Below are 72,089 nucleotides of genomic sequence, written 5' to 3'. Positions count from 1 at the left end.
AAATCCTTTCAACAAACACCATGATGGTTGATTTATTTCCTTACCTTGGGAGACCTATAATGAAATCCATGTAAACATTTATCTAGACGGAAGCAGGGAGCGGAAATGCTTGTAAGGTTCCTGGTAGCTTGATCGTTTAAGGTTCTTGGTAGCTTGATCGTTTCCCCTTTGTTACGTTTTCATACATCGCATTCAACTACAAAATTAAGAATGTCATTCTACTTTCTAGTCCAAAAGAATGAGAGGTGTGCTCATGCATAAGTCTTCTGAAATCCTAAATTTCCTACAGTCATAGAGGAGAGAAACTCTTCCAATATGGTTTTGAGGGTAGAGGTCAAGGATATCACTACCTGATCCTTGTAGCAAAGAACATTATCCTTCCAAGAGTAATATTTTGAGGAATTAGCATTGACCCTTAAGTTATTAATGAGTTGGAACAGAGAGGGGTGGGAGAAAAATTCATGGTGGGTCTCTTCAATTGAATATGATATGGGTACAAAGAGCGATAAAAGGGTGTCATCATCCTCAAATTGGCGTCATAAGGAATCCAAAACTACATAGTCATGCCCCTTCTTGTAAATTATCTCATAATCGTATCCCAACATTTTTGCAAGCCATTTATTTTGCTATGGCGATGATAGAAGTTTCTTTAGACAATATTTTAGGCTATGATGGTCATTGTGGATTTGGAAACATCGCCCCAATAAGTATGGTCTCCAAGTGTCTACTGCATGGAAGATGGCCATATTTTCTTTCTCATATGTAGATTGACCAAGATGTTGGTTGTTGAGTCATTGATTGTTGAAAGCCAATTTTCTACCTTCCTGGATTAATATTATGCCAATGCCCATACCTAAAGCATCACATTCAATCACAAAAGATTTAGTGAAGTCCGGTAAGGGCAATACTGGAGTGGAGCACATGGCTTATTTGAGAGCCAAGAAGGCCTACTGAGTTGCGTCAGTCCCGAGAAATGAATTTTTCTTAAGAATATTATTGAGGGGTCGGGAAATGCATCTATAATTGCTTACTAATTCATGATAGTAGCCTGTGAGACCCAAGAATCCCCACAAACTCTTAAATGTTTTTGGTTGGGGCCAATCTTGCATTTCCTGAATCTTTGTCAGATCAACCCTCACTCTATCACGACCCACAATGTGTACCAAACAATCTACTTCTTCCATGCCAAAGGAGCACTTGGATAATTTTGATAAATAATTTGTGATCTTAGATAAATTTCAATATCTAGTCAACATGTTGAAGGTGTTTGTCCCATGTTATGTTGTAGATAAGAATTTCATCGAAATAGACTAGGAAACGTTTTCTAAGATATGGTTTAAGAAGGTGTTTCATGAGGCTCTGAACATTGTATGGAGCACTACAGAGACCAAATGGCATTCCCAAGAATTCATAATTCCCTTCATGATTTGGAAGGAAGTCTTGGGAATTTTAACTTCCTTCATGCATATTTGGTGATACCCCAAGAAGAGGTCTAGCTTGGTAAAGAATTTAGCACCATGAAATTCATCGAGCAGATCATCAACTACTGGAATAGGAAATTTTTCCTTGATAGTGAGCTTGTTAAGGGATGTAAAGTTAGGACACATGTGCCATTATCCATATTTATTTAGAACCGTGATGACTAGAGATGAATAAGGGTTGGTGTTGCGATGAATAACGTCAGCTTCGAGGAGTTCCTTGATGCTTTTTTCAATTTCATTGTTTTGTGGAAAATGATATCGATATGGGTGGAAATTTAGGTTGGGCACCCAGGACCAAAGGGATGCTATGATAATATTCACCCCTAGAGGGTGCGACCTCCTTAGGTTTTTCAAAGATCCACTGGTGGCAATCTAATACATGTTTCATATCTGGATGAAAATGAGGAAGAGTGGATTCAATGACATGGATGGAATTAAATTGGGCTACTACCCCATGATGCCCCTTTCTAAAATCTTCTCCATTCAATGTGAGATGATCATAGTAGGAGCACCTGCCTAGATTCCCCTTAGTGTATGAGTGTGATCGTTCTGCTTGAAGCTCATATATAACTCTTGGAAAGGCATTGTGATAGGGCCTAGTGTGCGGAACCATTTGGAACCAAGGACAATGTCGCAACCACATATTTCAATGGAAAAAATTTTGTTTTTGAGGTCATAATCCCCCATATGAAACATAATATTTTCACAACATCCTTAAGATTTCATGGTCCCCCCACCAATGTTAGGAAAGCAACTCACAAAAATATAGAAAAGATAGATCAATGTATTAGAATTCAGCCTCTTCGACGGGGCAACCTCCTTTACATTACACAAATGAACAATTCCTGGATGATACAAATGACTAAACCTCCCTTCTATATATAGGAGTCTAAGGGGTCACAATGTAGTCAAGCCGACATAACAGTAATAACAAAAGGGCACAAAAACAAACAATAGTGGGTTTCTATGGGGCATACTAATAACAATATGGGGACAATAATAACAATAAGGGATACAATGACAATAGTAATGGGGGGATCACTAGTATTATAGGGGCCTAACATGCCCCTCTCCTTCTAAAAAGTTTTGTCCTCAACGCTTGAGTAGTTCTGGATGCTTCTGTCTAAAATTCTCATCCTCCCTTGTGGAACCTTCAGCAGATAAGTTCTTCCACTTGATGAGATACTCCGAAATTGATCGATTTCGTAGCTATCGGGTTCTTGTTTCTGTGACTGCTTCTGGTTCCCTTATGATTTTTCCTTGCTCATCAAGTTTTGGCAATATTGTTTGAATTGGGAACTTGTCACCTATAAGCTTCTTTACATGAAACATGGAAAAATGGGTGCACTCGGGAAGCTGCAGGAAGCTCCAATTTGTATGCCATAGTACCAATCTTTTGCAACACCTTGTATAGACCATGATACTTTGATGATAATTTATTATCCTTCTTAGCTTGCTTGAGGGACATTTGTTTATATGGTTGTAGCTTTAGGAATACCCAGTCACCTACATCAAAACGTCTTTGACTGCGATGTTGATCTGCCCGTTGTTTCATTCTATTCTGCACCAACGTGAGGTTATCCTTTAAGAGTTGGAGAAATTGTTGTTGATGCTTGATGTGATGTTCCACTGCTTGAACCTTAGATTTTTCTTTTAAATATGATGTGATGGATGGTGGATGATACCCATAAAGTTCCATAAATGGGGTCATTTTTGCTGCAGTATGGAAGGAAGTGTTATACCACCATTCAGCCATAGGCAACCATTTGACCCATTGTGTCTATTTATCAGATACAAAGCAACGAAGATATCCTTCCAAACATTTGTTTACTCTCTCAGTTTTCCCATGATATTGAGGATGATAAGATGAGCTATGAGCTAACTGAGTACCAAGACAAGAAAATAATTTTGTCCAAAAATTTCCATTGAAAACAGGATGTTTGTCGCTTAGAATAATATTTGGGTTTCCATGTAGCTTTTGAATTGTTTCCATAAATGCAGTAGAAACTATACTAGCATTAAATGGATGTCATAATGCACAAAAGTGTGCATACTTGGTAAGTTTGTCAACTACCACCACAATGACACTCTTTCCTTCAGACTTCGGAAAACCTATTATAAAATCCATTGAAACCTCCTCCCAACATTGGCTTGGAATGGATAAAGGTTGTAATAGACCTAGGGTCTTAATTGTTTCAACTTTATTTTGTTGGCAAACCAAACATTCCACCACAAAATTTTAAATATCCGATTTAAGGCCATCCCAAAAAAATTCCTTCTTAACCCTGTGGTAAGTTTTTAAAAATCATGAGTGTCCTCCTAAGGGAGAAGTGTGCAATTCCATTAGAATATTTTGTTTGCGTGGGGAAGTCTTGCATAGGTATAAGTGATATTTGTACCATAACGAATCATTTTTCTAGCTAAATGTATCAGATGTATTGGGATCTTGTTGTAACTTTCGAATGAGTGCCCACACTTCTTAGTCATTCTTCCATTCCTCCCTTGCTTCGTTTATCCAATGTGGTTGGATAATAGAAATGGCACACAACAATGCTTCCACATCCTCATCCTTTCATGAGAGTGCATCTGCCACAACATTTTGCTTCCCTTTTTTGTAGATGATTTCAAAGTCATAACCAAACATCTTTGTGACCCATTTTTGTTGCACTTCAGAGGGTAGTCTTTGTTCTAAAAGGTTTTAAGACTATCATTATCTGTTCTTACCTCTAAGTGTCTTCCCATTAGGTAGGGTTGCCATTTCTTAAGTGCATGTAGTATTGCCAACATTTCCTTTTCATAAATAGCTTTGTGTAAATACTTTCCCTTCATTGGACGACTTTCGAAAGAAATGGGTCTTTCATCATGCATTAAAACAAAACCAATTCCATTTCTTGAAGCATCACATTCCACAATAAAGGTTTTTGTGAAGTTTGGCGTAGCTAAGATCGGTGCTTGGCACATTTCCTCTTTAAGATGTTCGAAGGCCTTTGTTGCTTCTCAAGTCCATGAAAATGCATCTTTCTTCAATAATGTTGTTAGGGGTGCTACTATTCTCGCATAGTTCTTAACAAACTTGTCATAATACCTTCTCAACCTGAGAAATCCTCGTAGATTCTTTATGGAAGTGGGGATTTTCCATTCCTTAATGGCATTAATTTTGCTAGGGTCTACCTTAACACCTTCATGAGATACAATATGACCCAGATATTCCACCTCTTGTAATCTAAAGAAACATTTGGAGATTTTTGCATATAATTGTTTCTCCTTCAAGATTTTGGGAACCTTGTCAAAATGTTCAACATGATCCTTCCAAGACTTGTTGTAGATTAGTATATCATCAAAAAATACTAACACAAATTTTCTAAGGAAGGGTTTGAAAATGGAATTCATCAAACCTTGAAATGTAGAAGGTGCATTGGTAAGGCCAAAAGGTATGACCAAAAATTCATAATGACCCTCATGATTTCTAAATGTTGTTTTCATGATGTCTTAAGTGTTCATTATGATCTGATGATATCCTGAACGAAGATCCAACTTGGTGAAGTAAATTGATCCATGCAATTCATCCAATAATTCGTCAATGACAGGAATGGGAAATTTGTCTTTAATAGTGAGCTTGTTGAGCTCCCTATAATCCGGACACATGTGTCATGATCCATCCTTGTTGTGCAACAATACTGCTGGAGCAGAGAAAGAACTTTGACTAGGTTGAATTATACTAGCATCTAGCATTTCTGCAACCATACGTTCAATTTCACTCTTTTGGGCATAGGGATATCTGTACGGCCTGATGTTTGGAGGAACACTTTCTTGAATCAAATGAATAGCATGATCATGATCACGAATAGGTGGGAGACCTTTGGAATCTCAAATACTTTGGAATGATTGTCGAAGACTTTTTGGATATCTAGAGAAATATATGATTTCGATGTGGGAACCTCTAGCGAACATAATTGTGCAATTACACCTCATTGTTCCTTCTTTAGAAGCTTTGTCATACCATTAGAGCTGATTATCTTTCTCGGTTTCCCTGCAATATACCTTAATTCCACTTCCTTTCCTTCTGCATAAAACTTCATCAAAATTTCTTGAAAATTAAAAGCTGTTGTACCCAAGGATTGTAGCCATTGGACTCCTAGTACAACATCAGCACCACCCATTGGAATGGAAAGCATTGGGCTATTAAATACATATTCTCCCATGGATAGCTTGATATTATGGCACTTTCCAAAGCACTTTATGGTTCCTCCACTTGCAACCATGACTTGACACTTTGGTGCTGGATATAGCAAGCCATTCAATTCCTTTGCTATCTTACAATGAATAAAATTATGGGTACTTCCCGAATCAATCAACACTATTACCTTCTTCTTCTTGATATGTCCTTCTATCTTGATAGTTTGAGGAGTGGTGATTCCGGCCAATGCATTACAAGATATGGTCGGATTCATTTCTTCATTATCTAGGGTTTGTTTCTGGAGTATATCCTTTTCTTTTGACATTTCTTGTTCATTTTCTTCCTCCTATTCACAATCTATGTAGAATAATTTCTTCTCAGCACACTTATGACCTTTAGTGTATTTTCTATAACAAAGCCCTTTTTCTCTTTTTTCTTCCAATTTTTGTGGTGTCAACCTTGTAGGTTGTGGAAGGCTAGGGGCAACAACACTTCCATATTTATAGTTGTGAGTGGTAGGCTTCCTCTTTGCCATAATTTTGCTTTCCATTTTTCTTGCTAACCTGAATGTCTTATCCAATGAATCAGGTTCCCAAAGGCAAACCTCATGTTGGATATTATCTTTTAAAGTCCCTTTGAACACATCAATCATATGCTCTTATGGAATATCCTTTGCCCTTATGTTCAATTTTTGGAAGTCCTCAATGTGCTCCATCATTGAACCCTTTTGTTTGAGATTTATCAATTGGCTAAAAAAGGTGTTGTTTTTGTATCCTCATAATGTGGTATCATTTCCTCCCTAAAAAGTTCCCAAGCGACAAATTTGTTTACGAGAGCAAAGTCATAAATACCATACAAACTGATTTGGTTCCAAATATAAAATTTCAATATGTACCTTTTGTGTGTTTTGCACATTATGGATATTGAAAAATTGCTCCATCTGTACTATCCATGTTCTGGGATCCTTGCCATCAAAATTCCTCATATCGATTTTTGGAACATGATGGGTATTCAATCCAACATTAGACTCTATGAAATCATGATTAACATTTCATTTTTTCTCATCATGAGTTTCCTTTACTACCATTTCACCATTAGTGACCATTTCTTGTAACAACGTATTCAAATTTATCTTCAATTCTTCCATCTTATCATCCATGCCATTCATTTTAGCTTATATGCCTTTCTTTAAACCATCCATCTTAGCTTCCATGCCATCCATCTTAACTTGCATGCCATTCATGTTAGCTTCCACATGATTCATCTTGGCTTCATTTACCTTTAGTGAGAGTGAAATTTGTTGTACTTGGTCTTGTAATTTTGATATATCATGTTGCATTTCTTCCTCTTCTTCATGAGTCATGCTAGATCTTTCAGGTTGCTTACTAGGTGTTTCCATTTTCTTTCTTCGAAGAATTAATTAATGCTAATAATTCTTCACTATTCCCTTTGAATTCCTTCAAACTAATTTTTCAAACCAATCTTATGCAAAATTCAAAAAAACTACACACCTTTTTGTTTCACTTTGTAAGAGCTCGATATTGAATCTGTTGTATCTCTGTAACTGCAAATCCCAAATATCTAAAATCTCATCTTGCGGTAGTCATTTGAGTCCTCTTTCTAACCCCGCAGGTCTGATCAAGATTGGATTCTCCAAGGAAGAGTTATGCCAAATATACCATGGTGACGTGATTATAGAATAGTTGAGTAGAGAGAACTTGTACGATGTGCCATGTGTCACTGTTTTGACCTTAGTACCTGAAACAAATACAACGAAAAATAGAGGTCATCCTCTTTCTAAAAATTCTGACGAAATTTCAATCTGATGCGCAAAACAAATGTTATGATGATTTTCCGCAGGTCACCTGTTTGGAATGTAATTTGGGAGACTGGAAAAACTCTGAATTCCTCAAATCATATGTCTGTAAATATAGTGAGACAAGCTCTAAAATTCAAACCCAAAATTTAGAACGATTTCGGCCCAAATGGGTTTTTGTTTTCGCTTCTGAAACGTCACAAAAAAAAGTTATAGAGAAATTTCCACGAGGACTTGTTTGGAGCAGCGAAACACTAGAATCCGAAGCTCTGATACCAAATGTTAGGAAACCAGCTCACAAAAAGATAGAAAAGATAGATCAAGGCCTTAGAATTCAGCCTGTTCGAGGGGAAAACCTCCTTTACATTACACAAATGAACATTTCTTGGATGATACAAATAACTAAACCTCCCTTCTATATATAGGAGTCTAAGGGGTCACAATATAATCAAGTTGACATAACAATAATAACATAAGGGCACAAAAATAACAATAATGGGTTTCTATGGGGTATACTAATAACAATATGGGGACAAGAGGGGCACAATAATAACAATAAGGGATATAATGATAATAGTAATGGGGGAATCACTAGTATTATAGGGGCCTAACAATTGATGATAAGGACTTGGAAATTAGATATTTCCCATATAAAACAATGAATGACTTCTGCTACTCTCTTATGGACAAAGTTATGAGTGCTTCCACTATCAATAAACACCACTATGTGCTTTTGTTTAATGAAATCATGGATTTTGAGAGTCTAGGGTGAAGAAATTACAGCGAAGGCATGTAGTGATATAACCAACTCATCTGGCATAACTGTGAGATCATTCTCTGGGTCTATTTTGGGTTCACCCACTTCTTCCTTAGGAACTTTAGTGGATGGAGCTTCATCGACTGAGCTATTTTCAGTAGCATCAATTTGAAAGAATTTTGGTTCCTTGCATTTATGCCCTTGGGAGTACTTGTCATCATAGTAGTAGCAAATTCATTATTTCCTTTTTTTGACCATTTTTCCCAATGACACATTTTGAAACCTAAGTGTTTGGGCAGGGCCTGTAGCCTGGGCAGGATGTTCGTTTTGGACGAATTTTGACGACTAGACTGTGCATGTAAGGAAACTTCTACCTTTAAGTCCTTACGACATGCATCCAACCAAGTAACTAGGTGATGCAGTCAGACATGGGCTTGGATGGCTTCCTTTAGGCCACTAATGAAACTTTCAAAGTAAACACCATCTCCTAGTCCTTAAGTTCTGATGGCCAATTTTTCAAAATATACAATGTAGTCCCTTATTATACTTGTTTGCCTAAGCTTAGTGAGACGACCCAAAAAGTGACAGTCTCTATCAAAGCAGTCACAAATGGTTTTTGCGAACATGTTCCAAATTGGCCTTTTTGGATAACATTTTTGATGTCATTGTCTCCATTTTCATCTCTCTTCATCCGAGTAAATGGCTCCCACATGTAGTTTAGTTCCATCCTCGCAGATATTATTAAGTAGGAAATATTGTTCCATTTGTGCGACCCATACTACCATGTTAGAGTCATCAAATTTGTACATGTCTAGCTTGGGTGTCTGTTGGCTTGAAAATTAGTGACCTCTATGGAATTTAATGGGATGGTTGGATTATTCTTCCCTTTTGTTTTTCCAACATCTACAGGGTAGCCAATGCTTCTAGGATTTTTCTCGAAAGGGAAGTGTGGAATTCTTCCAATTCTTTTTCAAGGAATTTGATTTTCTTTATAGCCATAACTTAAGACCTAGTAACTTACACAAACTAGCCTCAGTTAATGTTTTTCAAGCCTAGTTAAGAGCAGTATGGTTGGAAATAGGGAAAGCTCAAGAGTCTAGTGATGTGGGTCACTTGAATTCACGTCAGGAAAAAAATGTGACTGCCTGAAAATTGGGCATACAGGTGAATGATACCACTACAACCAGTTCGTCATCCCGAATCGTATGTGCTACGTCTCTGGAATGTGTCTCGAGATGGCCCCAAACTAATTTTTTTTAACTCTGAAAGTGGTTTTACTCCCAACTAATCAATACTGTAGTGTCTGAATTTTAGAAAGCTTGATACTGCCAAATATCTTATGAAAATTAGGTTGAAACTATAGTAATAGAAACCCCAAGGTATTGGTACTACAGAATATGCTGTGAAAATATGATCTGAACTATGGCAGCCAAAACGCTCACTTCACAAAAAATCTGATTTGTGCTTTGAAACCCCAACTGTTGAATCTTATATATACGAAGATGACAGAAACCCAATTGTTATATCTAATTTAGACATCAAGAGTCGAATCCCAACAACTGGATCTAATTTGGATGAAAAGGTAGAGGTGATATTTAGATATTTGAGCAAACTATTGTCTCAAAGGAGTTTCAGGTGCTATAGATCACAATATACGTAGGGGTCCAACAATAGTACTCGGCCCAATCTTTCATGTCCTAACTAAGGAGGATCGACCATACCCTTAGCTGTACTACCTAACTACCCTATTATACGTGCGAGTAATCTCTCCAAGTGTTGCTCTCAGTGTAATGTAGTAGCAAGATGACTGACATCTTATCTAAGGTTACTCAAAGGGGTACCCATAAGGGTTATAAGGGATTCCAACAAGCATGACTACCTCTTGTAGTTCCTATGTGCATGACTCCCCAAATCCATAGGTTTATGTGCTCAACTAAAAATCCTGTAGCTTAAAGGTGTTAAAACACATCTCTAACCTAAAGAACAAATTCTGCAAAAATTGGAGGTACAACTGGCCCTGGAAAGTGCTCTTATACAACTTGTTGTGTACTTGACCTGCAAAAAAAAAATCAAAATACCGTCAATACAAAGAAATATAGCCCGAAACATAGGAATATCCCATGAAATGAGAGAAGATGCAAAAATATTTTACTATTCAGAAAAAAAATAAAATGTTCACTTACCTCTTCAAGGGGGGAACCTCCAACAGAGATCTCAATTACAATAAGACTTGATGATTCTTCATTTACTATATAAGACTATTTATAGCTCAATTACATCCAAAACCCTAACAACTAGTAGTCCAGTGCATAACATGGGTTAGCCACTTTATTTATTACCTATGGCCCATTTATAACTAATTGTGTTCCCTTTTCTATAATGAAAGTCAACTACTTACAATAATTATTAATGCAGATAACCACTTACAGGCTTTATTGACTCACTAACTAACTATGACTCAGACTATGACCCTTGGGTTTATTACATAAATAAATGGGTTAGTGCTGGACCCTAACATATGTTGTATATGTTATGCTCATATATACTAAAGAAATTGAACTACTTAATTGGATTTGCTTCTTATCTTGTTGAATGTATGTTGTTCATTGTGTCTATGTGAACTATCTCGTTGGAAAACTAATGAATATTTTCTTCTTGTCATGTGCCTCTCTTAGGATAGTACTACTAGTTTCCTTCTAGAGACTCACTCTTGTCTCCCCTCTCATGTAAGCCCCCTTTTACACATTGCAATTGGTGTTTCACAATGTCAACTTGCTTGTTTTTCAAAGGTTATGTGTAATTGATTATAGTATCCATTAAAACTAAGACGTATCTTAAGTTATGGTGACCGGGCCAATACTCCGGATGTGGCTCTTACTCCAAACAGTGTGAGGTCTAATTGGTACTTCACATCGGGGAGACCCCCTAGATGTTGGAAGTATCCAACATCATGAATAATTGGGAGTAAATTCCCCCCCAAATTTTATTGCTCATAGATGCTTTTATTTTTCACAATTATTTGGATGGAGCTAGTGGATGTTTGTATCTTGATGATATTTTGTAAGTTGTTATGTAGAATTATTCTTGAATGTGTACAAAAAGAAACTACTTTAGGTTGTGGATGAAAAACATTCCTAACAAGAAAAATGGTTTTTAAACAGTGTAGATCTACAACAAATGATAGAAAAAAAATTGCCAAAGCCCTGTTCTATGCAACATAAATAGTTAAACATCAGAATGAAATAGTAAAATAAGCACAAAGAACTCCAATAATCCAATGGAAACCAGATATATAAAGAATATATTTTATTAAACAACACCTGTGAAGGGAATAAATAAGGTTACTAGTCCCCCTCTATGGGATGGGTTCTTAGCTATCCTCATTGTCTTAAGCTTTTGTAGAGTCTCTCTCCTCTATAATGTGTAAAACCCAACAAAAAAAATGTTTGATCTCAATGAGAACTCAAATGGAAAGGAAAATGGTGTGTGACAATGATAATAATCAGAGTTACAACAGTGAGTGCAACAATGAAAATAATCGAAAGTGAAGAATGAATGTAAAACCTTTCTATTTATAACAAAGTATTAGGTTATTCTTGAATAGTGGGAAATAATAAAATATTGTTAACCAACTTCTAGAATTAAACATTCAGAATATTTTATTATATTTGGCTAGAGGGAAAAAGTATTTAAACTTTTATTTAGAAATAGTAAATAAATAAATGATTTATTTATTATCTCAAGAAATATGGTTAAGGAATAATAAACAAATAATGATTTATTTAAGTATTCCTAGGGGAATTAGTCAAATTTGACAAGGAATAATAATTAATTAGTGATTAATTAATTATTCCTATAGAAAAATAAGATAATTAACGATTTATCTGTTTATTTCTCATAAGTGGGTCAAATATGACAAGAAATATTAGTTAAACAATGGTTTAATTAATTATTCCTAGAAGATAATTAAATAAATAGTGATCTATTTAATTATTCTTCATGGGTTTAATTAGAAATGCTTTAAAAAATGTGGTTTATTAAGTAATTTCTCATAGTGAAAGCAATTTTACTATGGTAAAATTGGCCCTACATGGTGTACTTCGATCCATCTAGTAAATTATTGCTAGATGATCAATTTTTTGTCATAATAGATTTCCTCCTCAACGTACGAGCATTAGGAGAACAAACGTATGACTGGGGTATTTTGTAAGGACACAATCACTAGACAACGAAGTGGAGTCACAGAGAGAGAGAGAGAGAGAGAGAGAGAGAGAGAGAGAGAGAGAGAGAGAGAGAGAGCAATGGAGTTGAAGTGAAAGAGTATAGTGACAGAGGGGAAGAGACCAATGTAAGTCTCCTTTTATGTTGTGGTACTGATCTCAGTGAGGCAGGGGAGGCACACCTATACCCATTGTGATAACTTGGTACAAAAATAATAATGTGACCAGGAAAACGAAGCTGAGCAATAAAGTACATGTTGAATGGTACATGACATGCTGGTTTAAATGAGCCAAAAAATAATACAATGTGTCCCATATACATAATGCACCCAGAAAAACATGAGACAAGAATGAATACAGTAATAAAGTACATGAGGTATAATGGCCCTTCCCTCAAAAAATGGGGGTAGGGAGGGTAGAACAACGAAATAAGCCCTACTAAATAGGAAAGGGATCTACAAAAAAGAATGGATCATCTAAAGGAGACATGCAAGCTATGAATGCTTCAAGCAGCAGGAACCGAACCCATCAAATCTAAGGAAGTGCATCTGAGGCTGTAATGTAATAGGAAGTCATCCGGGCATGTGGGGGGCTACCTGAAGGGCCACCCCTTCATGAGGTCTGAAATATCTCACACACACCAGGGAATCACTGGTACAATCTGCTACATCAATGGACCATGATGTGTATGAATGAGGAGAATGAAACAACCAAGTCAAAGGGAAATGATGATTCCCTTTTCTTGATCCAAGGAATCGAACAAGAGTGGAAGATGGAATCAAATGTGCTAATGTCGATGGAATAAGACCCGCCATAGGTGAGGCAATGAGGATCCTAAACTAAAGCGTGAGGGAAAATAGTAATGTGACTGATGGACTGACACCAGGGAAAATGGAGAACAATAGATTGAGGGACAAACATATGACTTTCCTTGTTAGAGCTTAAAGTGCATGGTTGATCTGGGAATGACTTACTCGACTCCAGAGGGAATGGTGTATAGTATGACTAAAGGTAAAAATGGGAAATATGGGATGAATGGTATGCAAATATGGATGGAATAGTTTGACATGATACAATGGGATGTGAAACAAATAGCATGGATGCAAGGGTGCCTCTTCACGGATGCTCTGAATAAGGGTGACTCGATGATGCTGCCACACAAAATAGGCCTAGTGGGGACCATGAAGACATGAGAAAATGCTAGTTACACATGATTAAAATGAACACGTGAGATGACAAGCATTAAGGGGAGGTGGTCCCCAAGGTAGAAGCATCGCATATGAAGAAATTTGATTTTAAGAGGCGATGAAGTGACCCTTCTTGGAAAAATGGATTTCGGGTGAATTGTCAAATCATAAAAAATTAAGAAAGACCCATTATAATACTTGATGAGAGATTTCCAATGGTGCTAACGGTTCATCAAAATAAGCTACCATTTGGTTGGAATGGGCAACAAAAAAACTGTGGGTTTTTCTATTAAATGATGTTTTCCCTCCAATTTGAATTCATTTTCTAATTGGGCTTTTGGTGAATTTGGAGAGGAGGAAAAGGTTGTAAATCTTGTGGAGATCATGGTAGACAATCTGACAATTGGAATCAAGATCTGTGACTTTAAACTAAGTGGGCTTACTTGTCTAAAGATGGTCTTAATTCTTCTTGGAATGATGGTTCTTGGTGAAGAATTAAGGGAAGAGGAAAACGTGAATGAACTACTAGAGGAGGTTTAGAATCATCCTATCCACTAAGTCAAACATGGGGACTATGTGGTAAAGGTGGTATGACATAGAGTAGAATATTTGAAGATATGGTATCAAACTTCTATGATATGTGATGTGAATATGGCTTGCCGGTAGGAGAAACTATCTGAGGAATGGGAGGATAATCAACCATACCTAGACCTGGTGGGATCTAGACCGAGACTTACGTTAATAAATTGAGAAGATGGTGAGGGGAAAACCATCATGCCTGCAAGCATGGGATACTTCCTATAAGAATATGTGATGGAGTGGACCAGTATGGTATGCAAAGGTGGGAATGATGCCCGCTAGCTGGAGGAGTTTGTCCAACGCCATTGTGTTCTGAGTGCTCAAAAAAGGGACTCAAGAATATTGGCCCATCTTGGCACAAGATCCTCCAAAGGATGATAAGGAGATGTAGGGGCCTATGTGCCACCGAGTGTGCTATGGGCGTACTAGATGTATTTAGAGTGGTGTACTCAAAACACATATATTTTTTATGTGATACACAATGTGATTATGCATCTTTTATATGACGGTGATGTTTCGCCATCTATTGTGTTTATGGTTGTTTTCTATGGTATACATGTGATAAATGCCAATCTAGAATGTTATTTTCAATGGTATCTACATAGTTATTTTGGGTTCTAGGAACATGACTGAAAGTAATGGTTTCAAATTCAAGTACCAACAACTTAACTCATAGATATTTTCTAAATAGGACTTGGTTATGCACATAATACACATCATTCAATTGAATGAAAAGTAGCAAGGAATCTAAATGGACATGAAGATGAAGGATCCGATGAGCAAGGGAATCGACTAGCAAACCTATGATTGAATCATATTCAGCCTGGTTATTGGTGGCAGATCCAATGCACACACCATTAGAATGAACCAACGTATGCAAGGGGGTGAAAATGGCCCATGCTGCTGAGGCTAGATTTGTGGAGAAGCGACTCACACCCATGGAAAATTTTAGGGGCTAATGTTCGCCCAGTGGGCTAATTTTCCATGATTTTTCCACAAAAAAGATTCGCCAATTTCCAATTTTATAAAAGACGATTCGCCCAAATTTTAGAATATAAAATTATTTTACCTTAAAAATCGCCAAAATTATATAGAGACTATATATAAAATAAATATAAATTTGATTAATTTTACAAATATATCAATAAACATTTATAATTTTCATATTAGGGATTAGTGAGATTCGCCAATGTTTTAAACTTCAAGAAAATTTTCCATCCTTAAAATTTTCCTTGCTCACACCTTCAGCATAATCGATATACAGTGTCGATGATGGATGCATCTGAAAGGTGAAAAAGACAAAAGATGAGATGATGCAACTTATTGAAATGCATGAAAAAAATAAATACATGCAAAATGGATGGGATATGCTATGCGTGAAATTTCTTAAGGTAGAGTGCATAGTGAGAATTGGGAAGGAGTTGGCCTTCAAAATCCTCCAGAATGGATGCCCCCTTTCCTAAGTCCAAGGGTAATTAGGGGTAGACATAGCTTTTGGGATATCCTCATCAGAATGGAAGATGGGCAGACAAGAGGAAGATTGACTACATGATGCAGTGGCGGTACCTGGTGCATCATCCTGAGAAAGAAGGTCCACATACGCATCATCTAGAATGGTAAACAACGAACTAGTAGATGGGAAATATACCGATGTTGAGACCTGAGTTTCATATGAAGGAGGTTCGATAGAAGCACACGCAGAAACCACAAAAAGGTTTTCCTACGAGGAACTCAGGGATGACGACAGGTAAAGGATATGGATTGTGGAGTCTGTCATCTCAACATTGGGGGGAGGGATCATGAGGGTGGCACCAGAATCCCCTTGTTCTAGTGTATTAGTGGTACCATAATCCATAGATAGAGGAGTAGACGATCCACTATGAGTGGCCTCGAAGTTGCGAAGCACTTGGAGGAAATATAAAAATTCTTCAAGACGAGCAAAACAATGGGAATAATGACCATAATGATCCCACAAGGCATAAGGGTGATTTTTGCAAACATTTTAAGTCCTTTGATTGAATCTGGTAAGGTAACTTGGACCTTCGGGATACTAGAATCACAAAACATTTCATCAACCAATGTTTTGAGATGAGGAAGTTCAGGATAGTTATTGGTGGCATGCCCAACAACGTCACACAAAGCGCACGAAGGTGTTGGCTTTGGAACTTTGGTGGTTGGAGGAGCTTGGGGAGCCTTGTCTTTAGGTTCTTTCCTCTTCACTTTCCTCTATTGTCCATATTCTTTTGCAACATGAATGGGTTCTCTTTGAGGTTGCAATGGAACTGAAGCAGCAACAAGGGTCATAGGGACGAGTTGAACTAGGGTCAAAGCATGATATCGTTTGAGCTAACCAGGCGGAGTGTTTACTAGGGGATTAATTCACCAGACTGGGATCCCCAATGTCATATTGGGGAGAGTCAATCAAGCCATGATAGGGAAAAAATATTCCAAGAGGAGGAAACAAAAAAGGTATCTGTCATGTAGGGTATTGTGCCAATGGAACAACCCCTGTATGGTTAAGACCTAGAGGAATAGTTATTGGTGGGAACAAAGGGGAGGCACCCACAAACTAAGGAACTCCTGGGAGGGTGGATTCAGATGGCTTGAATGAGATGGTAACAGAAGGGTGCTAAGGAGCTGGCTATTGATGAGAGGCACCAAAGTTCTTTTAAGTATCTTGTGATGCTTGTAATAGGAAAACATTCAAAGAGCTAGTCTTAGAGATGGGAGGGGGAGGATGAGGGAAAGCACCTGATGGGTGGAATATTTGTAGACTCTGGGTGACACACTGGTGAGAGGGGTGGTAGAACTCTTGCTGGGAATTGATGAGATAATGGACTGACGGGAGGTTAAGGAAGATAGCTCGTAATATGGCAACTAATCAATAGTGATGATCTTCCCTTCATGGGTGAATCACATCTTGCAGAAAACCACAGACGTGATGGATGACATGGTGTATGTGTAACTATGACCCAATAGAATGTTGTAATCTAGAGGGGCATCAATAAGCTTAATGTCTACATGAACAGTATTGCTCACAAGAGCTACTGGACAATTGCGATACGTGCCAAGAGGCTGGGAGGAGTAATCGTCCCAAGCACACAAAGTGATGGTGGATGGGGAAAGTTCAGGTGACTTGATTTGCTTCCAAATCATAATGGACATCACATAGTTGGATGCACATTCATCAATAATACATTGGGAGATGATGGCATTACGGACTCGGACTGGTATCTAGAAAGCAATGGATGGAGGTAATGGAGGATGTTCTATAACATCAAAGAAAAAGACAATCATACGATCATCTAGAGGATCTACTGTGCCCAAAGTAGTTAGTAGAGCTTTCTTTTGAGATGGGCATGGTTGGGGAGTCTCCAGTGTTAACATGGCAGCAGGTGATTGCGCCAAGTCGTCTATTATACTATATGTATGGGTAACTCAGTTCGAAGCCTGTTAGGTCCCTATACTACTAATGTAACCCCTTATTCTTATTAGTACAACACCCGTTATTATATGGTTGTGCCCATGTAGTCCATATATTTTTATTATTGTGCCTCATAGAAGCCCACTATTGTTATTATTGTGGCCTTACATTATTATTGTTATGTCGGCTCTGATTATATTATGACCCCTTATACTCCTATATATATAAAGAGGTCTTGTCATTACAAAAAACTTATCTATCCTGTAGGGTAATGTCCCAACGGAACAACCCCTATATGGTTAATACCCAGAGGAATAGTTCTTGGTGGGAACAGAGGGGAGGCACCCACAAATGGAGGAGGTCCTGGGGGTGGATTCAGATAGCTTGACTAAGATGGTAATAGTAGGGTGCTAAGGAGTTGGCTATTAAGTAGAGGTACCAAAGTTCTTTTGAGTAGCCTATTATGCTTGTAGCAGGAAAACATTCAAAGAGCTAGTCTTAGAGATGGGAGGGGGAGGACGAGGGAAAGCACCTAGTGGGGTGGAATATTTGTAGAATTTGGGTGACACACCAATGAGAGGGGCGGTAGAACTCTTGCCGGGCATCAATGAGATAATGGACTGAGGGGAGGTTAAGGATGATAGCTCTAATATGGAAACTAATCGATAGTGATGATCTTCCCTTCATGGGGGAAGCACATCTTGTGGAAAACTGCAGATGTGATGGCTAACATGGTGTATGTGTAACTACAACCCAATAGAATGTTGTAATCTAGAGGGTCATCAATAACCTTAATGCATAGACGAACTGTCTTGCTCACAAGTGCTACTGGACAATTTTGATACATGGCAAGAGGCTGGGAGGGGTAGTCGTCCCAAGCACACAAAGTGATGGTGGATGGAGATAGTTCAGGTGACTTGACTTGCTTCCAAATGGTAATGGACATCATACATGTGGATGCACCTTTGCCAATAATACATCGGGAGATGATGGCATTACGGACTCGGATTGGTCTCTTGAAAGCAATGGATGTAGGTAATGGAGGATATTATACGTCATCGAAAGGAAAGACAATTATACTATCATCTGGAGGATCTACTGTGCCCAAAGCAGTTATGATAGCTTTCTTTTGAGATGGGCATGGCTGGAGAACCTCTAGTGTTAACATGGCAGCAGATGATTGTGTCAGGTCATCTATTATACTATATGTATTTGTAGCTTGGTTCGAAGCCTGTTAGATCCATATACTACTAGTGTAACATGTTATTCTTATTAGTACAATGCCCGTTATTATATGGTTGTGCCCATGTAGTCCATATATTATTATTATTGTGCCCCATAGAAGCCCACTATTGTTATTATTGTGCCCTTATATTATTATTGTTATGTCGGCTCTAATTATATTATGACCCATTATACTCCTATATATGAAAAGTAGGTATTCTCATTACAAAAGAGGTATCTTTCCTCTAGGGTAATGTCCCAACGAAACAACCCCTGTATGGTTAAGACCTAGAGGAATAGTTCTTGGTGGGAAAAAAGGGGAGGGACCCACAAACGGAGGAGGTCCTCGGGGGATAGATTCAGATGGCTTGACTGAGATGGTAATAGTAGGGTGTTGAGGAGCTAGGTATTGAGGAGAGGTTCCAGAGTTCTTTTGAGTAGCCTGTGATGCTTGTAACAGGAAAACATTCAAAGAGCTAGTCTTAGAGATGGGGGGGAGGGAAAGCACCCACTATTGTTATTATTGTGCCCTTAAATTATTATTGTTATGTCAGCTCTGATTATATTATCACCCCTTATACTCCTATATATAGAAAGGAGCTCTTGTCATTACAAAAAAGGTATCTGTCTTGTAGGGTAATGTCCCAATAGAACAACCCTTGTATGGTTAATATCTAGAGGAATAGTTCTCGGTGGGAACAAAGGAGAGGCACCCACAAACGGAGGAGGTCCTAGGGGGATGGATTCAGATGGCTTAACTGAGATGGTAACATTAGGGTGCCGAGGAGCTAGTTGTTGAGGATAGGTACCAGAGTTCTTTTGAGTAGCTTGTGATGCTTGTAACAAGAAAACATTCAAAGATCTAGTCCTAGATATGGGAGGGGAAGGACGAGGGAAAGCACCCAACAGGGTGGAATATTTGTAGACTCTGTGTGACACACCAATGAGAGGGGTGGCAGAACTCTTGTCGGGCATTGATGAGATAATGTAGTATACCTAGGGTGGATAATATGGGGTACAAAGGGAGGTACCAAAGGGAATAATGTAAAAATGGGACGGGCCATAGTAATAAATAAGGTGGTTAACCCGTATCATGTAAGGGGCCACAAGTAGTTAGTAATAATGTAATGGGCCCATGGTATTAGTTAGATGGCATTGAGGGAATCATGGTAATGACCCATGGTATTGTATGTATGAGGCCTATACAGAGGCTAGAGACTCCCCATTGAGAGATGTAAAGGAATATTGTATGAACAGGAATATGGCTTGTGGAGTGTTCTCCTTCCTTAAGGAGTGAATGTATGGTGTTGCCCTACCTTAAGGGTTTGATCAATAAAGAGAAGAATTTCTATATTCAGATCTTGTTATTTCTTGGGTTTATTTGCAATATCATATATTTTCATATTAGATCTATAGCAAGTGGAATCAGAGCACTTTCTTGGGCAAAAGTGGAGAATTTTCTTTTTAATTTTTGGAGGAACTTTCTGGGGTGGTGAGTTTGCACATCAGATCTGTACATTTTGGGGAAAAATATTCGAAATCAAAATTGCAGATCTGGATACTCTGTGAAAAAATAACCAAGTTCAAAAAAAAAATCGGCCAAATCGGTGTCCGAATGAAGGAGATATCACTGATCTAAAAATATGTGGTGTTGCAGACATTTTTCGGGGTGGTGAGTTTGCAGATCAGATTTGTACATTTTGGTGCAAAATCTTAAAAATCTAATTGCAGATCTAGATTGCTTGTGAAAAAAACCCGATTTCAAAAAAAAAAAATTGGCCGAATCGGTGTCTGGATGAGGGAGATATTATTGATTTAAAAATCAGTTGGGGTGCAAACATTTTTTCAGGGCAGCAAGTTTGTAGCACGGATTTGGACGTCCTGGTGCAAAATCTGTAGAATATAATTGAAGATCTGGATATTTTGTGAAAAAATACCCAAGTTCAAAAAAAAAAAATCAGTCAAATCAAAGTCCGGATGAGGGAGATATCGCTGATTTAAAATCAGCGTTTTTTTCAGAAATTTTTTGTGATGGCAGGCCTAGATCAGAATTTATACAAATTTGATGGCTCTGATCTAGAAATATGGGTAGCACTTATGGAAGAATATTTCTCTCTGGAGCACATCGTAGATGATGGAACTAAACTAAGTTTGGGAAACCTTTACTTGAACCAAGAAACATGGAAATGGTGGCACGGGCATTCTAAATGTTATCCAAGGACAATTACTTGGCAGATGTTCGCAAAATCCATTTGTGACCGCTTTAACCCTAAATCTAATTTTCTGGGATCTCTTACTAAGCTCATACGGATAGACACACAACCTAAAAAAGATTTTATTGGTACAGGAAAGAAGGAAACCAAGAAACCTAAAGGGTTATTTTCTGCTAGTCTCTCCTTATTGCAGGTTCATGGATTGATTTAGAAGGAGAAGATCGTTGTGTCTATAAATCCTAGTTGCAAGTATAATTTTATCAATGTTAATTTGGAAAAAAATTGCAAGTTCCAGCAAAATACATTGAAAACATACAGGTTGATAATGAGGATGTTCAAGTTTATAAATATTTGAAGCTTTCTATGGATAAGTATGTGTTGCATTGTGAATTTTATACTTCAGATATGGATAATAGGAATGTTGTTTTGGGATATCCTTGGATGGAATCTGTGGGTACTATCAATATTAATGTGCAGAAGAAATTCCTGAAGCTCTGGTATAAAAGAAAAAAATTACATTGCAGGATATTTCCATTAAGACCCAAGTAGAGACTATGGAGGTAGAAGCACAAAGCTCTAATGACACTTACACATCAGATGATGAGCCTTTGATGGTTGATAATCAAACACAAATAGAGGTGGAAGCAGAAAAGGTTACAGGTACTGATACATCAGAGGAGGACTCAGTGGTTGAAGTAATATTGGAAGATAAGAAACAACAGCAGGCACCACAACATGTACCAGATACCAATCAGGCTCCATTAGGTGGTGAATTAAAGAAAGATACATCGTTGGTTAACACTTCAGCATATCACCACCCACATCACCCTGCAAGAAAACAACCAACAAGATGGCAATGAATTAGCCACAAGGACAACAACCCTCGCATGACATATAGAGAGGAGCAAAGATCCACCTACTACACATCAACGCAGAAGAGTGGCCAAGGTCAAATTCCATCTCAAGCGAGTGAGGCACTAGCGAGATTGAGGGTTCACCTTTGTATTGGATGGCTAGATGCACATGCATGGTACTAGTGGTCTACTCTTTTGAGTAGATCTTATTATTTGTGTTCTTCCCATGTTTCAGGAACGAAACATGTCAAGGGGGGTGGAATGTAGTATACCTAGGGGGGATAATATGGGGTACAAAGGGAGGTACCAAAGGGAATAATGTAATAATGGGATGGGCCATGGTAATAAATAAGGTGGTTGACCCGTATCATGTAAGGGACCACAAGTAGTTAGTAATAATGTAATGGGCCCATGGTATTAGATAGATGGTATTGAGGGAACCATGGTAATGACTCATGGTATTGTATGTATGAGGCCTATATAGAGGCTAGAGACTCCCCATTGAGAGATGTCAAGGAATATTATATGAACATGCATATGGCTTGTGGAGTGTTCTCCTTCCTTAAGGAGTGAATGTATGGTGTTGCCCTACCTTAAGGTTTTGATCAATAAAGAGAAGCATTTCTATATTCAGATATTGTTATTTCTTGGGTTTATTTGCAATATCATATATTTTCATATTAGATCTATAACAGATAATGGACTGAGGGGAGGTTAAGGATGATAGCTTGTAATATGGAAGCTAATCGATAGTGATGATCTTCCCTTCATGGGGGAAGCACATCTTGTGGAAAACTGCAGACGTGATGGCTGACATGATGTATGTGTAACTACGACCCAATAGAATGTTGTAATCTAGAGGGGCATCAATAAGCTTAATTTCTACATGAACAGTCTTGCTCACAAGAGCTACTAGATAATTGCGATACATGCCAAGAGGCTAGGAGGGGTAACTGTTCCAAGCATGCAAAGTGATGGTGGATGGGGACAGTTCAGGTGACTTGATTTGATTCCAAATGGTAGTGGACATCACGCAGGTGGACGCACCTTCATCAATGATACATCAGGAGATGATGGCATTATGGACTCAGACTGGTATCTACAAAGCAATAGATGGAGGGAATGGGGGATGTTCTACAACATCAAAAGGAAAGACAATCAAATGATCATATGGAGGATCTACTGTGCCCAAAGTAGTTAGTAGAGCTTTCTTTTGAGATGGGCATGGATGGAGAACCTCCAGTGTTAACATGGCAGCAGGTGATTACACCAAGTTGTCTATTATACTATATATATGGGCAGATCAATTCGAAGCATGTTAAGTCCCTATGTACTAGTGTAACCCCTTATTTTTATTACTACAACACCCGTTATGATATGCTTGTTCCCATGTACTCCATATATTGTTATTATTGTGCCCTTAAATTATTATTGTTATGTCGGCTCCAATTATATTATGACCCCTTATACTCCTATATACAGAAAGGAGGTCTTGTCATTACAAAAAAGGTATATGTCTTGTAGGGTAATGTCCTAAAGGAATAGTTAATGGTTAAGACCTGGAGGAATAGTTCTTGGTGGGAACAAAGGGGAGGCACCCACAAATGGAGGAGGTCCTAGGGGGTGGATTCAGATGGCTTGACTGAGATGGTAATAGTAGGGTGCTGAGGAGTTGGCTATTGAGGAGAGGTACCAGAGTTCTTTTGAGTAGCCTATGATGCTTGTAATAGGAAAACATTCAAAGAGCTAGTCTTAGAGATGCCAGGAGGGGGAGGACGAGGAAAAGCACCCAACAGGGTGGAATTTTTGTAGACTTTGGGTGCAACACTGGTGAGAGGGCTGGCAGAACTCTTGGCGGACATCAATGAGATAATGGAGTGAGGGGAGGTTAAGGATGATAGCTTGTAATGTGGCAACTAATCGATAGTGACAATCTTCCCTTCATGGGCGAAGCATATCTTGAGGAAAACCACAGATGTGATGGCTGACATGGTGCATGTGTAACTATGACCTAATAGAATGTTGTAATTTAGAGAGACATCAATAACCTTAATGTATACATGAATAGTCTTGTTCACAAGAGCTACTGGAAAATTGCGATATATGCCAAGATGTTGGGAGGGGTAACCATACCAAGCATGCAAAGTGATGGTGGATGGGGATAGTTCAGGTCACTTGATTTACTTCCAAATGGTAATGGACATCACGCAGGTTGATGCACCTTCGTTAATAATACATCGGGAGATGATGGCATTACGGACTCAGACTAGTATTTGGAAAGCAATGGATGAAGGTAATGGATGATTTTCTACGGCATCAAAAGGAAAGACAATAAAATGATCATTTGGAGGATCTATTGTGCCCAAAGCAGTTGGTACAACTTTCTTTCAAGATGGGCATGGCTAGAGAACCTCCAATGTTAACATGGCAGCAGGTGATTGTGCCAAGTCATCTATTATACTATATGTATGCGCAGCGCATTTTGAAGCCTGTTAAATCCCTATACTACAATTGTAACCCCTTATTCTTATTATTACAACACTCGTTATTATATTGTTGTGCCCATGTAGTCCATATATTGTTATTATTGTGCCCTTACATTATTATTGTTATGTCGGCTCTGATTATATTATGACCCCTTATACTCCTATATATAGAAAGGAGATCTTTTCATTTGTATCATCCAAGAATTGTTCATTTGTGTAATGTAAAGGATGTTTCCCCCTTGAAGAGGCTGAATTCTAAGGCGTTTATCTCTCTTTTCTATCTTTTTGTGAATCGGTTTCATAACATTTGGTATCAAAGCTTTGGATTCTAGGGTTTCGCTACTCCAAACAAGTCATCATGGAATTTTCGCTATAAATTTTGTTCTGTGACATTTCAGAAGCTAAAAGGAAACCCATCTGAGCCAAAATAATTATGAGCATCAAGTCCAAATTTCATATCTTGTCTTGCTATATTTTCAGAGATATGATCTAAGGAATTTAGGGTTTTTGCAGACTCCCTAATTACATTCCAAACATGTGACTAGGGGAAACTCGTCATAACATTTGTTTTTAGCATCAGATTGAAATTTCGTAAGAAGTTTCAGAAAGATGATGGCCTATAGTTTTCTTTATGCATGTTTCGGGTACTAAGGTCAAAACAATGACATGTGGCAGTTCATACAAATTTGCTCCATGGAAGTAGTCTATAATTAGGTCACCGTGGGAGATTTGGCATCACTCTTCCTCAGAGAATCCAATCTTGATCAAACTAGAAAAAGGACTCAAAGTGATATTGCAAGACATGATTTTAGATATTCAAGATCCATAGTTATAGAGACACAACAGATTCAATATCGAGCTCTTATAAAGTGAAAAAAAGGTGTGTAGTTTTTTTTTTAAATTTTGCACAAGATTGGCTTGAAAATTTAGTTTGAAGGAATTCGAAGGGAAAAGTGAAGAACTATTACCATTAATTCATGCCCTGAAGAAAGAATGGAAACAACTAGTAAGAAACCTGAAAGCTCTACCATGACTCGTGAAGAAGAGGAAGAAATGCAACATGTTATATCAAAATTACAAGACCAAGTATAACAAATTTTGCTCTCACAAAAGGTAAGTGAAGCCAAGATGAATGGTGTGGAAGCTAATATGGATGGAGTGCAAGTTAAGATGGATGGCGTGGAAGCCAATATGGATGGCATGGAAGCTGAGATGAATGGAATGGATGCTAAGATGGAAGAATTGAAGATAAATTTGAGTAAGTTGCTATAAGAAATGGTTGCTAATGGTGAAAGGGTAGTAAAGGAAACTCATTATGAGAATAAAAGAAATGTTAATCATGATTTCATAGACTCTAATGTTGGATTGAATACCCACCATGTTCCAAAAATCGATATGAGGAAGTTTAATGGCAAGGATCCCGAAACATGGATACTATAGATGGAGCAATTTTTCGATCTCCATAATGTGCAAAACACACAAAAGGTATGTAAGGCAACTTTATATTTGGAACAAAATTAGTTTGTATGGTATCAATGGCTTTGCTCTTATAAAAAAATTGTCACTTGGACAATTTTTACAAAAGAAATGATAGCACATTATGAGGATACAAAAAGAAACACCTTTTTTAGCCAATTGATAAATCTCAAACGAAAGGGTTCAATGATGGAGCATGTTGAGGACTTCCAGAAATTGAACATAATGGTAAAATATATTCCAAAGGAGAATAAGATTGATGTGTTCGTAGGGAATTTAAAGGATAATATCCAACATGAGGTTTGCCTTTGGGAACCTGATTCATTAGATAAGGCATTTAGGTTAGCAAGAAAAATGTAAATCAAAATTATGGCAACCAGGAAGCCTACCACTCACAACTATAAAGATGGAAGTTTTGTTTTCCCTAGCCTTCCACAACCTACAAGGTTGACACCACAACAATTGGAAGAGAAAAGAGAAAAAGGGCTTTGTTATAGTTGTGATAGCAAATACACTAAAGGTCATAAGTGTGCACGGAAGAAATTATTGTACATAGATTGTGAAGAGGAGGAAGAAAAGGAACAAGAAATGTCAAAGGAAGAGGATATACTCTAGGAACAAACCCTAATAAAGAAGAAATGAATCCGACCATATCTTGTAATGAATTGGCTAGAATTACCGCTCCTCAAACTATCAAGAGAAGTACCCATAATTTTATTCATTATAAGATAACCAAGGAATTGAATCACTTCCTATATCCAACATCAGAGTGTCAAGTGACGGTTTCAAGTGGAGGAACCATAAATTTCTCTAGATAGTGCCATAATATCGAGCTATCCATGGGAGAATATGTATTGAATAGCCCATTGCTTTCCATTCCAATGGGTGGTGCTGATGTTGTAGTAGGAATCCAATGGCTACAATCCTTTGGTATAATAGATTTTAATTTTCAAGAACTTTTGATGAAATTTTGTGTGGAAGGAAAGGAAGATGAATTAAAGGGTATTGCAGGGAAGCCGAGGAAGATAATCAGCTCTAACGATATGACAAAGCTTCTAAAGAAGTAACAACGAGGCGTAATTGCACAATTATGTTCACTAGAGGTTCCCACATTGACATCATCTATTTCTCCATATCTCCAAAAAATATTGGACAATCATTTCAAGGTATTTGAGACTCCCAAAGGCCTCCCACCTATTCGTGATCATGATCATGCTATTCATTTGATTCCATGAAGTGTTCCTCCAAACATCATGTCGTACAGATATCCATATGCCGAAAAGAGTGAAATTGTTATGAAACCAGCTCAAGAAAAGATAGAAAAGAAAGATCAACGCCTTAGAATTCAGCCTCTTCGAGGGGGCAACCTCCTTTACATTACATAAATGAACAATTCTTGGATGATACAAATGAAAATACCTCCTTTCTATATATAGGAGTCTAAGTGGTCCCAATACAATCAAAGCCTACATAACAATAATATTGTAGGGCACAAAAATAACAATAGTGGGCTTCTATGTGGCACAATAGTAACAATATGGGGGTAATAGGGGCACAACAGTATAAATAAGGGGTATAACTACAATAGTAATGGGGTAATCACTAGTATTATAGGGACCCAACATGCCCCTCTCCTTCAAAAAAGTGTTGTCCTCAATGCTTGAGTAGTTCTGGATACTTCTGCATAAAATTCTCATCCTCCCATGTGGAATCTTCAGTGGATAAGTTCTTCCACTTGATAAGATACTCTGAAATTGATCGATTTTGTAGCTGTCGAGTTCTTGTTTCTGTGACTGCTTCCAGTTCCAATATAATTTTTCCTTCCTCATCAAGTTCTGGCAATATTGTTTGAATTGGGAGCTTGTCACTTATAACCTTCTTTAAACATGAAACATGGAAGACTGGGTGCAATCGAGAAGCTGCAGGAAGCTCCAATTTGTATGCCATAGTACCAATCTTTTGCAACACCTTGTACGGACCATAATACTTTGGTGATAATTTATTATCCTTCTTAGCTTGCTTTATGGACATTTGCTTATATGGTTGTAGCCGTAGGAATACCCAATCACCTACATCAAAACTTCTTTCACTGCGATGTTGATCTGCCTGTTGTTTCATTCTATTTTGTGCCAACACGAGGTTATCCTTTAAGAGTTGGAGGACTTGTTGTTGATGTTCGATGTGATGTTCCACTGCCTGAACCTTAGAATTTTCTCTTAAATATGATGTGATGGATGGTGGTTGATACCCATAAAGTGCCATAAATGGGGTCATTTTTGTTGCTGTATGGAAGGAAGTGTTATACCACCATTCAGCCAGAGGCAACCATTTGACCCATTGTGTCTGTTTATCAGATACAAAGCAACGAAGATATCCTTCCAAACATTTGTTTACTATCTCAGTTTGCCCATCAGATTGAGGATGATAAGATGAGCTATGAGCTAACTGAGTACCAAGAGAAGAAAATAATTCTGTCCAAAAATTTCCAGTGAAAATGGGATCTCTGTCACTTACAATAATCTTTGGGTTTCCATGTAGCTTTTGAACTGTTTCCATAAATGCAGTAGAAACTGTACTGGCTTTAAATGGATGTGATAATGCACAAAAGTGTGCATACTTGGTAAGTCTGTCAACTACCACCATGATGACACTCTTTCCCTCAGACTTGGGTAAACCTGTGATAAAATCCATTGAAACCTCCTCCCAACGTTAGCTTGGAATGGATAAAGGTTGTAACAGACCCGGTGTCTTAATTGTTTCAACTTTATTTTGCTGGCAAACCAACATTCCGCCACAAACTTTTGAATATCTGATTTAAGGCCATCCCAAAAAAATTCCTTCTTAACCCTGTGGTAAGTTTTTAAAAATCCTGAGTGCCCTCCTAAGGGAGAAGTGTGTAATTCCATAAGAATCTTTTGTTTTAGCTGGGAATTCTTACAGAGGTATAAGCGATCTTTGTACCATAACGAATCATTTTTCCAGCTAAATGTATCAGAAGTACTGGAATCTTGTTGTAGCTTTCGAATAAGTGCCCACACTTCTTCGTCATTCTTCCATTCCTCCCTTGCTTCGTTTATCCAATCTGGTTGGATAATAGAAATGGCACACAACAATGCTTCCACATCCTCATCCTTTCTTGAGAGTGCATCTGCCACCACATTTTGCTTCCCTTTTTTGTAGATGATTTCAAAGTCATAACCCAACATCTTTGTGACCCACTTTTGTTGCTCTTCAGAGGATAATCTTTGTTCTAAAAAGTATTTAAGGCTATCATGATCCGTTTTTACCTTGAAGTGTCTTCCCATTAGGTAGGGTCGCCATTTCTTAAGTGCATGGAGTATTGCCAACATTTCCTTCTCATAAATAGCTTTGCTTAAAAACTTTCCCTTGATTGGACGACTTTCAAAAGCAATGGGTCTTTCATCTTGCATTAGAACAGCACCAATTCCATTTCCTGAAGCATCACATTCCACAATAAAGGTTTTTGTGAAGTCCGGTGTAGCTAAGACCGGTGCTTGGCACATTGCCTCTTTAAGATGTTCAAAGGCCTTTGTTGCTTCCGGAGTCCATGAAAATGAATCTTTCTTCAATAATGTTGTTAGAGGTGCTGCTATTCTCCCATAATTCTTAACAAACTTGCGATAATACCCTGTCAACCCAAGAAATCCTCGCAGATGCTTTATGGATGTGGGGATTTTCCATTCCTTAATGGCTTTAATTTTGCTAGGGTCTACCTTAACTCCTTCATGAGATACAATATGACCCAAATATTCCACCTCCTGGACTCCAAAGAAACATTTGGATCTTTTTGCATATAATTGTTTCTTCTCCAATAGTTGTAGCACCCTGTCAACATGTTCAACATGATCCTTCCAAGACTTGCTGTAGATTAGTATATCATCAAAAAATACTAACACAAATTTTCTAAGGAATGGTTTGAAAATTGAATTCATCAAACCTTGAAATGTTGAAGGTGCATTGGTAAGGCCAAAAGGCATGACCAAAAATTCATAATGACCCTCATGAGTTCTAAATGCCATTTTTGGAATGTCTTCAATCTTCATTCTGATTTGATGATATCCCGAACGAAGATCCAACTTGGTGAAGTAAATTGATCCATGCAATTCATCCAGTAATTCATCAATAACAGGAATGGGGAACTTATCTTTAATAGTGAGCTTGTTGAGCTCCCTATAATCTGGACACATGCGCCATGATCCATCCTTCTTGTGCACCAATACTACTGGAGCTGAGAAAGAACTTTGACTCGGTTGAATTATACCAGCCTCTAGCATTTCTGCAACCATACGTTCAATTTCACTTTTTTGGACATAGGGATATCTGTACGGCCTGATGTTTGGAGGAACACTTCCTGGAATCAGATGAATAGCATGATCATGATCACGCATAGGTGGGAGACCTTGGGAGTCTCAAATACCTTGGAATGATTGTCCAAGACTTTTTGGAGATCTGGAGAAATAGATGATTCCAATGTGGAAACATCTAGCGAGCATAATTGTGCAATTACACCTCTTTGCTCCTTTTTTAGAAGCTTTGTCATACCATGAGAGCTGATTATCTTTCCTGGTTTCCCTGCAATACCCCTTAATTCAACTTCCTTTCCTTCCGCAGAAAATTTGATGAAAAGTTCTTGAAAATTAAAAGCTATTGTACCCAAGGATTGTAGCCATTGGACTCCTAGTACAACATCCGCACCTCCCATTGGAATGGAAAGCATTGGGCTAGTCAATACATATTCTCCCATGGATAGCTTGATATTATGGCACTTTCCAGAGCAATTTATTGTTCCTCCATTTGCAATCATCACTTGACACTCTGGTGCTGGATATAGGAAGCAATTCAATTCTTTTGCTACCCTACAATGAATAAAATTGTGGGTGCTTCCTGAATCAATCAACACTATTACCTTTTTCTTCTTGATTTGTCCTTCTATCTTGATGGTTTGAGGAGTGGTAATTCCCGCCAATGCATTACAAGATATGGTCGGATTTATTTGTTCTTCATCTAGGCTTTGTTCCTGGAATATATCCTCTTCTTTTGACCTTTCTTGCTCCTTTTCTTCTTCCTCTTCACAATCTATGTAGAATAATTTCTTCTCAGCACACTTATGACCTTTTGTGTATTTGCTATCACAATTGTAACAAAGCCCTTTTTCTCTTTTTTCTTCCAATTGTTGTGGTGTCAACCTTGTAGGTTGTGGAAGACTATGGGAAACACTTCCGTCTTTATAGTTGTGAATGGTATGCTTCCTACTTGCCATAATTTTGCTTTCCATTTTTCTTGCTAACCTGAATGCCTTCTCTAATGAATCAAGTTCCCAAAGGCGCACATCATGTTGGATATTATCCTTTAAAGACCCTATGAACACATCAATCCTATGCTCCTATGGAATATCTTTTACCCTTATGTTCAATTTTTGGAACTCCTCAATGTGCTCCATTATTGAACCCTTTTGTTTGAGACTTATCAATTGGCTAAAAAAAGTGTTGCTTTTTGTATCCTCATAATGTGCTATCAATTCTTCCGTAAAAATTGCCCAAGTGATAAATTGTTTACGAGAACAAAGCCATTGATACCATACAAACTGATTTGGTTCCAAATATAAAGTTGCCATACGTACCTTTTGTGTGTTTTGCACATTATTGAGATCGAAGAATTGCTCCATCTGTAATATCCATGTGGCGGGATCCTTGCCATCAAACTTCCTCATATCGATTTTTGGAACATGGTGAGTCTTCAATCCAACATTAGAGTCTATGGAATCATGATTAACATTTCTTTTGTTCTCATCATGAGTTTCCTTTACTACCTTTTCACCATTAGTAAGTATTTCTTGTAGAAAATTTGTCAAATCTGTCCTCAAATCTGCCATGTCTGTCTTCAAATCTGTCTTCAAATCTGTCTTCAAATCTGCTATGTTTGTCTTCAAATCTGTCTTCAAATCATCCATCTTAGCTTCCATTCCCTTCATCTTAGATTCCATGCCATTTATCTTAGATTCCACACCATTTATCTTAGCTTCTGTTAGCTTTTGTGAGCGTGACATATGTTGCACTTGTTCTTGTAATTTTGATATATCATGTAGCATTTCTTCCTCTTCTTCATGAGTCATGCTAGAGCTTTCAGGTTCCTTACTAGGTGTTTGCATTTTCTTTCCTCGGGGCATTAGTTACCGATAATAATGCTTTACTATGCCCTTTGAATTCCGTTAAACCAAGCTTACACAAAAAATAAAAAAAAACTACACACTTTTTTTCACTTTATAGAAGCCTGATATTGAATCTGATGTATCTCTGTAATTTCAGATCATCCAATTCTGAGGTTGCAACCTGTAGTAGCCTTCTGCATCCTCTTTTCAATGCCACAAGTCTGAGCCCAATTGGATTCTCCAAGGAAGAGTTATGTGAAATCTCCCACAGTGACTCGCTTTTAGACTGGTTCAGTAGAGCGAACTTGTACGACGTGCCACGAGTCACTGTTTCAACCTTTGAATCTGAAACACATAGACAAGAAACTACAGTCCGTCCTCTTTCTGTACCTTTTTACGGAATTTCAATCCGATCCTCAGAGAGAGAGTTATGAAGATTTTCCTCAGGTCACCTGTTTTGAATGTAATTTAGGAGTCTGCAAAAAGGCCAACTTCCTCAGATCATATCGCCGAAAATATCGCGCAAAAAGCTCTAAAATTTAGACTCAAGGTTCAGCGCCAATTCTTCTCAAATGGGTTTTGTTTGTGACTTCTGAAACGTCACAGAAAAACAGTTATAGCGAAAATTCCACGATGGCCTGTTTGGAGCAGCGAAACCCTAGAATCCAAAGCTCTGATACCAAATGTTATGAAACCAGCTCAAGAAAAGATAGAAAAGAAAGATCAACGCCTTAGAATTCAGCCTCTTCGAGGGGGTAACCTCCTTTACATTACATAAATGAACAATTCTTGGATGATACAAATGAAAATACCTCATTTCTATATATAGGAGTCTAAGTGGTCCCAATACAATCAAAGCCTACATAACAATAATATTGTAGGGCACAACAATAACAATAGTGGGCTTCTATGTGGCACAATAGTAACAATATGGGGGTAATAGGGGCACAACAGTATAAATAAGGGGTATGACTACAATAGTAATGGGGTAATCACTAGTATTATAGGGACCCAACAGAAATTGAACGTATGGCTGCAAAAATGTTAGAGGCTAGTATAATTCAACCTTGTCAAAGTTATTTCTCTGCTCCAATAGTATTGGTGCACAAGAAGGATGGATCATGGTGCATGTGTCCGGATTATAGGGAGCTCACTATTAAAGATAAATTTTCCATTCCTATCATTGATGAATTATTAGATGAATTACATGGATCAATTTACTTCACCAAGTTGGATCTTCGTTCAGGATATCATCAAATTAGAATGAAGACTGAAGACATTCCGAAAACAACATTTAGAACTCATGAGGATAATTATGAGTTTTTGGTCATGCCTTTTGGCCTTACTAATGCACCTTCTACAGTTCAAGGTTTGATGAATTCCATTTTCAAACCCTTCCTTAGAAAATTTTTGTTAGTATTTTTTGATGATATTCTAATCTACAGCAAGTCTTGGAAGGATCATGTTCAACATGTTAACAGGGTGCTCAAGCTATTGGAGGAGAAACAATTATATGCAAAAAGCTCCAAATGTATCTTTCGAGTACAAAAGGTGGAATGTCTGGGTCATATGGTATCTCATGAAGGTGTTAAGGTAGACCCTAGAAAAATTAAAGCCATTAAGGAATGGAAAATCCCCACATCCATAGAGCATCTGCAAGGATTTCTTGGGTTGACAAGGTATTATCACAAGTTTGTTAATAATTATGAGAGAATAACATCACCTCTAACAACATTATTGAAGAAAGATGCATTTTCATGGACTCCAGAAGCAACAAAGGGCTTTGAATATCTTAAAGAGGCAATGTGCCAAGCACCGGTCTTAGCTACGCTGAACTTCAAAAAAACCTTTATTGTGCAATGTTATGCTTCAGGAAATGGAATTGGTGTTGTTTTAATGCAAGATGAAAGACCCATTGCTTTTTAAAATCGTCCAATCAAAGGAAATTATTTACACAAAGCTATTTATGAGAAGGAAATGTTGGCAATACTACATGCACTTAAGAAATGGTGACCCTACCTAATGGGAAGACACTTCAAGGTAAAAATGGATCATTATAGTTTTAAATACTTTTTAGATTAAAGATTATCCTCTGAAGAGAAAAAAAAATGGGTCAAAAAGATTTTGATTTATGACTTTGAAATCATCTACAAAAAAGGGAAGAAAAATGTTGTGGTAGATGCACTCTCAAGAAAGGATGAAGATGTGGAAGCATTGTTTTGTGATTTTTCTATTATCCAACTAGATTGGATAAACAAAGTAAGTGATGAATGGAAGAAGGATGAAGAAGTGTGCCCATTCATTCAAAAGTGGCAGAAGATGCCAATTCAAACAGTATTGCCAGAACTTGACGAAGAAGGAAAATTCATATTGGATCCTAGAGCAGTCACAGGAACAAGAAACCAACAACTACAAAATCGATCAATTTCGGAGTATCTCCTCAAGTGGAAGAACTTACCCACTGAAGATTCCACATGAGAGGTCAAAAATTTTATACAGAAGCATAAAAAACTACTCAAGCATTGAAGACAACACTTTTTCAAGGAGAGGGACATGTTAGGTCACTATACTACTAGTGTAACCTGTAATTGTTATTAGTACAACCCTGTTACTATATGCTTGTGCCCATGTAGTCCCCATATTGTTATTATTGTGCCCCATAGAAGCCCACTATTGTTATTACTATGCCCTTACATTATTATTGTTATTTCGACTCTGATTATATTATGACCCCTTAGACTCCTATATATGGAAAGGAGGTACTATCATTTGTATCATCCAAGAATTGTTCATTTTTGTAATGTAAAGGAGGTTGTCCCCTCGAAGAGGCTGAATTCTAAGGTGTTTATCTCTCTTTTCTATCTTTTTGTGAGCTGGTTTTAGAACAAATCCACGTTACGGGCTAATGGTCCCTTGCGGATATTAGGAATTGACTCAGATTTAGGTTAAGGGCTTTGTAATGGACCATTTGGTGTCATAAGAGGCTCAGTAGATTCTTTGATTTTGGTCTCAGTTGCGGACAAAGGCAATGGCTTGTAATATTAATGTCATTAAGTTTTCCAGTTGATATCAGAGGTATTAACCTCGTTAGAATTCATGATGAGGATCTCGTAGTCACGAGGACCAGAAGGTTGGGAAGGGTGGGCTACTTGACCTTGTTGAGGTTAACCAACAACAAATCCTTTCGAGGGAAAGGATTTATGAGCACGGTCGGTTGAGATGGCACAGGATTCCAAGGCGGTTGATGCATGGGCAGTTGACCTCTAAAAGTTGCTTGGGATTACCACCTTTTGTGCATCTCAGGAAAGAGGGGACACTCATGAGTATAATGGCCATGTACACCACAACATGCACAAGGTTTGTTCGTACGAATAACCTTGTTTTTCTTGGGTTGTTGATGGGCCTCTAAATTAGACATAATTTAAGGCCCATGCCTTTAATTTAAAACATAAATTAAGTCCTATGACCATCCTTCAGCACATTAAACCTCTATTTTTGCATTAGATAATTTATTTTTATCTTTATATATTCATTAGGAAGGTTTATGAATAATTGAATATTTGTGCCTAATATTATTTATTTTTTGTGGAATATTATGAGAATATCGGACAGATTATGAAGAGTTGGAGGAGGAGATAATTTAGGAACTTGTTCCCTACTATTGGAGGATCAATAATAAATAATAAGTCAACAAGATATTATGGAATTATGGCACAAATTGTGGACCTCCAATGATTGAGAAAATCTAGGAATGTGTTCCACTAATCAAGGGAGCATATCCATTAATAAAGGGATTTCAGTGGGGAAAGCTTCCTCCATTCATGGGGAATAATTCTTAATCATTTATTATAAGTACCAAGTTGAATTTTCCTCTAGGGAATGATTGACAAAATCTAGGAATGTGTTCCCTACCATTTAATGCAAATTCCTAGTATTGGGGACTAGATCCAATAATCAAGGGATTTTGGTGGGTAAAGCTTCCTCCCTTCATGGGGAATGATTCATAATCATTTTGTATAAGTACCAAGTCGAATTTTCCTCTAGATAGATTTTCATTAGTGTTATTGTGGAGAGAGCTTGTATTTTTGCAGCTCCATTGTATTTTCTTGCAGGGATGTAATTCTATTGATGAAAGTAATGAAGATTAGTGTCATGTTCAACTTATAAATCTTGTTCTCCCCCATACATCTCTGAGTTTTTTTTCTCTTAGCCAACCCATGAATCCTCAAAGCCCTTTTGTATCATTCTCTTTCCCTCTTTTCATTGCTTATTCACATGCATCTCTTGTTTTTATTTCTTTCTATTTTTTCATTTAGAATTAATGATTTCTTGTTGTACGATTGAGTTAGATGGTTGATGCAAGTTATTTTTCAAGATCACAAGCATTATTTCATGCTTTTAAAAGCTTTGGAATTTCATAGGAATCATTGAGTTTCTTCGATTAGTCTTCTTATTCCCAAATGTAGATTGTTGGACCTCCTTTTTAGCAAAGAACATTAAATTTCTGCTATTTTTTAGAGCATGCTAATGAGCTTCAATTGAATTGATTCCACTTGAATTAGAACAAAAAAACATTCTAGTTCATAAAAAAAATTACACCATTTCATTTTCACTTTATTTGGTTAGGCATTTTTTAGATTTACTCGCTCACTAGTTCTTGAATTTCTAGATTTTCAACTAGTAATGTTTTTCATTTTTTTTGCATGGGTTAACAGAGGTCTTTTTGGGTGATTACACTTGGAATAGGGACCTAAGGCATCCTAGTTAATAATAAAAAATTTCCCATCCAATTTCGATTTTATTTTCTTAGTCATTAAACCCTAACAAATTTCATCATTTCACAGGGAAACTTATCCAAGATTTTTTAGAGAAAATCCATCCATCTCCCAGCTTCGGTTTTGAGTTATGAGAAATCCTAGGCATTTTCTCACTCCATTCCACCCATATACCACCTTCCCTAAGCCTTCAATCACCTCCAACACCTCACATTTTTCTCGCGGCTGTATCCTGTAGGTTCACTGTAATTCCTACAGGATCATCCTGTAGGTTTCTAGTACATCTTGTAGGTTTTCCTGAAATAGCCTATTTGAGGCCAAATTGAGGGAAAACCTCTAGGAAGTCACAAAAATCCTTATAAGGGTCTCCCACACCATCCAACCATATCCTAACCCTTCCATCCATCCTCCAAAATCCTTAATTCACTTGCCACATCACCAAAAGAAATTAGTTTTCATACTTAATTTTGCATGAAAAGACAAAAAGACAAAAATAGATTTATTTGAGTCCCTTTACTTGCACAGTAGTGATGTTTGATTCTTTTTACTTCGATTCTTAGATATTAGCATTTGGTTCATGATAATTTAGCATTATTTCAAAACATAGTTTCTTGTCAGTTAATTAGGAAATGGTGTGATTTAGCATTGAATTTCTGTCACTTTCCTTGTACTTTCTTTCTTGCAATAGGTTAAGGTTCCATTTCAAACATTTCATTCTTTGCAATTAGTTTAGAATTTGACCTCAGTACATGCACTCCATTACATCATGACAGTGAAGGAAGGACACATTGTATGTTGCACATATAGTGTCGATACCTCTTAAGTTTGTACGAACCCTGGGTTAATAAGTAAAGTTGGTACCCTTAGGAACTGCAGCACTCTTGTTGCAATACCGAGGCTCATCACTTTTTGGCATCGTTTCTAGGGGGGTGTCAAAGTATGCATTGTTTTCTTCCCTAGTTGATTCATTTATTTTTAATTTTAGTAAAAACAAAAAAATATATTTTCATTTGGAATATTTAATTTCAAAAGTAGAAAATTGCATTGCATTATAGTTTTCATTCAATCATAAAAACAAAAGTAAAATTTATCAAACACCAACCCAACCCCCCCCATTTGATCACATGGTGTAGTAAGAGCCATATCATGATTCACTTTTGCATGTAGAAGAAGAATGTGGAAAAGAATGTAGAAGAAATGAATTGAGATGATGACAGTGAGGAAGATCCTCTTAGATTTCCCATTCAAGATACTCATGGTAGTGTGCACATGAAGAACATCTCTCCATGCTTTTTTCCAAAATTTCATGGTCTAAGGTGAGAGGATCCGGAAACCTTTCTCTTTGAATTTGAAATTGTCTGTAGATCTTATGGTTACTTATTAAAAACTCAAAAACTGAGATTGTTTCTGGCAACATTGAAGGATAGAGCCCTTAGATGGTTCAAAAGTTTAGGAACTAATTCAACAAGATCATGGAATGATATGAAAAAGCTATTTATAGAAAAATATAAAGATCATCATCTTAAAGAAGAAATATTTAAAATGAATCAAAGAGAAGATGAGAGTATAGAGGATCTAATAGAGAGGTTCATGTATAATCTTAAGAGGGAAAAACTACATCATTTAGGATCCGACACACTAAAAACCCTCTTACTTAGAACAATTAGGGATGGGTGGATTGATCTCCTTAATCTCATAACTAGAGGTGATGTATATCAATTGTGATTTGAGGGAATTTGTGAAACATGCAAACATATATCAAGAGGAAAAGCAAGAGAGGGTGAATCAACATCAAGATCGGTAAGTGAAGCTAAACTTGTAAATTTGTTTGATGAATTTAAAATAGAAATTCTTAGCAATCTAACAAAACAAGTAGAAATGTTAAGAATGCAAGATGAAGGAAAAGAAAATGCTTATATTTGTGTTGCAGAATCACATGATGTTAAACATTGTCCGTCATTACCAAGGTTGAAGGAAGTTCACCAAGAGGACAATGGATCAAGTCAATTGCCAATGCAGCAAGGTTATGTAGCTCCAAGAGGACCATGGTAGCCTACTCAGCCTGATATAATACAAGAGCCTAATTCATAATTTCAAGGTTATGCATATCCACCTCAAAGTAATGGGAACACACCCTTTCCTTGGAAAAACTGGCCATCTCAACACCAAAACCAATATTGGCAACAAGGTTGCCAAGGAACTTATGGGACCCATCCATAATATCCTCAATATTTTCCTCAATATCCTCCACACCAAAATCCATATTATCCTTACCATTCACCTCCACCACAACCACAACCCCATCCACATCCATCTCAAATATACACTCCCACTCAACTACCTGTACCACCATTTCCAAACCCACACATTGAAGTAGCTCAGCCCACTTACAATGATGAGGTACAACACTTCCAAACAACTCCTCTTAAGTTCAATGGTATTCACCATATCTTAAGAAGAGTATTGCAAAAAAGATATTATATTGATATCATTAAAGGACCACATCCAGAAGAAGAAGACTCGAAAGAGAAGATCAAATAACCATGGGCTGCATTTGAGGAAGAGAAAACAACAATATTGAAGAGTGAGAAATCTCCCTCATGGTTACCATCAAATCCTCCATGTATTCAAGAGATCAATCAACAAAAAGAGGAAGACTTGAAGGTCATGGTAGAAGAAGACATATAAGATGATCTAAATCAGCAAGTGGACCAGAGGCATCATAACTATATTGAAATATGGTTCGAGAGAGTCACTAAGTTGCAGCATCACTCTCTTCAACTATGATTTATCCTTTAAAGTCAAATCATTTGGTCTCTAAAATATAGGTACATGTCAAAGCATACATTTCAAGCCTCCACATCATCTTGTCTGTCATCTTAGTGTGCACATGGCTCCATTGGACGTATTCTTATACTTGAAAGTGAATTTTTTTTTTTCAATTAGGGTAGGGTAGAAGAGAAAGAAAACTTGAAAAATAAGAGAAAAAAAATCTAAGGTGAAAACCTCCTTGGAGGTGCCTCAAATTGGCTGAATGATTGAAAATCTCCATGAGGCGTTCAATGGGTTGGAAAAAATAGAAAAAAAGAGAAAATAGAAAAGATCCTAGGTGAAAACCTCCTTTGAGGCACCTAGGCAGACCTACTAGCTGAGAACCTCATCGAGGCGACTAGTAGGCCTAGAAAAAAAAAGAAAATAAATAAAATAATCCTTGCTTCATGCATGCATGTACTTTCCAACATCTGCAAGCAACAAGAACAAGTTGGTACCAAAAGGAAAATTAGTCAAGCCTAGTCAAAAGAAGTCAAATTTTGACTTTATCCTACTTTTCTCAAATGATCCAACAAGGCCAAGGCCATTCCAATCCATCACCCTCATCTATTTTCACCATCCACCCAACATTCTCAAACTTCTACCCCTCATTTTCCTTATTGTCCTAAAAGAATACAGGATTGTCTATTTTACTACATGATACAAAAAATACATAGAGCAGAAATTTGTTTTTGCCATAACTTGAAAACCATGCATCAATTTTCCAATATCTTTCAGGGGGAGCTACATATGGATGATGGTAACACGCTCAAGCAATTTCAAGAAATTCCAATGCATGGTTTCAAATAAATTGGCGTACATCACCTTCATCTAGTTTTACATTTTCTCAATATCCGTGCATCCATTTAAAAATTTGTTTCATGGGGAGATGCATATGGTTGATGGTAACATGCCCAAGAAATTTTAGAAAATTCCAGTGCATGATTTCCAAGAAATTAGCCTCCACCACCTTTAGCCATTTTTAGTTTTTTAACGAGATCCTTGCATCCATTGACCAAATGTTTTCTCTGGGGAGGTGCATAATGATGATGGCAACATGCTCAAAAATATTCAGTTCAATCCATTCTACCATTTGGTAGATATGGACAAAACAAGTCGTTGTCCTGTAAACCTACAGGATACAAAACAACACCTACAGGATTGGCAGTACGTAGATTTAAAGTAGATCCAGAGGACAAAGAAGCTACTGCAGAACTTAGTAGCAACATCAAAATCATCAGCATCACCATCCAACACCTAGACATCAACATCAACTTAGCAGAAACATGCATGTCTCTCCAACAACCATCAGGTAGGTACATGTATGCAATATTCTTGACTTCTTCTCTTGAGCATATTGTAGTTAGAAATTTGTTGTGAATTCATGAAAGATGAGGTTTTATAAGCTAAGGATGGGTCATCAGTCTCAGCTTCCTTCAACTAGTTGATTGCCACTCACTCCCTCACTCATGCAATGTTGAAAAGTCAAATTATGAAGGGTGATGATTTCAAGGAATGATGACAACAGTTAAAAGAAGAAATTTTTGCAAAAGCCAATGTCACTACAGCAATCCAAGCCCTCCATCCACTTCATAATCACTATTTATTCATCATTCCTCCATCCCATTTCATTCTTGGAAAAAAAAAAAAAACAAAGAGAGCATCCTCTCCATTTTCATGAAATTTCCATTTGCGGATCAATAAGAAGGACGATCAAAGAGAAAAGGAGGATCACAAAGAGACCCTGGACACTCATATTTTTATTTTACCCCTCATTACCATTCATTCCTCCACCATTTATGTCATTTTTTCCACTCCTTTACTTCAGTTTACAAAAAAGTTGTCTTTTCTATAGGATGATCCTGTAGGAGTTACAGTGACCTAGAAATCCTACAGGAGGCAGTCTTAAGGAAAATAAATGACTTTCTATGCCAATACAATGCACCCCCTTAGTCATTCCATCACCATACCTTGTCCACCATCATCACCCCTGCATTCACCCTTAAAAAAAGTCAATTGCAAAAGAAGGCAACAAAAGGAAATGGGGCATTCGCCATGAAAACAGAATTCAAACCGCAGTCATAAAAAGAGGGTTTCCAAGAGGTTGCTAATGTCTTTCTAGATTTTGTCCAAGGCCTAAAATATGTGATAAAAATGGGAGAAATACATGGAAGTCAAGTAAGGGCCTTCCCTAACCTCGGACTATTACTTATGCTTAAAACTGGTATCCTGTAGTTTTAACAGGGTTTCGTGGAGTTTTGACAGGAATTACTACAGGGTGTCCTAGTTCTCATCTAAATACATTTTGAAGGTGTTAGAGGTGTCTAAATGGCAAAACAAGGTAGCATATGGTTGATAAGGGTGTGGAAGACCTTGCCAAACTAAAAGAATTATTCAATAACTCATCTTGAATAAGGGCAAGAAAGCAAGCTAATGGTCTCAACAAATAATGAATTTTCTTTGAAAAAATATGTTTTTATGCTTGTCCTTGCAGAGCTCACAGCCAAGATTCTTAATGCACAAGAGAGAGGCCACCAGGGCCATGGATGAGGCACAATGAGGTCACTAAGTTGCTCAGAGGATGAGCAACACTTTAAGTAGGGGGTATGATGGGCCTCTAAATTAGACATAAATTAAGGCCCATGACTCTAATTTAAAACATGAATTAAGGCCTCTGATCATCCTTGAGCACATTAAACCTCTATTTTGGCATTAGATATTTTATTTTTAACTATATTCATTAGGAAGGTTTATGAATAATTGAATATTTGGGCCTAATATTATTTATTTTTTGTGGAATATTATGAGAATATTGGGCGGGTTATGAAGAGTTGGAGGAGGAGATAATTTAGGCACTTGTTCCCTACTACTAGAGGATCAATAATAAATAATAATTCAACAAGATATTATGGAATTGTGGCACAAACTGTGGAACTCCAACAATTGAGAAAATATAGAAATGTGTTCCACTAATCAAGGGAACAGATCAACTAATCAAGGGATTTCGGTCGGGAAAACTTCCTCCATTCATGGGGAATTATTATTAATCATTTTGTATAAGTGCCAAGTCGAATTTTCCTCTAGGGAATGATTGAGAAAATCTAGGAATGTGTTCCCTGCCATTTAATGCAAATTCCTAGTATTGGGGACTAGATCCACTAATCAAGAGATTTTTGTGGGGAAATCTTCCTCCATTCATGGGGAATGATTCCTAATCATTTTATATAAGTACCAATTTGAATTTGCCTCTAGATAGATTTTCATTAGCGTTATTGTGGAGAGAGCTTGTATTTTTGCAACTCCATTGTATTTTCTTGCAGGGATGTAATTATATTGATGAAAGTAATGAAGATTCGTGTGATGTTCAAATTCTAGATCTTGTTCTCTTCCATAGGTTTCTGAGTTTCCTTGGACTTGGCTATCCCATGAACCTCAGATCCCTTTTGTATCATTTTCTTTTCCTCTTTCATTGCTTACTCACATGCATCTCTTGTTTTTATTTATTTCTATTTCTGCATTTAGAATTAATGATTTCTTGTTGTAGGATTGAGTTAAATGGTTGATGTAAGTTATTTTGCAGCATCACAAGAATTATTTCATCCTTGGAAAATCTTTGGAAGTTCATAGGAATCATTGAGCTGCTTGGATTAGTCTTCTTATTCCCAAATCTAGATTGTTGGACCTCCTTTTTAGGAAAGAACAATAACTTTCTGCTGTTTTTAGAGCATGCTAACGAACTTCAATCAAATTGATTCCACTTGCATTGGATCACAAAAAAATTCTAGTTCATACCAAAAATTACCACATTTGTTTTGGTTAAGAATTTTCTATATTTACTAGCTCACTAGTTCTCCAAATTTTATATTTTTGACTAGTAATGTTTTTTATCTTTTTTGCATGGGTTAACAGAGGTCTTTTTGAGTCATTCCACTTGGAATAGGGACCTAAGACATCCTAGTTAATAAAAAAAAAATTCCCATATGATTTGGATTTGATTTTCTAACCCACGCCAATTTCATCATTTCACAAGGAAACTTCTCCAAGCTTTTTCAGCAAATCCATCCATCTCCCAACTTTGGTTTTGAGTTTTGAGTGATCCTAGGAATTTTCTCACTCCATTCCACCCATATACCACCTTCCCTAAGCCTTCCATCACCTCTAACACCCCATATTTTTCTCTCGGCTGTATCTTGTAGGTTCACTGTAATTCCTATAAGATCATCGTGTCAGTTTCTATTACATCATGTAGGTTTTCCTGAAATTTCCTGTTTTGAGGCTGCATTGAGGGAAAACCTCTAGGAAGTCACCAAAATCCTCCCAAGGGTCTTCCACACCATCCAACCCTCTCCTAACACTTCCAGTCATCCTCGAACATCCTTAATTCACTTGCCACGTCACCAAAAGAAATTAGTTTGCATACTTGATTTTTCATGAAAAGACAAAAAGATAAAAAGAGATTTATTTCAATCCCTTTACCTACACATTAGTGATGTTTGATGCTTATTACTTCCATTCTTAGATAGTAGCATTTGTTTCATGATAATTTAGCATTATTGCAAAGCATAGTTTCTTGGCAGTTAATTAGGAAATGGTGTGGTTTAGCATTGAATTTATGTCTCTTTCCTTGTACTTTCTTTCTTGCAATAGGTTAAGGTTCCATTTTGAACATTTCATTCTCTGTAATTAGTTTAGGATTTGACATCAGTACAAGCACCCTATTACATCATGACAACGATGGAAGGACACATTGTATGCCTCACATATAGTGTCGATACCTCTTAAGTTTGTACGAACCACGGGTTGATAAGTAAAGTCACCAGCCTTGGGAGTTATAGCATTCTTGTTGCAATACCGACGCTCATCAGTTGGTCACCCTTTTGTTGGTTGTTGATGTTAGGTTGGTTCCCCTGGGGTTCATTACCTTGGTTACCCTAGTTACGCTTATTACCTTTCCCCTTATTCTTTTTCTTCAAATTTTAGGGATTGGTCAATCTCTGTTGCACAAACACTTGACCTTGAGGGGGAGGTGGTTGCTGGGGATGAGGATGAATGGGAGGTTTTGGTGATAATTCTTGAGGGGCTAGAGTGCTCGGCAGTGCATAGGTGTAATATGGTGATGGGGCAATGATTTGGTAGATAGGTTGAGTACTATCTGGCCCTGACATCTGTTGATGTGGTTCGGTAAATTCATAAGATTTGCTTTGTCCTGAATACACATTGCTCGCAGGAGGGGGATAAGTGTTAGAGAAATTAGTTCCCCCTTGCAGATAACCATAACTTTAATGAGTATATGGTGAAGGATGTGAAGTATCTCCAACGATACCATTGGTCACGTGAGATGCCCCCAATGCATTGGTACCCTTAGGACAAGGGAGGTTTGGTATAATGGTATATGCATAACCAGATTGAGCATATTTGAAGTCATATCTACGAGCAGTCTCAAGAGCCGCTTTCTCTATCTGAGGAAAGTGAGACACGACATCTTTGGTAATAGGAACTAATAGGGTCCTAAGAAACCAATCGAGGTAGACATGGTCTTCTAAGCGAGGAGCATGACACATGCTCCTCATTCTATGCCATTCCTAGACATGATCGGAGAGATGAGTGGCAAAGGACTGATGAAATGCGGTCAAGAGCTCCGTACCGATGCAATATTGGAGAGGTAACTGATATTATGAAAGACACACTTTAGCAATCATCATGAAAGTGGAATGAGAAGTGATGGGTTGGTCAACATACCACTTTGCAACATCTGTAGTGAGCGTGGCACACTAGAAGAGCTGAAGACAAATGGAATCATTAGTGGTAGAATTGGATGAACACCACATATGGAAGGATTGGATGTGATTGGTAGCGTCCTCTCGAGAATTAACCTCAAACTTGGGAATATCAAAGGGAAGCTTAGTTGGGATAGCTAGCCAACTAGCATTGTGGTGTATAAGGTCATTAATAGAATGGCTAAAATTCGAGAGGCTTAACCCAACCATGAAAGGTAGCATTGCATCTACCAGAATGGTTCCTGTAACGATTCCGCTAGCTATGACTATTGGGATAGAATCGGAGACAACACCAGGTTAGTTTTCTGCAACTGCATTGGGTCTTGACATGATGATGGTATGCGGTTAAGGAGGCTCAGAAGTGGATGAGGAATCAGATGAACCAGAAGAAGAGTCGGTATGGAAACTCAGGGGTTAATTAACTAGAGCCCTGTGGGAAAGAGTAATACGTCCAAGTGGAAACTTGAGATGAAGGCTTAAGAGTCTCCCTGACCAACGCCTTGGTGGCATAATGGTTATAGGACAAAAGTTTCACAGAAATGGTGAACAGAGATAAACAACATATTAGTGTCTCTGTGAGGGGAGATAAATTAACTAAGTTATGTCTTGTCTTGGTGATGTAAACCAAGTTCCCTTCACTTAAGGCATGCTTGCATGTGCAAGTGTGTTTATTAGTGAAGCCCAGATCATGTTTGAAACAATAAAATTATTGTTGAAATTAACTGAAATTAAAAACAGAAAATAAATAACAAATCAACTATCAAAACCCCACCCAAACTGGGTTTGCAAACACTATGTTAGATGCTAGTGAAATCAACTGAAAACACACAAAAAAGGCCAAGAGATTGGAGTGTCGGTGTGACTGGGTTCAAAGGACACTATGTTGCTAGAAAGTGGTGCAGCAACAACAAAAAATCAAGGAGGAAAATCATTTCGAAAAGATAGGGAGATGGGTGTGAAACCTAGGGAAAATAGTGGTACCCTAAGGAAAATGACCAAACAAGGTTCAAGGTGAAAATTTGGATGGAAACAACCTATCTGTGAAGATCTGAAAAAGGAAGGTACAGATCTAGAAAATATGGCTGAAAGCTCTGCAAAAAATCAAACTTATTACTCAGCTAAACTCCTCCTATAAAGGTGGAAGCAGACTAGAAGCGCTAATGGGCTAAATTCCACTTCGACGATTGAAACAGAGTAGATCAAGGCCTAAGCAGACTAAGACATTAGTCAACCAACCCAGTAGGAAACTCTTGGAAAAACCCAGAAACAGATCAGAAAAAATACTAGAAACCCTAAAATCGTAGGTATTGACTCATTTAGAGGGATACCGCACGTTTTGGGCCCAAAAGTGCACTTTCGACCTCTAGATTGCACTTTTGGGGTAGAAAAGTGTGATTCCTGCTCCTTAGTTCTCGGCCGGAAAGTCTCAGAAAAATTTGTCGTCTTTTTTGCGGCTGGTTAATGTGACCTGCAGAAATGACCAGAAAACTTACAGAAGTTCTAAATTTGACTAATCTAGGGTTAGAATGCTAGTAAACAATATTAAGATACTAAAAAGGAAAACCCTAAGCTGAAAACTCAGGGTCACCCAGGTTTCTGAATCAAAATTAAAGACGCAGTGGAGTTGCCAATTTATTTGTCGAAAAATACGTAACTGATTCCCTAGTGGAGTCGCCATTTTGTAGAGTCTCTCTCCTATATAATGTGTAAAACCTAGCAAAAAATGTTTGAGCTCAATGAAAAATCAAATGGAAAATAAAATGGTGTGCAACAATGACAATAATCAAAGTTCCTGTTGGCATTATGACACATGTTTGACTCGATGACATAAGTGTTTTCCTTGATGGCAACTCACTCAAGTAGCAGATCACAATTTCAGGCTCTCAGAATGGTAGAAAATGACAGGTTCGCAGGTTCCTGTTCACAAACCTACAGTCATCGGCTGGTTCCGTAGGCACACAAAACAAAATATGCGGACATGTTTGCAAGTGTACCAAACAAAAATTGCGGTCGTAAAGTACACACACTTTCAAGCAGAGAAAATCACACGCACATGGGAAATCTTATGGATGGTCCATGGTATTTGTCCAATGTTTTTGATCCTATGGTTTTGGTCTGTGGTTTTGCTTCTAAAGTATTGAACCCAGGTTTTGGGTCCCTGGTATTGGTCCATGGTTTGAGTAAGGGATTGTCTATAAAAAGGGAAGGAGATCAATTGGCTCAACACTCATGTGTTGAATATCTTAAGATGAGAAAGATCTGAATTTCTGGTGATCGGTTGGTGAAGTGATAGCTAGATCTGAATCAAGAAGAAACTTGAGTATTAGAAGATAGATCTACTGATGGATTGAGATCTCCTTGGAGCATGATCGGATCTGTAGATCTGATAGTCTAGGGTATGCTTGAAGTCTGAAAGTTATCTATAACCACAGGACTGCAGGTGTGACACGGCACAGGTTCAAAGAACCGCAGGCCAGTCAAGGCTCAAGTGCGGGGGCACGCAGGCCAGTCAAGGTGTAGGTGTGAAGGCCTGCAGGCCAGTCAAGGTGCAGGTGCGGAGGATCGCAGGTTTTGCATAGCGCGGGTGCGAAGTTCACAGGACTGACACAGTGTCGGCGCGGAGACCCACAGATTCGACACAGAGAAGGCGCGGATGTGCACAGGCTACTATTTGTGAAGTTGCAGACTTTTCTTTAAATATTTTTTATTTTATTTTGCTTATTACTGCAGTGTTCAGGGTTCTAAATTGGTGTCTGGTTACTGATACTGTGTTCTGAGAAGTTATTGATTCAGTAGTTGCACAAGGAAGTTGGTTAATTACATATCTATTTGATGGTTAATTGATATCCATGGATCCAGTCTGAAAATTTATGAAACGAGGTCCTTGAGAGAAAAGAGAAGGTTGTAGCCTTCTGTAGGTTGAAGCCTGCGTGCTGGTATATGACTGCACCAAATCCAAAATCATTGTAAAAAGAAGTTTCTAATTGAAAGAAGATAGAGACATATTGCAGCAGGTGGTTTTCACCCACATTGGGTTTCAACCTTATATCTTGTGTTCTTTGGTGTGACTATTTGCTCTACTTTTCTTGTTCCTGTTTACTGTTATATGTTTCTAACACACAAAATAATGATCCACATCTGATGAATGAATTAAATTATAAGTCAGGAAGGTATTCACAAGTTTCATTAGTTAGATCTGCAAATATTTGTATAAATTGAAAAGAGTTTGATAATATTGATTCACCCCCCTCTCAGTATTATTTCCTACAATTGGTATCAGAGCCGGTCCTTCAGGAATATCTTGATCACTTGAAGGAATATTTATCATCATGAGCAACTATGAGAAAGAAGCATCTATTAGGCCACCGATTTTTTATGGGAGCAACTTTGTCTATTGGAAGGTAAGAATCACTGCTTATCTTCGATCTCTTGGTACAGAAGTTTGGGATATTGTGGAAACAAGATACACATTTCCATCAACAACTCCTACAGATGCAGCAGGTAAGAAGCAATATGAAACAAATGCTAAGGCTGTCAATACTCTATTAGGAAGTCTTTCTCAATCAGAATTTTTCAAGGTTATGCAGCTCAAAAGTGCAAAAGAAATATGGGATAAGATCATTCTGAGCTATGAAGGAGATGAACAAGTAAAACGATCAAAATTACAAACTCTTAGAATTCAATATGAAAGTCTCAGAATGCATAATAACGAAAGTGTGGCTAGCTATTTCCTACGTATAGATGAGATCGTAAATTGTATGAAAAACTTGGGTGAAGAAATAAAAGAAGTGGTTTTGTTTGAAAAGGTTCTAAGATCTTTATCTCCTAAGTTTGATTCAAAAGTTTCTGCCATAGAAGGAAAGTAGAATCTACAGAGCCTTACCATGTCACAGCTACATGGAATTATAACTGCTTACGACATGAGAAAAGGAGGACCATCAGATAGAAGAGAATCTGCATTCAAGACTTCAGGAAAAGGAGATTACTATGAGTCAGAAGATGAGGAAGAATCAAATTTTGTCAAGAACCTCCAACGGGGATCTACAAGATTTAGAGGTAAGATGCCTTTCAAATGCTTTGCTTGTGGAAGAGTCGATCATTATGTTGCAAAATGTCCTCACAAAGATAAACTAGACGAAGGTAAGGAACCTGTTAGATGGAACAGAAAACAGAATGTAAATAAGAAGAGCTATTACACTCATTAAGACAGTGATGGATTGTCAAATAGTGATGAAGAAGAACCAGGTAATGATGATATACTTTTGATGGCTTTTGAAGATGATGATTTCTTGGATGCTACAAATGAAGAAGGGCTTTATGAAGAAATCTCCAAACTTAAAGTTAGTTTAGAGGAAAAGAATATGATTATAGATACTCTAACATTCCAACTTGCTGAAAAAGATAAACACAATGAAGAGTTAGAATGTGAAATTGTGGGACTTAGAAAAGAAATTGAGAAAACAGAAGCCCTTAATCTTAGATTTACTAAAGGATCTGAAACTCTAGATGAGATTATCAAAGTGCAGCGTTCTCCTCTAATCAAGACAGGTCTCAGATATTCCGAAGAAGCATCTCAAGCTCAGAAGCAAGCACAGAAGCCATCCACCTGCAAAAGTTATCTTGATGCAGCACGGAGAAGTGAACAAGTAGACAATCGACAGCAAAAGCATAATGCAGATCAGCAAGTAAATCGGGGGAAATTTACCTCAAGAATGAACAGAAGCCTCAACAGATCACAGGTAAATAATTGTCAATTTGGCTCAAGAATGGATGGAAACTATAATCATGTGGTTGGTAGATTTGATAATCACAGGAATTTCTTCAATGGCCAATGTTTCTCTTGTCATAACTTTGGTCATAAAGCTGCTCAATGTGTTGCCTACAAGATCATCATGACTAGGGAAGCTCAAAAACAAAGGAGTATGACAGGAATCATGAAAAGAACGTACAATAACTTCTCTACTCTTGAAAATGAAATAGAATTCTCTATATGTAACAACTTTGGTCATGAAGATTCTGAATGCAGGAGCAGGTTTCGGCAAGCAACTCAGAAGGAACAAGCTTCATTGAATTCCAAAATATGGAAAAAGAAAGAAACGTAACCGAAAAGATGTGGGATAGCCTTATATGCGGAAGGACAAGAAAATCAATGGTACAACGACAGTGGCTGCTCGAAACATATGATAGGTGATAGAGAGAAACTTCAGTCATATAGTGCCTTAGAAAAGGAAAAGAAGGTCTCATTTGGAAACGACACCCCTGCATACATAAAAGGTAAAGGCTCTGTTCGTTTAAAAGAAAAGGTCAAGGCTGGAAATGTTATGTATCTTGATGGCTTAAAGAATAATCTATTGAGTTTCAGTTAGATGTGTGATCAAGGAACGGAGGTAATATTTCGATCAAATGGATGTATTGTTCGTGATCTTGATAGAGGAAAAATAGTGATCAGAGGCATTAGAACTCCAAATAACTTATACATACTCAAGTGAGGACAACAACAATGCTATTTAAGCAAGAATGATGAACACTGGCTATGGCACAGAAGACTGGGGCATCTTAGCTTCTCTCAGATAAGGAAAGAAAGCAAATATCAGGCAGTTCAGGATCTTCCTGATATCAGAATTCCAGACAATACAATATGCAAATCATGTCAAATTGGTAAGCAAACCAGAACTAATTTCCCTGAGAAGGAAGGATCAGCTAGCAAGCCACTTGAACTTGTCCACATTGATATATGTGGTCCAATGAGGAAGAGGTCACCTCGAGGAGAAGAGTATTTCATATTGTTCATTGATGACTTTTCAAGGATGTGTTGGATAGGACTCATGAAGTATAAAGATGAAGCTTTCGAAAAGTTCAAGTCATTCAAAGCTTTGGTTGAAAACGAATCAGATCGCAAAATCAAGTGCCTCAGATCTGATAGAGGAGGGGAATTTACCTCAAATGAATTCTTCGATTTTTGTGAAGAACATGGAATAAGAATGGAATTCTTTGCTGCAAGGACTCCTCAGCAAAATGGAGTAGTGGAAAGGATGAACAGAATGGTTCAACAAATGGCTCATGCTGTGTTTGATGAGTCTAGAACGACCTTTTGGGGTGAAGCCGCATTTGCCGCTATTACTATTCTCAACAAGACAAACGTCCGGGTAAACAGCACTCAGGCTCCTAATCAACTTTGGCATGGTAAGACTCCCATGGTAAAATACTTCAAAATTTTTGGAAGCAAATGCTACACTAAAAGGACTGATGAAAATCTTGTCAAGTTTGAACCCAGAGCCGATGAAGGCATTTTACTTGGCTGCTCTCCCCACAGCAAGGCCTACAAATGTTACAATAAAAGACTTGGTAAAATTGTTGAAAGTATTGATGTAGTGGTTGATGAAGAAGCAAACACTCCTAGGCAGGTAAAATATAAAGATTTTGAAGGTGGAGAAGACTATCGATCAACATCAAATCAGATTCATAATGAAGAAGAAACCCATGAGGCACCAGAAGAACAAATAAGGATAGAAGAAAAGACTCCATCTAGATACATTCAGAAGAATCATCCAGAATCTCAAATTTTGGTGAAGAAAGAGGCAGGTGTACAAACAAGGAGAACCCTTTCAGAAGCTTCAAGTTATCTAGCATTTCTCTCCTCCACTGAACCACAGAATGTAAGGGAGGCTTGCAAATATGAATGCCGGGTCAAAGCCATGGAGGAAGAACTCGAGCAGATTGAAAAGAATAATACTTGGGAGTTGGTTCCTGGACCAAAAGATAAGAATGTCATAGGGACAAAATGGATTTTCAAAAATAAGCTGAATGAAAATGGTGATGTGGTTAGAAACAAGGCAAGACTTGTTTGTAAAGGGTATGTGCAACAAGAAGGTATAGACTTTGAAGAAACATTTGCACCAGCTGCGAGAGTTGAGGCTATAAGGATGTTCCTTGCTCTGTCTAGCTTTCAGCAGTTCAAAGTATTTCAAATGGATGTGAAGTCTACCTTCCTGAATGGAGACTTGGATGAAGAAGTATATATTGAACAACCAGATGGGTTTATTCTTGGAAATGATCCAAAACTTGTATGCAGACTCAAAAAGGCTCTCTATGGCCTTAAAAAGGCTCCTAGGGCATGGTATTATTGGTTGGATAAGTACCTCCATCAGCAAGGCTTTATAAAAGGATCAAGTGATAGCAATCTATATATAAAGGTTGACAATGAAAAGTTGCTAATACTTATTGTGTATGCTGATGATATCATCTTTGGTAGCAATGAAGAAGACATGAGTCAAAATTTTGCCTTGGTGATGCAAAAGGAGTTTGAAATGTCCATTTTTGGTGAGCTCACATATTTTCTTGGTTTACAAGTCCAACAAAACAAAGACGACATTTTTCTATCACAAACCAAGTATCTCAAACAGATCTTGAAGAAATATGGGATGGAGGATTCGAAACCAGTATGTACCCCTATGGTGATAGGATGCAGCCTCAACACAAATGATGAATCAACAACAATACATCAACCAACCTACAGATCCATGATTGGTAGTCTGCTCTATCTAACAGGTACCCAACCAGACATTATGCATGTAGTGGGAATATTTGGAAGATTTCAGGCAAATCCAAAGGAAGCTCATCTTCAGGCAGTTAAGAGAATCTTCAAGTATCTTCAAGGAACTCAAAATTATGGCTTATGGTATCCTAGAGGTACAGATCTCACACTTCATGCATACACAGATGCGGATTAGGCAAGAAGTGTGGATGACAGGAAACGCACTAGTGGTGGTGCACTCTTCATGGGTTCTAGATTAGTATCTTGGTTCAGCAAGAAACAAAGCTCCATTGCATTATCTATAGCTAAAGTAGAATATGTAGCTGTTGCATCTTGTTTCACACAACTCCTTTGGATGATGCAAACATTGCAAGATCTTCAAGTCACTTGTACTCCACCGATCTCCATTTTTTGTGATAAGACAAGTGTAATCAGTATTTAAAAGAATCTTGTCATGCATTCAAAGACTAAGAACATACCGATCAAGTATCAATTTCTCTGAGAACAAGTGCTGGAACAAAAGGTCAAATTGGAGTATGTTCCCTCTAAGGAACAGGTTGTTGATATCCTCACCAAACCACTGCCCAGGGAGACCTTTGAATACCTCAGAAAAAACATGGGGCTAGTTGATGCATCATCTTGCTGTTGAATCTTGTCTGTTTAAGAGATTGTTGTACGCAAGTTTCATATGGGGTATACTCGTACACATGATGGTTTATGGGTCTGTCTGAGACCATTTGAAACAGGTTTAGGGGGATCATATATTCTTCTAATAATGCATTGTTGGAATTATCATAGAAGATCTTGGTTCAATTCTTCAGTTGTTTTAATTTCAAGAAGAGCAAGTACAGAAGGAGAACATGGAGTCTGATATGAATTATGATTGACAAGATGCTACTGATGTTTTGTCTCTATTTCTTTTGTCAAGGTCATGTAACGGCCTATCTTGGTTGCCCCACTATGTCTGGGATGGATAATGCAATGTGCTTATTACATCATGTATCCCCACTTGGTTGGGAGTTGTATGTATGAGTCTTTGGTGATAGGAAGCTCAGGTATGATGTGTAAAGTCACATTTCCTTTGTAGAACATCTTCTTGCAGATCTTGCCTATATATGAGGGGGAGCTTGGATAGCACAACATAGAAGAGATTTCAGCATGCATTCAGGGGGAGCATAACCCTTTGCCCTTGATGTCAAAGGGGGAGGAAAGACCTTGAGTGACTTTGGGTTGCCATCAAGTCCAAAGGGGGAGATTTTTGGCATTATGACATAGGTTTGACTCAATGACATAAGTGTTGTCCTTGACGGCAACTCACTTAAGTAGCAGATCACAATTTCAGGCTCTCAGAATGGTAGAAAATGGCAGGTTCGCAGGTTCCTGTTCACAAAGCTGCGGTCATCAGTTGGTTTCGCAGGCGCACAGAACAAAAGATGCGGACATGTTCGCAAGTGTACCAAACAAAAAGTGCGATCGTAAAGTACACACACTTTCATGCAGAGAAAACCGTGTGCACGTGGGAAATCTTATGGATGGTCCATGGTATTTGTCCGACATTTTTGATCCTATGGTTTTGGTTCGTGGTTTTGCTTCTAAAGTATTGAACCCAGGTTTTGGGTCCCTTGTATTGGGTTTCTATGGTTTTGGTGCATGGTTTGAGTAAGGGATTGTCTATAAAAATGGAAGGAGATCAATTGGCTCAGCACTCATGTGTTGAATATCTTAAGAGGAGCAAGATCTGAATTTCTGGTGATCGGTTGGTGAAGTGATAGCTAGATCTGAATCAAGAAGAAACCTGAGTATTAGAAGACAGATCTACTAATGGGTCGAGATCTCCTTGGTGCATGATCAGATCTATAGATCTGATAGTCTGGGGTATGCTTGAAGTATGAAAATTATCTATACCCGTAGGACCGCAGGTGCAACACGGCGCAGGTGCGAACAACCGTAGGCCAGTCAAGGCTCAAGTGCAAAGGCACACAGGCCAGTCAAGGTGCAGGTGCAGAGGCTCGTAGGCCAGTCAAGGTGCAGGTGCGGAGGTTCGCAAGTTTTGCACAGCGCAGGTGCAATGTTTGCAGGACCGATATAGTGTGGGTGCGGAGGCCCGTAGATTTGACACAGAGAAGGCGTGGATGTGCGCAGGCTACTATTGGTGAAGTTGCAGACTTTTCTTGAAATATTTTTAGCTGCTTTTGCTTATTACTGCAGTTCTGAATTGGTGTCTGGTTACTGGTACTGTGTTCTGAGAAGTTATTGATTCAGTAGTTGCACAAGGAAGTTGGTTAATTGCAGATCTATTTGATGGTTAATTGATATTCATGATCCAGCCTGAAATTTATGGAACGAGGTCCTTGAGAGAAAAGAGAAGGTTGTAGCCTTCTGCAGGTTGAAGCCTGCGTGCTGGTATAAGACTGCACCAGTACAAAATCATTGTAAAAAGAAGTTTCTAATTGAAAGAAGATAGAGACATATTGCAGCAGGTGGTTTTCACCCACATTGGGTTTCCACCTTATATCTTGTGTTCTTTGGTGTGACTGTTTGCTCTACTTTTCTTGTTCATGTTTACTGTTATATGGTTCTGACACACAGATTAATGATCCACATCTGAAGAATTAATTAAATTATAAGTCAGGAAGGTATTCACAAGTTTCATTAGTCAGATCTGCAAATATTTGTATAAATTGAAAAGAGTTTGATAATACTGATTCAACCCCTCTCTCAGTATTATTTCATATAGTTACAACAGTGAATTCTTGAAGCACTTGGAGGCAATCAAGAAATTCATTGAGATTAAGGCAACAATGGGAATAATGACCATAATGATTAAACAAGGCACAAGGGTGAATTTTGTGCAATGCTTTAAGTCTTTTGGTTGAATTTGGTAAGGTAACTTGGACCTCAGGGATATTAGACTCGGGAAACGTTTCATGAACCAAAGGTTTGAGACGAGGAAGCTTAGGATAGTTATTGGTGGCATTCCTAACAACCTCACACAAATCGCACAGAGGTGTTGGCTTTGGAGCTTTGGGGGCTAGATGGGTTCTTGGCTATCCTCAATGTCTTCAGCTTTTGTAGAGTCCATGTGCTCTATAATGTGTAAAACCTAGAAAACAAAATGTTTGAGCTCAATGAGAACTCAAATGGAAAAGAAAATCGTGTGCGGCAATGATGATAATTAGAGTTACAACAATGAATGCAACAATCAAATTAATCAAAAGTGAAGAATGAATGTAAAACCCTTCTACTTATAACAAAATATTAGGTTCCCGGATCCGGGTGGCATTACTGACTCCACAGTTCTCCATGCAAGATCGCAGGGGCTACTATAGTTTATTTATTTAGTTAAATAGTTTATATTGTGTTTATATTCCCAGTTTCCATTGCTTTCGGGTAAAGAAAGGTTGTTTTTTATTTTTGGTTATCTTTTATCTTTCTTATACGTAACTTCTAATCTCAATTGTTTTTACTTGCAGATACACTAGTCGAATCTCAATAAAAATGGACATATATCTCTCATTTTTTATGATTGATGGGTAGTGAAGATCATTCTCAGTCACATGACCATGAATAGATGGGCAGTGAATCTGGTGAGGTACCTCTTTACTTCTGCAAAAGGAAAGAAACAATAGGCTAACTATTTTAATATAGGTTCTTAATTTCTATATGTTGATCATGTTCTATAAAGCCTTCCTTTAGTTCAGAGAGAGCACCAATATGCAAAATGAAGTAGGCAAGGGGACTCATCTTAGAGGAAACATTGCATCACAATAGTTGGCACTCTTTTGTGCCAATTTTGTTCATGGTCATTGGACTTCCTCCTCTTAATATGAGTATCAATAAAAGGTTTATGGGCCAATATTTTGGACTTATGCAGAGTCTATAATTGATTACGTACATATACTTTTGCAAGAAATTGATGGGTTGATAGACAAAGAACTTGTGCTTCAATAAGATCTATAGTCACTTGTTTTGGAGAATATGTGGAAGTGAATTTTCTAGATGATTTTTTTCACGCAAATATTATAGTTGATACACATTTTCCCCTCAATATCCATGACAGTTACATGGTTGGCAATTGTATAGGGCATAGGAGCAGGAAACACAAGGAATGTTATCCTTTAGAGTGTTATTCTATGAATGTATTGTTGAATGACATTGTTCACATGACCTGCATTGTACATCTGATGTTGGGATTTCTTCTCATGTGTTTTACCATGTGCCTTAGTATTGATGGGCTTATATTTATAGCCAGAAATCCCCTTGTTTAGGATAATAATAGGGTCATCTTGATCACTATCATATTAATTGGAACCATTTTCTTCGGGGAATCATTCATACCCAATATTTGGGATGAATTTCCACTCACAGGGGCTACTGCAATAGTTTGTATTGGGTTCATCTTCCCAGTTTCCATCACTCTCAGGTAAAGAAAGGTTGTTTTTCATTTCCGGTTGTCTTTTATCTTGCTTAAATGTAACTTCTAATCTCAATTGTTTTTAATTATAGAGACATTCATGGAATATCAATAAGAAAGAACATATATCTCTCATTGTTTATGAATTTTCTTGTAGTAGTTTCAAGTTCAATTGCTATATTGAGTGACATAAATTTTATGTTCAACAAAAATGAGGTAGGCCCTCCATGATCTTGAGGATTATGTTTTTATCAAAAGAAACAACACATGCATATAAAGATGTTTTTGGAGCAGAACAAAGAAAAGAAAACTGATCTGGAACCTGCTTGTAGAATTGTGAAGAGTGGATAAACTATTGTAAAGCCTTTGTAAAGGCATGGATCAGCTAATGATCTGGTGGAATTTCCTGTAAATACAAAAAATTTAGTGTGGCTACTCTTCAACAACAGGGAATTTACTTGGGATATTCTTCAAAAAAAAGTATTTTGAAGGCCCAACCAGGGGAAACACAATCCTTAGGGCTTATGTAAATTTACAAAAAAAACTATAATAAAAATAATACAAAAAAAATTCACAAATTCTTGTCCCTAGAGTCATTAGGTGATGGAAGCTACCTCTGGTAAGTAGACATGAACATAGGATGATTCAGAAAACATAGACCCAATATTCAAGCAATATTAGAAATCAGATAAAGAATTTCTAGTAGCATCGTTCTGGCCAACTTGAATGAAATTGAAGAATTGGATACACAAGATGTAGATGAAACACTCAAAGTCATGTGTACTCAAAGAATAATTTTGTATGAACAGAGTATAGAGAGGTATTTTCCATTTGTTCATGAACCTGACAAGAATGGCATACTTGTCATATATGGTTCACACGAACTCACAATTTTCATTTGAAAATATAATCAGATGTAAGAAATCGGGTTTTTTTTTCACGCAGTTTGTGAAAAATGTAAGACATTTAACTTATAATCTTATATATGTTAAATGTAATAGTTAATTTGTTAATGAGTACACATTCAAAACTAATAGACTGAAACAAATTATGAATGGAATATTTTTATACTAATATCTTTCACAACAATGAATATAATTCTAAATACTTAGAGATCGAATTCAAAAGTTCATTCACATGTCAAGGGCTAGTGCCTTTTTCTAGTGAATGGAATTCTGACCTATCCATTTTTCAATTACTGAATTTCATTGTCAGTCATTTATGCTTGAATGCAATAAGAAAAGGAAATAGTAAGGTTATCCTCTTGAGCATGATGCCACAAAATTTACCAGAGTACAAGGAGTTGAAGGAGAATCTTTCAGTATGGAATGATGTCCTCCACACCTTTGTGTCTGTAATTCCATCTATGGAAATAATACAATTGCAATGCATCAATTCATTTAAGATTAGGCCTCTATAAATATGAGTACCCAAAGAGTAGGAATCAAGGTCCTTAATCACATAGGTGTTTAATATAGTTATTTCCAATCTATAGGATCATGTTGTTCTTGTTGTGTTAAGATTTGGAGTCCTCAAATAGCTTTTGTTGTTCATCTCAATATTTATTATATCCACTCAAAACTGAAAAGAGGTTTTGTTTTGTAGTTCTATGAGGACTCTTGTTGAAGGTTGGAACTTGAGTACCTCAACATCAGAGAACACCACTTGGTCGAGAGATTAAAGTAACTTCGTTTTTGTTGAAATTGGTGGGTCTGGTTGGATATAAACGGACTAGTTTCCTGGTTTAAGGGAATTTAATATAGTAACACAATCAAAAAACGAATGAAATTATTTTATAGTTAATGGTGAAATTATTGAATAAACTTATTCTACTTATTTACCTAGATAGTACATCTTCACATGTGATTCAAAGAAATATTTCACAAAGTAAATAACGATATAGAACATTCAATACTTTAATGAATAGAAATCATATATCATAAATGAAATTAATTAAATAGTTAATTAATTTAGTTAGTTAAAAATCAATCACGTAAAAAGATCTTGTTATCTCATACAGAATCACAAATCATCTAATCCTTCACATCAACAGTGATAATGACTGATTGTTTTCAAAGAATTTATATAATGAAATAACACATAATAGATTCACTCTATAAATCAACAGTACATAAGGATAGCACAAAGATAATAGTATCGCATGCATTATCGCTCTGCTTATGAAAATGATATATTTTAGGCTTAGCTTCTTAATTAGATAACTTTGAATCATACAATAGTGCAAGTTCAAAAGTTTTCTTCTCAAAATTGTGGACCCCTTTCTAAATGCATGAAAGGGGTTTAAATAGCCTATTAATATTACAAAAATAGTAAACTTAAAATAAAAGTCTTCAAAAAAACATTAACAAACTAAGCTAAGATAAAGGACAACTAAATTTTTTATTTGTTGCAATAAGAACTCATGATTGTGCTCCACATGATTCTTCATCAGGTCTCTGTGATTGTATATGTCCGTGAGTGGCTTCAGCTAGTGGGGATGTATCAGCTGCATTTGCATTTTTCCTGTAAACACTACATCATTAAGTGTTGGAAGAAATTGTATTGTTACATTTGAGAGACACCTAAACACGAGCCATGAACTATGAGGCTTCACTAGAAAATGCCATTAACTTTCCAGGTTCACTTGTGATAAACTCTGAATGTCTTGAACCTTCTTTTTAGATGTTTCTTGCCAAGATTGTTTCAAATTTGTGACATATGGTTAGGTGTCCTGTGGGAATTCCTAAATTAGATTGGCATGAAATAAGGTATCTGTGATGTATTCGGTGAAATTTGAGGAAATATTTTTGGCTCTGGTAATAGCCATCTCTTCCCATTTATTTTTGATATCCCAGTCACTGAACATGATATCATTTTGTGATTTTTCAATTCGTGGAAGAATAGATGATATTCCCTAAGAATTGTCTTGCCAATCTATATACTCAGAGATTTTCTTATTGATATCTTCATAAAATGTCCTCAATTCGAACAATTTATATAGTAAAGAATCGTTGGTCTTTTTTTTTTTTGCTAAAGCAAGAAACGTTCCTTCAAATTCATTAAACCAAAAATATGTTACATAGTTTACAATTGTCTATCAGGCACTATGGACCCCACAAACGAGAGTGCTTACTGCTTAAGGCCAGATTCCCAACCCAACACAAGTTATCACTTAACCCTAAAGAAATCCTGAAGCCCACTAATTACCCTGCCATCAAAACACCACGCTTGTCGCTTAATCGTGACAGTTCAATCCATGTGTTCAATCCGATGACGGAGGAGGATTTCGCATCGAGAAGTTGCACACTGAATAACGTCTCGACCCCACCAAACTGCACAATCATTTATAATTGTTGATTTTCTTCGCAGAATCCAATGGACGAGATCAATATTGCACGGTGCATTTGTACTGAACTTTAGTGTGTGATGAGGGCACTTTACTGCCCTATCCATCAGCCACGTGTTGGAAGCTATATGGCATCGCTTCCGATTCACAAAAACCACTTTATGTTTGAGAGTGGTGCGACCACCTCTAAACCATTCAGGAGGCGGTTTGTCCTCCCAAATGATGAAACCGTGGGTAAAATGGCTATTGGAAAAAACCTGATCCCCATCCTTCTCCTCCTTATTGCTATTTCTTAACCTGAAACTGTGGTTTGAGCTGATATTTCCCTCTAGAATACTGAGCAATCCGTCCAAAGCCTCCTTAGCTACCACTGAGACCGAAACCTAGATTTGTGTTGATCTTGACAAAACAAAGCCTTCTGCCTAACCTATATCATAGATTTCTGAAGTTGCTATTGTTAGTGCTACTAAAGTCGACCATGATCTGCCTTCCACCCACGACCTATTTGACCAAAATCAGAGAATCCCATTGATAATTGGTCATTGAGGCCTTTCCTTTTTAGCTTTATCCTGAAACACTTCTGTGTCCTCTTCGACCTAGTTATGACAAAGAAATTTTAGGTTTCCTTGAGGCATTACTGGCCACCCTGTAGAAACTCTATGTTCCTTGCAACACACACCTTGGTTGGCCAAGATGTCTGCTAGTTTGTTAGCCTTTCTGCTCACATGATTGAATCTAACTAAGATTAGTCCCTGATGGTGACCCTAAATTCTCTGGAATACTCAGATTAACTTCTAGTGTTGTGAGACTTTCTCCATCCCTATTCCGCAACTAATTCTTTTTACCGAGTTAACGACTAACTCAGAGTCGGCTTCTATAATCACATTTCGGCAGTTCTCTTGCTTCAAAAAATCTAAGCATTGCTCCATCGCCATTAATTCCACCATGTTGTTGGTGGCTCTTCCTAAATGACAATGGAAGATAAAGAGAATGCTACTTGCTTCACCCCGAAGAACCCCGCCAAAGCTCGCAATTCCCGAGTTACCTTTTGAAGCTCCATCTATATTTTATTTCAAAAAACCTTTCAGAGGAGTATGCCATAACTTCTTTTCAGTTTCCATTTTGCTTGCTTTTCTATTGAGGCCTTGTGGGATGATCCCCTGCATACCTAGCTGCCTGAGAGATCTCAAATCGGCCTTTGAGGGAGGATTTTTGGGTAGATTCTTTACTGAAGAGCTGACTGTCTCAATATGTTTTAAGATCTGATCAAACAGGAAAATAACGGGACTCTTCATTTTTGAAGATTCTCTTATTCCTTTCTTTCCAAATATTCCAAATAATAAAGCTTGGCATAAGAGCCCAAGTAGAGTTGAGAGCTTCATTATCCAAAAAATTTCTTCTCCATCTGCTTAGGGTGTTAGTAATACTCTCTTTTTCCCTGTCAGACTATTGGAAAATGGTGGCAAATGAATCCCATAACCAAGATGTGAAAATACAGATGTTGAGAAGATGTTCTATTGTTTCCTCTTGGTCTTCACAGAGCTGGCATCTCGAAGGCCCCATCATACCCTTTTTTATAATGTTGTCCCAAGTCAAGATTTTCTTGTGATCAACTAGCCACATGAAGAGTTTGATCTTCATCCACCCTTGATGTCTCCATAATTTTTGCCAGATCCTGTTTGGAGCCTGGGAATCCAGCTCAAGAAGAATACCTTTTGCTTCCTTAATATTAAAGTTTCCTTCGTTGTTGTATCCCCATATTAGTTGGTCCTGCCCTCTCGATACCAAAGTCACCCTTTGTTCCAATATTTTCTTAATAGCCTCTGCTTTTGTTTTCAACATTCTATTATTCCTGCAGTCTATATTTATCCATGTCCTCCATTTTCTTGTATTATGAGTATAATCCAAAAAATATTTTACTCTTGTCAATCCTTGGGTATCTGTCTCATGCTTAAGATCCAAAAAATCCTCATTTAACAGTATTGGTTCTTGTTGCCATTTATCCTCCCACAATAGAGCTAGATCTCCCTCTTTGATTTCCCAAAAGTTGTTTCTTTGTACTAAACCTCTGTTCTCCCAGGCTTTGTTCCAGATGGTTGAGCCCTTTATATTTTTAGACATCCTTATGAGATCAGTGTAATGCCAAGAGCTAGCATATTTTTCTTTCCAGATGCTTGCCCATTGAGCCTTAGGATCTTTGACCCAGCGCCACTAGAGTTTGGCTCCTAAAACATTGTTTAGAATCTCCTAGTAATCCAAGCCTAGGCCCCCTTGGTTCTTGGGTTTACAGATCTTTTCCCATGAGACCAAGGCCCATTCTTTCCTTGTCTCCTCCTTTCCCAAGAGAAAGTTTCTTTGGATGTTTCTGAATTGCTGCAAAACTCCTCTTGGGGCAGGGAGAGCTGAAATCATGAAAATTGGAATTGATTGGAGCACCGCCTTTGTTTGCACCAGTCTACCAACCAGATTTGAAGATCCACTTGTCCATTTTCTAAATTTATCCAGCATTTTGCTGATCAACGGTTCCCAAATGCTCTTGTGCAACAGTTTCACAGTTAAAGGAACTCCCAAATACTTTGAAGGGAGGGAATCCCTTTGAAAGCCTAGAATTCTAGAGATATTTCTCTGAATAACAATGTTGGTATTAAAGAAAAATATTTTGGATTTGGAGAGATTAACTTCCATACCTGAAGCCATGGAAAAGTCATTCAATATTTGTTTGTACGCTAGAGCCTCTTTGACTGTGGGGATTCCCTGTAACATGGTATCATCTACAAATTGTTGATGAGTCAAAGCCTGTCCATTCTCCTTTAGTTGAAAACCCTAAATTTTACCCATTACTTTGGCATGCTTGATAGACTGACCAAAGACCTTCCATCATGAGAATGAAGAGAAAGGGGGAGAGCGGGTCTCCCTACTTCAGACCTCTTGAAGGAAGAAAAATCTCTGAGGGGGAGCCATTAACTAGTATTGAAAAGCTGGAAGAGGTCACCAATGCCATGACCAATCTCACCCAGTTGTGATCAAAACCAAATGCCATTATCACTTTCCTGATGTAGGTCTAGTTCACTTTGTCATAAGCTTTGGCTATGTCCAATTGCAGGATCATTCCAACTTTCCTCTTGTTAGTTAGCGAGTGAACCGCTTCATGAGCTTGAATGATGTTATCCAATATTTATCTACCTTCCACATATCCTGATTTTTCTCCTGAAACCAGAGTAGGAAGCAGAGGTTTGAGTCTATTGGCCACTACCTTCGATATTATCTTGTATACCACATTGCAAAGAGCTATGGGTCTATACCTTTCTAGAGTTTGTGCATTGTCCTGTTTAGGGATTAGGGAGATGAAGGAAGTGTTGAGCACCTTCAAAATAGTTCTGTTCACCCTGGAATCCTCCACAACATTCAAAATATCCTCTTTTACAATATTCCAGCAAGCTTTAAAGAAATCCACATTGAAGCCATCCGGTTCTGGTGCTTTGCCATTCTGCATATCTTTGAGGACCTCAATGACCTCCTCTTCAGTCACTGGTCCGTTAAGATTGAAATTGTCCTCTCGAGACACCAGCTTAGGTATATGCTTGGTTAAGTCCGTGATGAAATGTTCTCTTTCTGAATTATTCCACTGTGCTATTTCTCAGAAGTGTTGAACTAACACCGCCTCTATATCCTCATGGGATTGTAGATGCAGTCCATTCTCATTTTTTATCGAAGAGATTCTGGTGTGAGCTCTGTTCGCCATGGTGGATCTGTGAAAAAATCCAGTGTTACACTCTCCTTCTTTTATCCATTGGACTCTAGATTTTTGTCTGCAAAATATTTCCTCTTGTTTACACAAGTTCTCCCATTCTTGATGATGTTTCTCCACTAGATAATTTTTGTCTTTATCGAATCCTTCCTTGATCATAGCTTGGTTGAGTTCCTGCATTTTATTTTCCACTAATTTCTTTCCTACAAAAGTGTTGCCAAAATTCTTCTTATTCCAATCTTTGAGCCTCATCTTTATGTGCTTTAATATTTTATGTAGAAGGAACATTCTAGTTCCCTGAATCTGTAGATCTTCTACCCACCATTTTTCAATATTGTTGATGTTCTTAGTGTGAAAGCCACATATTCTCAAATGTGAAAGGTCTATTCTGGGGGGGTACCTATGCCTTGGATCTCCATTTGAACTAGCTGGTGATCTGTGCCTCCAAAGGAAAGAACACTCGCTATTATTTCCTTATCTATAAGCATAAGGTCCTCAGAGATAATGAATGTGTCCATCTTGGAGGCTACATGAGGCTCTCCTCGTCTCTTATTGTTCCATGTAAAGAGGCCATTGTTTGTTTCAATGTCCAATAGATTCATATTATCTGTAAAGATTTGAAATGCTAAAGAGTCTTTACCTAGTTCTCTAGTTCCCCCTTTTTTTCCAAAAGTGATTTTATCATATTTAAGTCCCCTCCCATGATCCAGGGTATTCTTGCATGTCTCTCCCTGAGATTTTCTAGGGAATCTGTAAGCCTGAGTTTCTCATCTATCCTTTGAGGTCCATACACATTCGTGACTAGATACGTACCTCTATCCCCTACAGGTTGAATAACTAATGTTAAATAATTCCTTGAAGCCTCAACATCTATTATGTCAATTATTTGAGGGTTCTAGAGAGTGAGAATGCCTCCTACCATGTTCTCTGCTTTAACTTCTGGAAAATGGAACTTACTGAGCCATTTACTATGAATTTTTCTTAACATTTGAATGGAACATTTCATTTCCTAGATGAAAATAATATCCAGAGCTGCATATTTCATTCTATTACTAAGCAATCTTTGTTTTCTTTTACTGCCTAGACCTCTAATATTCCAAGATATGAACATCATAACTAAATATTTGTAAAGGAGTAGCTGGTAAGATCTTTCATCTTACCTGAATCTATCATGAGCTTTCCACATTCCATCAATAGCTCATTCTACTTTTTTCCGCCTCTTTTCTTTCCTAGGTTTCTAGGTGCTAATCCCAGAGTAGTTTATATCATTTTCACACCTTCGCTTCTCAGCCTTTCCATGTTTTTCTCCCCTTCCGAACCCTTTTCTTGAGTTTTCCATAAATACAACTACTGTATTCTATTGAGTTCTTCTTGAGGTAACGATTCTACCCCTCCGGTTGTTCCCTGAATCAAGAACCCTTCCAGATCTAGGTGTTCTCTTTCAAGAAATTCTTGTAGCTCACATTCCTCCAGTTCCATCTCACTGTAGGTCATTTCCTGATCCATCTCCGATTTTGTATCACTCATCATAATCCCTTTTTGTTTATCATTTTCCTGTGTTTGTTCACAGTTTCCTTCCTTCTCCTTCTCCCCCATACTCCCTTCCTGTGCTTCATCTTTTGCTGCTCTTTCTTTGTCCTCTTTCAGAACTTGGAACTAGTTCTGACTAACTTGTTTTCCCTCATTTTGTTGTTGCTTTTATCCTTTCTTGCCACCTTTTCCTCTATGTACCACCTTATGAAAGTTGTCTGGGTCTTTCATTGTGTTAGTTTTTCTTTTATTCTCTGCTTTACTGAGAGGACACTCTCTGAGAAGGTTCCCATGTTCATGACATCTATGACATCTGAATAGGATATGCTCTTAGTCCATCATTTGTACCCATTCTTCATCAAAAACTTCCAATATTACCGCATCTGGAAGAGCTTCGGATAGATCCATCTCAACACATATCCTTGCAAAGGAAGTATATTTTCCCCTTCTAGTAGCTTGAGATGCTTTGATGAACCTACCTAATTTATTGCCTATGGAAGCTAATGATTCAGGTTGCCTGTAATCAAGAGGTAGTGAATAGAGTCTTACCCAGACCAGGACCGAAGTAAAAGTTTCTCGTTCTGGGACAAAGTTCATCTTCTATGGCCGCATATAGAGACCTGCTGCTGCATAGAAGTAGGGCCCTCCTTCAAACACTCTATATTTATCCTCAATACTTGTGAACACCACGGTGAAGAATACTTTGACCCAAGATGTAGATCAATGCTCCCTTTAGGTGTCTAGTGGCATTTGATCCATGATTGTAAATATTTTTCAGTGGGCCATAATCCCATGAATTTGCAGATGATTGCGTAGGTTTGCATGTGATCCCTATGCGCTTTTAGTGCAATATTGTTTAAAACTACTCTAGTTGTGATTTCAGCTTTGGGTTTACAAGGTCCCTTTTGTTTTTTCTCTTTTGTTCCCTGTTTTTTGTTATCTTCCTCCTTGTCTTTAGTGCTATTGTTCTCCTTCATTTTGGTGCCATATGTTTCCTCTTCCATGTTACTTCTTCCTTCTTCTACAAATCCTCTAAACTTTTTTTGGGGCTTCCTTCCCTTATTAGCCACGGCCTCCTTATAGGAGGGAGTGGAACTCCCTCCTCTGCATCCTTCCATGGATGAAATCCCCTGCAACAGTTTGAAAACCTAGTTGTTTGCTCTTCGCTCGTTCCTCCAAAAAACGATCAACGTCCTATCAAGAATCATTGGTCTTTAATAATTCATGAATTAAGGCCAATTTGTGATAGAAGATGGCATGTTACTTTGTTAAGAGTATGTCCAGTTCTGATGCTTCCTTGCAGAATTCATTTATATCTAGATTTTCTCTCAACTAGTCTATTCTTTGTTGCAATTGTAGTATTTTTTCATCCTTATCCTTTACTTCAACTTCAAATTGTATCTTTAAATCATTAAATCTCTTTTGTAGCTTGGTAAGATTTTCTTTCCATTGTTTCTCAATTGCTTGCTTTTCTATTTGAAAATATTGTTCCAATAGAAAAACCCTTTAAACCTTTTCCTTCGTTAGCAACTGTATCTCTCTAGCTTCGTCGATGGTAATAATAGCATAAGCTCCCACGAACATAGATAATTTTTTCAATTCGTCATCTCGGCATATTTGAGTTCCTTTCCAAAGAACTTAGAAAGGAGTCTCATTTGTAACTAGTGCTTGCGACTATTCTAGCTTTCTTTTCTTCCTTGACCTACTCATTATTTCTTTATGCTTTGGACTGTAAAATACGTCCAAAGGTGGAATTTCTTCAATGTTGAGGACTATCTCGACAGTAGGAAATGCAAGAGTTATCTCCATATTACAACAACATTTGATTGATTGACGATCTCAGCATTAATACTATTGTAATGACTCTTAGGAATAGTATCCTCATGGAAAGAATCAATAGTAGACGATGTTGTCCTTGTAATCTCTCGAGCCTACTCCGTCTCTCTGATGACTACAACTTGCTCTGCTTGTATATCGGTTGAGGCATCTGTAACTCAAGATTCTTCTGTTGTCAAAATAAAGTTGAACTCCTCCCATACTTCATTCAATTTGTTCTCCTCTTTGATTTCTCTTGTTTGCTCAACAACTATACTAGCTTTTTTGGAGAATTGGGAAGTAATTGGAGCTTTTGATGAGGAACATGATGCATCTAAATTTTTTCTATTGGAATTGCTTTAACAGGGATTCAGGCAAATGGGCTATTCTTCGCTGATGATATTGATTGAATATAATCAATTAGTCAGGACTTAGACCATCTGTTGCTAATTTCTCTACCATATAATATTCCAGAACCGTTTCAAACAAATCCTGAAAATTTTTAGGCTTGTTTAAAAATCAGTTGAGCTTAGCCTAAGTTGTAACATCTTTCGCTACACCATGCAGGTCATATGGTCTGCTTAATATGGTTGGAAAATTAAAGGCTCTTAATTCGTCAATTTTCATTGAATAATGCTTGAAATTTTCTAAGGCATCGATACCACAATAAATGGGGAAACATGGCCACGCGAACTTCTTGGCATCTTTAAGTACTTTAGTTAAGCCCTTACCAACTGTTTGATAAGTGACTTCCTTGACCAGTAACTTATCTGGGAAAAAAGAGGAAAAATATGAGGAAGGGAAAGGCTTCCAAAAACATGAATGTATCTAAGTGATTCTTCCCCAAACCACTTTTCTATAGGCTTTAGGTCTTAATTGGCTTCTGCAATAAGCCTAGGATCTTTTATACCAAAGGCTTCTTGGTGGATAGGGAGCATGACTTCCTGGCAGATTTTGTAGAAGTGAGCATGGTATTTCAATTCCCAAAGGATATCATGATAAGCAGAAATAGGGCTAGGAAATTGGTTTTTCCATTTCCATCCAAGAGATGGAAAATGATAAGAAAAACAAATTGTGCCCGTGAGATAGGTGCTCATAAAGAAAGGAGGAGACGTTATATCAAGAAAATTGTGCTTTTGTTTTTAATTATGAATTTGGGTGGTCAAACTATTGGATAATATAGTCACCCAATCCAAGATATATCCATCAGCAGAGGCTTCTACCAATGGCACCCATTCTTCAGAGAATTTCTGTATATTTGGATGACCATAAAGGTGGCATAACATAGCATCAATATGAGAGAAAGGGCCATCAATGGAGGCTAATGAATACATACCCCTATCCTCTTCCTTGTGTTTATTCGGGTCTCTTCTCCATTCTCTAATCAGGTCTGCAGGGTTCGAATTATCTTGCATGAATTTATGGAAAAATTGTGTATCATACCTATTCTGAGGTGGAGGTAGATGATACATTCTCCTTAAATCCTCAGCTCTAAAAGACCCAATAATTGTCTTCGTTGGCATTATAAATGTTCTGTCTGTAATGTCTAGTTGATCGACAACCCATCTCGCCATATCTGCATATGGTAGGATTTTAGGGTTGGCAGCAATTATGTGAAGAAATGAATTGGACACATCATTCCATGCGACACCATTACTTGGAGGAGAATCATCAGCATTAGCAGTCTATTTCACAATTATCCTCAGATTTTCATGCTTGAATATTTTGAATATCACCTCCCAGGAGGCAGAACGTGCGTCCCGAGTGCATGTAGTATTTGTAAACAATGGAGACATCTCAGACACTTCCTCTGGTGGCAAGACTAGTTCTTGCTATGTTGCGAACTTCCTCCTTGCCTTAATTATTCTTGACATTTCCTTTAACTACTCTTTATTAGAATTTACCTATAAAGAGACAAACCAAGATAAGCAGTAAGAGCTTTGAAGTATGAAAGTAGTCACTTCAATTCAATGCGATTTATATGGAAATCATTTAACATTAACTGAAAATTATTAAAAATCAACAAAAACCTCGAAATTAGAACTAGGAGGAGTAGTCATTAAATTTCAAAACGTTTGTTCACATGATACTAACACTTGTCATTATATAGGAAAATCTTTTATCAACATGTGGTATCAGGTGACATTACATAGCTCAAGGATCTGTGATTTCTGAAAAATATATAGGGGCGAGATCAATATTGGAGAAATAGCAGAGTTTAATAGAATGAGATATCAACATCCATCAATTGACGGAATGCGATATCACAATTCAGCTTATCACAATTTCTCGTTTTGCAATTTCACAATTTCACAATCGGCTTTTGTATTTGGCTTATCGGCTTATCACAATTTCGTATTTCGGATTTTCGTAGTTTAGCTTTGTGGTTGTCCTTTGCAATCGCTGACACTATGTGTATCATTTAGTACGACCTACGCTTTATATATCTTTCATTTTTTTATTTTTTATTTATTTCAAGATTTATTTTGACTTGTAATTCATCTTCTAAAACTACAAAAAGGATTTATAAAAGTTTTTATGACCTTATGCATAAACATTTTTGTTTTATTCAAAAATCAAAGTGTAAAAAATAAAACTTATCCTATTTTATCTAAATGAAGAATGATTCTATCCTAAGTCTAAAAATAATGGGGGGTTGTTGAGTACCACAACAATTGGTGACACACTAGACAAAACAATTAATCTTTGTAATATGTCAATCTTTATCAAGAAATTCCTTTAGAAAGTTTAAAAGTCATTGAAATCTAGATCGATATAGATAACTTTGAAATGAAATAATTCATATTATCGTAAATCTTCTCAATATTTGTGATAGATATATTTTTTAACATAAATCAGTAGCTAATAAGTTGAAAAGATAAAGTAAAAACTATTAGAATCTTAGTGTTTTGAATAAAATTATTAGTCATTGGTAGAGCCATTGCTGCAAGTAGGCATTCATAGCCCCGACAAGGTTACCATTTAACCAAAATGAACTAGTAGCCCATACATATTATAATAACATTCTTTAGAGGCAATGAAGATTCTTTTTTCTTTTTCTTTTATTTATTATTTTTCTTTATTTTTCTTTAAAGTCATTATCTTGGTTTGGAAGCCAGAAAATGTTAATGCCATTTACAAGTTGTAATAAAATTGAACAAGCCGACTCGTGATGAAAATGCTTGTCTCAAAGTCTGGTGACTAAGAGCAACTATCTTGGTTTGGTTTCCAATAATGATAATGTCAATCTTATTAGTCTCCTATGATCATGGTAAGCAGGCTCATGATGAGACCTCCTCACTTTTAATTTTTTTATAATTTTGAGTTACAGTATGAAATTTTTAAAATATAAATGGATGGGGAGGTTTCATTTACTCTTTACAAGTCTTGGATGACCTCAATGGCCTCTTTAAGTAAAACGTGCTAAAGACTTCATAGTAATTTCTACCTTCATAAAGATAACTTTTCAAAATCAGTTCATAACAAATAATTTTTTTAATGATTTTCAAACCAAAAGATTTCCCAACTAAATGATTATCTTATTTCAAAGCTTTAAAACAGATTTAATACTTAGATTATAATTTAAAGTTTTTCTTTCTAAATTGTTCCTTAAATAAGTTTAACAATTCAAAAATAAAGAAGAACTTCCAATATGTTTTTCAAAAGTGTAGTCCTTTTGGTAACAAAAGGAAATGATATATAAAAATGTTTACATAGTGTACAAAAGAACTTACATTCCTTCAACAAATTTTTTTTAGTATAAGTTCATTAATAGGAAGAATCTCTTTCTTCCCTTGTAAATATTGCAAAATGAAAGTCGATGGACCTATCTTCTCAAAAATTTGAAAGGGACCAAGCCAAAGTTTTAGAAATATTGTATGTTTTCCTTTGCCCTCATGCACTTTATCCCATTTCAAAACTAAGTCTCTAATTTAAATTTGTTTATCTTTAATTGAATTGACATGAAATGAAGCTTTGACCAATTGTTGATGGTGAGCATGGACTAGCTTAGCTTTATGTCTTTCTTCCTCCAGCTTTAAAATTTGAGACATTCATAATTGTAAAGCAGAAGAAGGTTGTTCTTCAATAAATTGAACTAGGGTTGATGAGGGGATAGCTAGATTTGGAGGTAGGATAGCTTCTTTCTTGCATACCAGCTAAAAAGGATAAGTACCTATTGAACTTTTCTTGATTATTCTATCAGCCCATAAAGAAAATATTAAATCTTTGTGTCGGTTCTTTTGATTTTGATTAATAGTTCTTTTGATGATCCTTA

Source organism: Pinus tabuliformis, chromosome 5_2, assembly GCF_031772625.1.
Source record: "Pinus tabuliformis cultivar Carrire ecotype Pingquan chromosome 5_2, CPIR1, whole genome shotgun sequence".
NCBI classification, from domain to species: Eukaryota; Viridiplantae; Streptophyta; class Pinopsida; order Pinales; family Pinaceae; genus Pinus; species Pinus tabuliformis.
This window is presented reverse-complemented; position numbering follows the sequence as displayed.